This window comes from Macaca mulatta, chromosome 16 (genome assembly GCF_049350105.2).
Source record: "Macaca mulatta isolate MMU2019108-1 chromosome 16, T2T-MMU8v2.0, whole genome shotgun sequence".
NCBI classification, from domain to species: domain Eukaryota; kingdom Metazoa; phylum Chordata; class Mammalia; order Primates; family Cercopithecidae; genus Macaca; species Macaca mulatta.
In genome coordinates this window covers 39,757,665-39,817,405 of record NC_133421.1, presented here as the reverse complement: position 1 = coordinate 39,817,405, position 59,741 = coordinate 39,757,665, and the positions used below count along the sequence as shown (strand labels likewise).

At 45.3% G+C, this 59,741-nt stretch overlaps 1 protein-coding gene and 1 non-coding gene across 2 annotated transcripts; both read right to left on the bottom strand.

Moving 5' to 3' along the window:
• Positions 1-7,457: 7,457 nt before the first annotated feature.
• Positions 7,458-57,018, bottom strand: LOC144335559 (TBC1 domain family member 3G-like). The gene is made up of 14 exons (XM_077971033.1): positions 56,947-57,018; positions 56,702-56,784; positions 55,369-55,408; positions 54,799-54,884; positions 54,245-54,347; positions 53,806-53,915; positions 52,525-52,573; positions 52,123-52,243; positions 51,316-51,410; positions 50,901-50,966; positions 50,331-50,430; positions 49,808-49,960; positions 48,476-48,831; positions 7,458-7,559 (listed from the first exon to the last, which is right to left on the bottom strand). The coding sequence occupies exons 1-14, from the start codon at positions 57,016-57,018 to the stop codon at positions 7,458-7,460; spliced, it is 1,536 nt and encodes a 511-aa protein (XP_077827159.1).
• On the bottom strand, positions 20,316-20,422 carry LOC114675985 (U6 spliceosomal RNA). Its single transcript, XR_003726817.2, has one exon. It is a non-coding gene; the product is annotated as a U6 spliceosomal RNA (small nuclear RNA).
• Positions 57,019-59,741: the final 2,723 nt, after the last annotated feature.

The window sequence follows — 59,741 nt, the reverse complement described above, 5'->3', positions numbered from 1 at the left end:
TGAGCCATGACTGCACCACTGCACTCCAGCCTGGGTGACCGAGTAAGACTTCCCCTCTTAAAAAAAATTAGCAATTTAAGGTGGGTACAATCCTATTAACTAAATAATAATGTGAACTATTATCTAAGGTTATTAAGACTAGAATTATCCCATTTTTGCCTAACTTCTCATACCTGTCCCAAGATCCCACTTCGGACTCACCCTCTGCCTTCAGCTCATGTCTCCTCAGCTTCCTCCAGATGGTCCAGCAAACACACACATGGGCTGAATGGTAGAGCTGATTGCTCGTACACAAGGGGAGACCTGTGGGCAGGGGTTTTCAAACTTACACAGCAAATGAGTTTTCCATGGTGTTCTGGAGAGCAGCCTTTGAGAAACACTTTGACAGTGAATCCAGGCCCCAGTATCCATCAGCTGCTCTAGTGAATTTTGTGGAAGCTCAGTGAACACCTGCTCTGCAGGGTGCATGTGAAAGGGGAGAGGATGAGTAAGCTGCAGATAAAGAAGACAGGACACAGGGGGTCTGTCGAAGCTCTATCCCCTGCCTTCAGCACTGATGAAGCAAATCCAACTCTTAGGGATTGATGGCCACATGCTGGGCCAGCTCCAGGCTCTGAGGATCTGAGAGTGAGTGATGCAGAGTCAGGCCTTGCCCTCGGGGAGCTCTCCAGCATACACCTCCCTCTACCCTCCCAGCGCCCTGCAAAGCAGGCGTCAATGTCACTGTTAATGCACAGAGGAGGAACCTGACTGTTAGACAGGTTCATGGGTTTTCCAGGGTCGCACGGCTTCTGGGAGACGGATGTGACCCTGAGGACAGGGCACAGGCCAGTGTAATGCCAGGTCGGAATGAGCTGTGATCTGTGCCATGTAGAGGCCTAGGCCAAGGTCGGAGTGACTGATGGGAGTCGCTGAAAACACTCTTGGTTCCTCACCTGCTGGATCCCAGGAGTCCGGAACTGCCAGGAGAGTGGTGGCAGGTCCCCTATCCTCAGCTGGGTGGGCCTGGATAGAATAACAAGGCGAGGGCACATTTCCCCGGCCATTGCCTCCAGGCGCGGCTGTGACCTGCTCATTCCAATTTTGTGGAAATATTTCCACACACACAGAATTGCACGTAGCAGTGGACGTGGTGAGAGGCGTTTGGACATGGGATAGGCAGTATTCTGGAGGCAGAGCCTCCAGGACTCGCCGATGGGTTAGCTGCAGGGCTTGAGCGGGGAAGGAGAATCGAGGATGATGTGTTCAAATCAGTCCATTCACTTCCGCTGTGCCACGCCTGTGCTGGGCACTGGCAGAGACAGATGAGCACAGGAGCCCCGGCCAGGGGGAGGTGTGGGAGGAAGCCCAGAGTGTCTACTGGGAGCTGAGAGCTTGTGTCCACCTCAGCGCCATCCAGGTTCTCTGTATGGACATGTATAAGCTGAGCTGCCTGGAGGAGGAGCAGCTGCTGTTGGTGGTGACCAGCATGTTCCAGAATGGAGACTGCTCTGGCAATGGAGAGATGGGTGGCCTGAGGTCTGGATGGTCTAGAGGGTTTTAGGGCCCAGGAAGACCCAGGAAAGGGTCTGCGGGATGCAGGACGTCCTATGGGGGGCGTTTGAAACTCAGTGCTCAGGTCACTCCAGGTCACTGAGGTCTTTTGCCGGCCTCTGTCATAATTATTGCCATATGAGAGTGCCACCTTTCCTATGACATATTTTATGTGTTTCTGTGAATGGCCTACTTGTTCGTATTTACAAATTCATGTTTAAAGGAAACTTCTATCACTCTCACAAGTGGAAAACCAGCAAAATATAAATTCAGTGAAAACAAAATGAAGTCAATGAATTTTAGCTAGATACTATTCCCTGACCAAGGCCTGCTGGAGGTGGTACAACCAGGGTTTGAATTGAGATGTGCCAAGCTTCTGAGTTTCTTCTCTTTCCCCCACACCAGGGCTCCTGAGTACTGCATTACTGACATCAGGGGCCAGACAGTTCTTTGTGACAGGGGCTGTCCTGCGCCTGGCAGGATGTTCAGCAGCTTCTCTGGCCTCCACCCACTGGAAGCCAGGGGAATGCAGAAGGGGCTCTTCCTTCTCCCATTTAGTCTTCAGGACAACATATGACATAAATGTTGTGTCTTTTATTTTATAAATGAACAAAATGAGTCTCAGAAAGGTTTAAGTGAGTTACCTAAGAACACACAGACAGCAAGAGGTAGAACTAGAAAGTGAACACAGGTGTCCACATGGGACAACAACAAAGTTCAGGTTCCAGCTTCCTTTGAGTCTCTGATTTTAACAATTCCCATTGTCTAGATACGAGCTGAAGTACAGGAAACCGGGGGCTGAACTCTCCTCCCATCAGGCCTAGGAGCCCAGACCAGAACCCCAGCCTATGGTCTCCCAGTCATCAGGCCACTGGAGTGAGCTGGCATCCACACTAGCCTGGTTTCCCAAAGCTACAGGGATGCCAATCGCACTGCGGATGAACAAAATGAAGGGCATTTGCTTCTCCTGCAGGCTGTCGGGATTGAACACAGATTCCTTTTCTTGCTCTCTTCTCCTGCAGCACCAAACAGAGTGGTCCACCCCCCTCCCGGTGTCCCAAGGCTTTGTTGTGAGTTATCTTTAATTTCTCCCAGTCTCGCAGCGCACCCTACCCTCGTCTCCCTGGCAACCTTTCTGCTCTATCCTCTCAACACCGAATCACAAGAACTCTTGGGAAGCCCCTTAACAAGCTACATTCCAAATTGTTATTCCCCCATGTCCTCAGCCGGTGCCCAGACCCTACTTGCTCTCCAAGGGTGACTTAATTTCCTGCCCAATATGGTTTCATCATCTGTAAATTAGGGATAATGAAAGTCTTGATCCTGATATTTGACTCTCAAAGCAGAAGTAGCAAGCTCAGCCAAGTCACTTAAACAAGAGGAGACTTTCCTTCTGAACCGAAAGGGCACTGGTCACTAGGGCCACTGCTGTTTCCCTCAGGCCTCTCCAGCACACCCTTGGCTCAGCCAAAGAAGAGACTCAGGCTGTGCTTCTGTGCTGTCAGGATAACATAGGTACCTAGTCCTCGACCCTGCGACTTTAACAGTTTCCTCCTGTGGCTCAGTTCTACAGCTTCAGTGACACAAGGTGGCTTTTGCTCAAAATAGCCTTTGACAGGTTAAATTACTCCTCTGCCACTCTAAGTCTGCATAGAACAGTTCTAAGTAAGAGATGTTTATTCCTCTGATCCCGAGGAAGGGAAGAAAAGGCAATGACATTAACCCTGTGTTGAACTTCAGCCTCTGGAAAACCCTGGTGTTGGCTGCTGCCAATGCAACCTGGGATAGCGTCACAAACATCAAGCGATGCCAGGAGGCCCTGCTTCATTCAGGGAGCAGGGAGTCGGGATAGGCTTGCACACCTGTTCTTATTCACTAGAGACACTTCCTCTTTATCTATTTCTGGGTGAGAACCAGCATCATTTCCCTGGTGACGGGGGCCCCAGCTAGGAACCATACAGGGTAGGATGCTACCCTACCCTAGACATCCAGCAGGGAAAATGCGATTTTGCAGATGCAGGAGTGGTTAGAGTTTGAAATGTTCACGCTGGACTACAACACCACGTGGGTTCTCAACTGTTTATGAGTTTCTGCGCTCAGGCACATAAGGCCCCAGCAGAAGCAACCTGAGGGTGGACCTGAAACGGCATGGCTATGTGTGTCTGCTGGGGAATCATAGAGAAGGTTTCTGTTCAATATGAACCTTAGGGCCAAGTTAGCCTGGCTCCAATCCCAGCACCACCACTCACCAGCCTTGACTGTCAGCAAATCACTTTGTTCTCCGAGTTCCAGCTCCCTTGTTTCTCTAATGGGAATTGGATATCTCACTATAACCCTGCTTCTGTGCAACTGGCACACATGAGTTGATTGCTAAGTATGAAAATCCCTTTTCTCCTTCTGTTTCCCTGCTGATCAACAGATGTGGCCAAAAGCTGACATTAGCCAAAAGTTAAATTTTTGCAAAAATTTAATATAAATTTATATTAAATATAGAAATAGGAACAAAAGGGCTAAATCTGCCTATGTTACAGGATCTTGGCTGATGCTAACAGCTCAAAGACCTGGGTCAATTACATAGTCTCTTTCTCTGCCAAGCCGATTAAACAGTCTCTAAAATAAAGGCTATGGGTCTTGGGTTCTCCCAGAACTTTGAGAAATAAAGAGGGGGCCTCTGTGCTGGGTTGTGTGACTTGTACCTCTCACCTGACAGTGGCTTGTGGTGTCCCTAGAGCCTAAAAGCTACATGATGCTCCCTGGGAAGTGGCTGCTTTCTGACTGGTATGCTTGGATCTGTGCCATGGACACTCACTGGTGGCCCAGAAATCTGTACTTATTTGAGGCTGATCCAACTTTAAAAACTAATGTGTCCACTGTACCACTGTTCTCCTCTTCACTGAGCTTTCCTTTCTCAGTTTCATGCTGAAACCCCAAGAATCACAAATATTACCTTTCTACAAAATGCACCATGATGTCACCCCAAAGTCTTCCGGCCTCACCAGCCTATAGGAAGGAATGAAATTACATCTGAAATACAGCATGAACTGCCACTCCCTGAATGTAATATGACTGTAGTATTCCACAACTATAACACCACCATTCTTTCAGAAAAAATTCATAGTTGTTCCATGGCGGGCAAATCTATGCAAACCTACCCCCAAAATACAATGAATCTGAGCGGCGGAAGAAAGCGGCTGACAAATCCTACCTCTTAGAAAGTGGCTGGGCGTGGTCACTCATGCCTGTAATCCCAGCACTTTGGGAGGCCGAGGTGGGCAGATCACCTGAGCTTGGGAGTTCGAGACCAGCCTGACCAACATGGAGAAATGCCGTCTCTACTAAAAATACAAAAAATTAACACATGCTTGTGGTCCCAGCTACTCGGGAGGCTAAGGCAGGAGAATCGTTTGAACCCGGGAAGCGGAGGTTGCAGTGAGCCCAGATTGCACCATTGCACTCCAGCTTGGGCAACAAGAGAAAAACTCCGTCTGAAAAAAACAAAACAAAATAAACAAACAACAAAAACATAAAGTAATATTTAATAGGAACTTACAAACAGAAGCCATGTCAGTGTCTGGTGGTGGAGAGATGAGATGGTAGATCCCCGCACCCTTACCCTGCAGACCCAGGCCTGATATCCCACAGGTAGAGAGTATACATGATTCAGAAGTGATGTGTAGGACAATTAAAGTATGACAACAGCAAAGCTGTTTTGACCTAAGGGCAGGATTTACAGTAAGTATGTGATCTTACACACGGAATACTAGACAAACTGGAAATCTTAATGGTCTTCCCAGAGCAGAGGTTAATCCGAAGTCAACATGGCAGATTAGCATCCAATGTGGAGTTGCTTTGGCCTCCACACAGCGACTTCAAGAAATTAAGAATCCCCAAAAGTAGCCACTGTCTTTAGGAGTACAGTGGAGGGCGGCGGCAGTGGTGGTCGTGGTGGTGTTGGTAGAAGAAAGAGGTTAGACTGACTTGTCAAAGTGATGCAACTAATGAGAATTTACAATGTCTTAATCAGCTGCTGCAACAAAAGTCAATTCTCCCAAACCTCAGTGACTTGAAATAACAATCGTTCCCATGAATCTGTCAGTCAGCTAGGGGATCAGAAGCGGGTCAGCTGATCTGTCGGTCAGCTAGGGGGTCAGAAATCCAAGTCTTACTGGTTTAACTGGTTATTCTTTACTGGTTATGCCTCTCTGTGTGAAATCCAAAACCGGTGTATGTGAACAGCAAGCAGCTTTTCTCCAAGTGGTGATTCCGGGACCAGGCTCCTTCCATCTTGTAGTCTTCACCAGCTTCAACGCGTGGCTTCCATGACAGCTTGCTTATGTGCTTCATGCCAGCAATAGGAAGGAGAGAGTGGAAGGCTGTGCATGGGCAGCAGGGGAGTTCGGGGTCTCACCCTGGAAGTGGGGTGCATCACTTCTGCTTATATTCCATTAGCTAGAACTCAATTGCATGGCCGTAGCAAACCAACGGCAAAGAAAGCTAGGAAATGTAAGCTACTGTGTCCTCAGAAAGTAGAAATGAGTCTGCTAAACAGCCAGCCAGCCTCTGCCACTCATATAGAGGCTTGCCTCCCCAGCTGCGGCTAAAGTGAAAAAGACTGACCAGTTGTTTATCAAACTTAGCGGTCAAGCATTCCATGGAGTCATCCTCGTAACGAGAATGTTCTTCTGAACATTCAGAGCCTGCGGAGCAGCCCAGCTGGTATTTGGAGCAGCTTTTGCAAAAGGAGAAATAAAAACTTAGATATAAAAGATGGATCAACGTTTCTGAGAACCTATAATACAAGAAGACTTAAGTATTTTTCAAGTTGGAAGGAGGAGGTAAAATGTGATTATAATCAAATACGGGATTCTCCTACATCTGAACAGCCAGGAGGCTTCTTACCCTAGGAAGTCTCTACTTGTTAACATTTCAGATAGTGTGATTGAATGAGGAATTCTAGATAGTTCTGTGAAGATTGGGAGAAGAAGAAAACAGGATGCCAGTCCTTGTTCCTAGGTCAAGACCTGAGCCCTGTACAATTTTTTTTTTTTTTTATATGGAGTCTCACTCTGTCGCCCAGGCTGGAATGCAATGGCAGGATCTAGGGTCACTGAAAGCGCCGCCTCCCAGGTTCACGCCATTCTCCTGCCTCAGCCTCCCGAGTAGGTAAGACTACAGGCGCCTACCACAACGCCCGGTTAATTTTTTGTATTTTTTAATAGAGATGGGGTTTCACTGTGTTAGCCACGATGGTCTCGATCTCCTGACCTTGTGATCCACCCGCCTCGGGCTCCCAAAGTGCTAGGATTACAGGCATGAGCCACCGCGTCCAGCCGAGCCCTGTAATATTAATATTTACATCTAAAATCAGGTAAACGGCAGTGTGTAAGGAAAAGTAATAAATAGTGTCATGTGAAGGAGAGAAGTTGGGATTTGAAATCGAAAGAGTTGGGGAACTAAGTTCTATAAACCTGGGCAAACTATTGTCTCTTCATGTGTGAAATGAAGATAACTTCTGATAATGTTTTTGATCTTTAAAGGGGGTGGAGATAGGAGATGTGGGGGAGGGGGATAAAATCTGGCACAGAGACGTATCCAGTATATGCCAGTTCCTTTCTCCCTGTCCCGTTTCTCTGTCATTCAAGGTGGCCACCATCTTTAGTTGTCTTTATTATTAGGCGGAAGAAGCTGTTTCCCTTGGCTTAGAAAGCTTGTTTGAAAATACTTAATGCTAAACACAGGTCTATAGAATCCATAAAGGTCAGCTTCCTACTGGGACTTAAGCTTCCAAATACCTGTGTCATGAGCCAGGACGCACATGCTGGGAGGGAAGACGTAAATCTCAGCCCATCTCTGCCCATCTGTGTTGTCATCAGAGGGAACTTCCCACAGCAACATGATGCTGGGGTTAAATAACGTGTCCTCGGTCACGCAGCTGCTAAGTTGGAGTCAGGATCTGAGTCCAGGTGATCTGGTCCTGAGCTCAGATTCTTAGGCTGACTCGCTACACTCTCTAGGTCTGGTACAAGCTGAAGAGGTGTAGGTGGAAGGACGCATGCTTATTGTGGGGTCCAGCTGTCTCCTGCAGGCCCCTCCCAGCAACCCAGGCCTTGGTCTCATGCTCTAGTTTCAGAACATGGGGAGCAGCGGAGCTGATATTTGGAAGAGCTGAGTACTCACAAGCCATCGCTGATAATTACCCTCTTGTGTTGTAAAGGCTCTCACTGGCAGCAGGAGCCCTTTGGGTGGCGACTGTCCTCTGTAGACAATCGTGATGCTCTTTGTCACCTTGTGAGGAAATTATTTAAGATAGTGATTTTATTGCCCCTCCCCTGGCTAATGACTCTTGAGGCAGAATTGGTCACATAAGAAGCTTCCTGATCTCCATACGGGAATCATGAGCCCACATAGAGCTATGGAAGTGACAGTAATACTAGCTTCGGCCTTGGAGTCTCTTCATGGTTCAGTTTACAATATCCAGCAGAATAAAATAGGGACAGGTTCTGAGTTTTCTTTATCTGGAAATATTTCCTTAATGAAATGATACACTTTGCATGAGCTGTCTGTAGGTGCCCCGCTCTAGGGAATAGAAAGACACGCATCCCCTTTCACAGAAATCCACAAGAATAGTAGCTGCCAGTGTTGAGGGTTCTGTGCCAGGGGTATGTATGTGTACATATATTATAATTTAGTCTGTCCAACATTGAAGTAGGAATTATAATCCCTGCTTTACAGAAAAGAGAACTGAGGCTCAGAAAGGGAAGTTAATTTTCCCTTTCTGTGTGTCACACAGCGCAAGTAGTGGAGCCAGATGCAAACCAGACCTGTCACACTCCGGGGTCCTCACTCTCAGCCACTGTGCTATACTTGGATCAGGCTTCTTTTCACAAGCTCGAAACGGCTTTAGCAAACAGCCAGCAATAAGGGCCACATGCTGTTCCTCAACTCACTGAAATCCAAAGTAACAGTTTTGGGTGGATGGCACCTACTTTTAATCTGATTGAGCACTCAGAAGCCTCTAGAGTGAGTTGCTTTGCTCAAAGCAGTTATTCTATGCTAATGAAATCGTGACTATGAGTGCCACACTCGATAAAGCAGAATTATCTGACCTCAAAACGGTCATTTATCTGTACCCAGAGATGAGTCCAAATTATTTTCTCAGAATTTGGATGTAGCCTGACAGTCATGTGTACTAGTTTAGACCACTGTCTTTGGAGTTTGATTGTGGTTCTGCATTTAACTATTACTTCAGGCTACTAAAACTCTCCGTGGCTCAGTCTCCTCAACTGTAACATGGCAATAATAATGTCCATCTGTACTGGAAGCCATGTGAGTGTCTTCCTAATTACAACGGCTCTCTGAATTCTCCTCATCCTCCCAAAACACACATTACTGAGGACAATAAGTGCCCATGATTGAGCGCTGAGGACGAAAGATCAGTAAGACCCCATGCTAGCCATCAAGATACAGGAGAGAAATGTAAAATCATCACAATAATTAATTACAATAGAGTCTGATAAGCCCTATGACAAGATAAGTACCAAGAGAATGTTACTCTCCTGGGGTGGAGGTTGAGGAAAGTTTTGGAGGTGACATTTAGGCTGGGTCTTGTTAGATAAGAAGGATTTGCAGAAAAGGTCAGCTGTTTGCCCAAAGGACCTCTAACTAGTAGCGTTTCAGGAACTGTGATACATGAAGTAGAACAGAGGGGGTCTCTCCCTGTAGACCCAGAATTAGGAACCAGAAGTGAAACATCAAGTACTCTACTTTCTAAAGTGAACTCAACTTTATCTCAGAGGTGGCAATAGCCATCTCTGTCCTTCCTGCTGAGAGGGCGGGCCACCAAAGCTGATGTGAAAGCAGCTGTGGAAACAGTCCCAGTCCATAGGCTTGGCTCCCTGGCCTTAGTTTACCCAGTGATAATGACACCACCAGTATATCCCCCTCAATGCAGTGGCCACAGTCAGAAAGTGGGTTCAGCTGTGCGCAGTGGCTCACACCTGTAATCCCAGCAGTTTAAGAGGCCAAGGCGGGTGGATCACCTGAGGTCAGGAGCTCGAGAACAGCTTGGCCAACATGGTGAAACTCTGTCTCTACTAAAATTGCAAAACAAATTAGTCGGGCATGGTGGCACACGCCTGTAATCTCAGTCACTCGGGAGGCTGAGGCACAGGATTACAGCCACTGACACGCCCGGCTAAGTTTTGTATTTTCAGTAGAGATGGGGTTTCGCCATGTTGGCCAGGCTAGTCTTGAACTCCTGACCTTAAGTGATCCACGCACCTCGGCCTCCCAAAGTGCTGGGATTATAGGCCTGGGCCACTGCATCCGGCCATCTCTGAATTTTTAAGAAGTAATTAATATCCTCAATATCTTTTAAAAATACAATGGTACAAAAATAAGGGAAAACGTTTAAAGATTATTTTGTTCTTTACAAATCTCTTGCTCTTTTTTTATTAGTTTGGGAATTAAATTTTTGGGGAGAGTCCAAAATGGTGAAATTTGAAAATAAGCTCTATTAGGTGCACTATTAAGTAGAAAGAATCTCTCAAGTTTTCTCCTAGGCTATTTGAAATTATTTTATTTGGGAATTTTTTCTTCCTAATCCTGCCTCATAAGACAAAGTACTAGGAGGTACAAAGGATAGTGATGTAATGGCTCTGTTTCCCTAACACTGATTTATTTTCATTTGAAAGAAGTTGGTCACTTTTCAGAAAAGTAATTATAAAGTTATTTTTACCTTTGGTTAATTTGATTTCTTTTTTTTGTTTTGTTTTGTTTTGTTTTTTTGAGACGGAGTCTCACTCTGTCGCCCAGGCTGGAGTGCAGTGGCGCGATCTCGGCTCACTGCAAGCTCCGCCTCCTGGGTTTACGCCATTCTCCTGGCTCAGCCTCCTGAGCTGGGACTACAGGCGCCCGCCACCGCGCCCGGCTAATTTTTTGTATTTTTAGTAGAGACGGGGTTTCACCGTGGTCTCGATCTCCTGACCTTGTGATCCGCCTGCCTCGGCCTCCCAAAGTGCTGGGATTACAGGCGTGAGCCACCGCGCCCGGCCAATTTGATTTCTTAAATAGCACTTTCCTTGACAGAAATTTACAGTGTAAAGACAATACGTAACTGCTTCAGTCAGATGAAAATCCAATAATTAGCTTATGTTGAAACTAGATGTTGATTTATTACAGGATTATACACGTGGATTCCATAAAACCAAAGCAAACTTTATGGCAATACGGGAAAGGGAGAATCTCATGGGATTAGTATGAAAAGATATTGAGTAAGTTGCCTTTTATATTATTTTGCAGATTATTTATTCAGATTTAGCTTTAGGATATGTCGATGGTTAATTGCAAATTGAGTGGCAGAACCATGGTTGAGATTTCAGGGTTTCCAATTCCCATTTCACTGTCTTTGAACATCGCTGCTACAGCGTCATCCTAATCTACTTTTCCGTTTTTATCTCATGCTTCCTCTTATTTTACCATTGGCTCCTGCCAACCTTGACTTTCCTGTCTTAGTTCAAAGTGCAGCTTAGATGGTATCTTCATGGTTTTTTGATTTCTTACCACCCACCCTAAGAACTATAACATTATTTTTATGATCCTCTGCAGATGTGCTAAAGAAAATAAAATTTTTAAAATTATAGCATTATCAGTTACTGAAGATCTCCATGGTTGTCTTCCTGTTTATCCACTATCTCTGCCCCCTCCCTTGTCCCAACAATTGTATATTACATTTGTATGTATTACAACAATAATACATAGAAACTCATAGCCTTAATGTTACATTATTTAAGGACTCCCAACGTTTTTAAGCTGATCTCAATCTATCATTTTAAATATTTTTTAAGGTGAGGTCATTTGGCCTCTCCTTTAATGATCTATTCTAGCATTTGATACACAATTTTGGAGATTATTTCACAACTGAACACCACTGACAATGTTAAGTCCCGTGGGCATCTCATTGAAGCTGAAGACTTTCCAGTCTGGAGCCATCGAATGATACCTGTCATCGTGTCACTGGTGATAAATTATGTGATAAGTTTCATAAGCTGTGATATACACGATTATCAACTATACATTATGTGTACTCTCAGAAACACTTTCCTAGAGATCCTTTATTTTGTTGTGACAGTTTCAACAGTAAGACAGTTGTCAGATTTCTAGTCCTTCAGGACATGTAAGCCTTTTGTTTAATTTCCGTTCAGTGCATTTACATACACATTTTGAGGAATACACTGAGAACCTGTGTAGGGGATGCCTTTAATGTACAGACACCGAGCACCCACACACACAATGTGTGGGAATCACTAGAATGCAACCCACTGTAATCACTTGGTTTTTGAAAAATGGGCAGAAAAGATATGTTCATCCATTCCTTCAACTAGTTCCTGAGGAGCAACCCTGAGTTAGTCACAGTAGCAGGTAGAAATGAAAAGACCAACGTGGCCCTGCGGGAGTTTATAATCCAGGTGCTGGAGGAAAGTAAGGCAGGTACTCAAGTTAGTATGATCCAAGGCAGAATATGATTAGTGAGATGTGATATAGTAGAGATACGTGACGTGTGTGTGTGTGTGTGTGTGTGTGCATGGATGTATATAGTAACTTACACAGTATTTTTTCATGTTTTTTTTTTTTTTTGGCTCCATAATGATCTTTTGGTTAAGATAGAAATAATCAGTCTCATTTTACAAATGTAGACATTGACACACTTGTCTAAGCTATGAAATGATGGAATATAGATTTAAATCCACGTCATCAGTCTCCTGAGTCCAGTGTGTTCTTGGTTATATCATTCTGCCTTCCTCGGTGGTGTTTTCTCCTGTGCTTTGCACGGTAGCCCTGCGTCTCAGCCAGTATTTCCATTTTAACAGCATGACTCTCTTTTGTCTTACTGTAGTATTTGTACATTAACTTGAATTTTAAAAATTTGGAGCCAGGCATGGTGGTTCACACCTGTAATCCTAGTACTCTGGGAGGCCGAGGCGAGCAGATTGCTTGATCTCAGGAGTTCGAGACCAGACTGGGGAACATGGCGAAACCCCATCTCTACCAAAAATACAAAAATTAGCTGGGCATGGTGGCGTGCTCCTGTACTCCCAGCTACTTGCGGGCCTGAGGCAGGAGGACCACTTGAACCTGGGAGGTTGAGAAGGCTGCAGTGAGCTGAGACTGTGCCACTGCACTCCAGCCTAAGTGACAAAGAGACCTTGTCTCAAAAAAAAAAAACAAAAAAAAAACTGTTGGCTTCCTTAGGTTTCCGTTGGTGGACCGCATGTATTACTGTTATGGAAAACATTCCATTTCAACGGCTTTCCCTCCCCATGTGCTACATACTAAATCAGTGCTACGGTTTACTTCCACTTGGAGAAAATGAAGATAGCAGAGAAGGAAAGGAAAGTAAAAGTAAGATATTTTGTTTGTTTGTTTGTTTCTGAATGTTGAGTTATTTTTGTGAAAAACATAGTAAACTGTTAGGCCTAAAATAGAGAGGCATTAGTATTTATCTGTTTATACTAGATATCATTTTTGGGGGTGAAAGGGAAAGGATTATGCACTTTTGTTGTTCATTCAAAACTATGAAGATGCTCAATGTATCTACTTTCTTTCTTTTTTTTTTTTTTTTTGAGACGGAGTGTCGCTCTGTCACCCAGGCTAGAGTGCAATAGCACAATCTTGGCTCACTGCAAGCTCCGCCTCCCAGGTTAACCCCATTCTCCTGCCTCAGCCTCCCGAGTAGCTGGACTACAGGCGCCCGCCACCACTCCTGACTCATTTTTTGTATTTTTAGTAGAGACGGGGTTTCACCGTGTTAGCCAGGATGGTCTTGATCTCCTGACCTTGTGATCCGCCTGCCTCAGCCTCCTAAAGTGCTGGGATTACAGGCTTGAGCCACCGCGCCCAGCCAATGTATCTACTTTCAAGATCACTAGGGTCACTCAGTTCCTCTGATTTTGTATCCTCTGCCAAAAATGTTTATAAATTTTCTCTTTTGTCCCAGGTCATGTAAAGGTGGGTCTGGAGTAAACAACAGAAGAACTGAGCTATTTCTGAAAGAACATGACCACCTTCAAAAGTAGGTATTATTGAATGTATGTGCATGATGTGGTTTTCCATGTTTATTAATTCGTTTACTTACGTAACTGATATTTTATGATGTTTATTATAGTAAGTGCTTTATCCATGCTAATTCATTCTATTCTCCTAATGACTCTTTTCCATAGAAAAGGAATTGCAACTGTTCCCACCATAATGAGAAAAGATCCTGTGCTAATCAGTTAATTGTTACCTTAACATGTTTTTTATTGCCTTAATTGTTCTTTTCCTCAGCAGGTCTTGCTCTAAAGCTTTTGTCCAATACCACAGGTTATTAGTAAAAAAATCATGCTGATAATGACTTATATTTGAATGGCCTGTTACCACTTATATATGAAGAAGCCATATAAAGAGACATTAGGTCATATATCAAATTCTAAAAAGGTTTTATTTTTCAAGATTTCAGAAGAAAGTACTTAAATACTTGGATGAAGTAGATATAGTTTTGAAAATAAGCCACCATAGTCTGTTTCTTTATTTTTCTACTTTTCTCAGAAATGTACAGGTTTCTTTGCTCTTGACTTTGTGTTTTGTTGTAGAAACTAAGGATCAGAAAATGACTTATCTCTGTGGACTTAGCCTATAAGCACTTGAGCAGCTTGTATCCGTGAGAGTTAAGTGTCAGGAATTATGTTGATATTTGCTACTGAATGTCATAAATTAGTCATGTCTTATGGGCTTAACATACTGTCCAATTTACTTTTCTTTAAAAGTCACCACTTTAAATATAAGCCCAGACTGGAGTGCAGTGGTGCGATGTAGGCTCACTGCAACCTCCTCCTCCCAGGTTCAAGCAATTCTCCTGCCTCAGCCTCCCGAGTAGCTGGGACTACAGGCGCCTGCCACTACGCCTGGCTAATTCATTTTTGTATTTTTAGTAGAGATGGGGTTTCACCGTGTTAGCCAGGGTGATCTCGATCTCCTGACCTCGCGATCCGCCCGCCTCAGCCTCCCAAAGTGCTGGGATTACAGGCCTGAGCCACCCGTGCCCGGCATCCAGTGACTTTTAAGTGGGTAAAATAACCCTTACTTTGTGGAATGTTGCAAAGATTAGAGAGGATGTATGTAAAACGTTTACCTGTTCCAGTGCTTGGTATGTAGTAGACGAATTCTAACATTACACTGAGCCATTTTGCCCTCTGTGGATTTAGAATAGAAAAGTATATTCATACATTAGAATTGTGCACCTGGAGCTAAGTGACTCTAGCCCTGTGGAAACCTTCAATGCCAAAATGGCATGTAGGACTAGATAGATGAATGTCACCTGACCCTGACTGTCTATTAAAACTCACTGTATTGGGCCGAGGACATCGCTTGGTGGATGAGTAAGCCTCACCCACCTGGACAGCAGCATTTATACTTCAACTTTGCTTTTATCTTCATATTTGCTGCTTGTTGTTATTTATGTGGTAAGTAGCATGAATGATTCACATACACACATACCTATTCTTTGTCTTGTTGTGAAATATTACACCAAGGAGAAAACACCATTGTGAAGTTAGTGATGGTAAAGTAGCCCCAGACACAGAGCTCTTCAGTGGAAACATGGGAAGTTTATGGAAGAAGCTCTGTGTCGCAGTGATAGCCGTAAACTTTGGAATATGCAAGATCTTGACGTGTATCTCTCACCTATACCAGGGATTTCTGTACAGTAGAGAATTGCATTTTGAGCTTATGAGAACTGGTAGCATTGGATTATTTCACTTTATCACTCCATTCATGGGGTATTTTCAGATTTCATGTCAAAGCTCCATTTGGCTCAGATGGCACAATTGTCTGCCATGTTGAAATAGGTGGCAATGCAAATTAATATTACCCTGAAACAAGACTTTATTTTTTTTATTTTTAAAATTTTTAAAAATTATACTTTAAGTTCTGGGATACATGTGCAGAACATGCAGGTTTGTTACACAGGTATACATGTGCCATGGTGGTTTGCTGCATCTATCAACCTGCCATCTAGGTTTTAAGCCCCGCATGCATTAAGTATTTGTCCTAATGCTATCCCTCCCCTTGCCCGCCGTCCCCTGACAGGCCCTGGTGTGTGATATTCCCTCCCTGTGTCCATGTGTTCTCATTGTTCAACTCCCACTCGAGTGAGAACATGCGGTGTTTGGTTTTCTGTTCCTGTGTTAGTTTGCTGAGATGATGGTTTCCAGCTTCATCCATGTCCCCGAAAATGACATGAACTCATTCTTTTTTATGGCTGCCTAGTATTCCATGGGGTACATGTGCCACATTTTCTTTATCCAGTCTATCCTTGATGGGCATTTGGGTTGGTTCCAAGTCTTTGCTGTTGTAAATAGTGCTGCAATAAACATATGTGTACATGTGTCTTTATAGTAGAATGATTCACAATCCTTTGGGTATATACCCAGTAATGGGATTGCTGGGTCAAATGGTATTTCTGGTTCTAAAAGTCTTAAAATATCCTCTAAAGCAGATTTCAAAATACAACATCCATGAGTCCGCAGGAGACCCGCTCACAGACGGCATCTGTAATTTACAGGAAGATGACGCTGACACTGGCTTAACCATGCACTTAGCACACCACAGTTACAGTGAAAATCCAATTTTCTGCCAAAAGTGGGAAATAAATGAAGCCGTAAGTGTTTGCTTTAGGAGACTTTGTTTGATTCTTGTAAATAGAAAATGGTTTTATTACATGTAAAATAAGATTTAAAGTGGTCACTGTGAGGAATCGCCACACTGTCTTCCACAATGATTGAACTCATTTACACTCCCGCCAACGGTGTAAAAGAGTGCCTGTATCTCCACATCCTTTCCAGCATCTGTTGTTTCCTGACTTTTTAATGATCGCCATTCTAACTGGCATGAGATGGTATCTCATTGTGGTTTTGATTTGCATTTCTCTAATAAGCAGTGATGATGAGCTTTTTTTCATGTTTGTTGACCACATAAATATCTTCTTTCGAGAAGTGTCTGTTCATATCTTTCACTCTCTTTTTGATGGGTTTTTCTTTCTTGTAAATTTGTTTAAATTCTTTGAGGATTCTGGATATTAGACGTTTGTCAGACGGATAGATTGCAAACATTTTCTTCCATTCTGTACGTTGCCTGTACACTCTGATGATAGTTTTTTTGCTGTGCAGAAGCTCTTTAGTTTAAGTGTTTATTTTAATATTTGTGTAATAATGTCCAGTTTTATCAAGCAGAATGATCTACATAGGAGCTTTTATGCAGAACTCGTTGTTCTTCACTTAGAGCTTGTTAGTCCCGTAGTAAAGTCAAATCCATCTTCAGTTGCTACGTGCCTTTGTTACACAGTTAAACTTGAGCTGGAGATGCTCTGCGTAGGGAGGAATTTCCACTCCCCAGACGTGTTTGTGTAATATAATGTATTTTCCCCTTTCCCCTGTGGAAACTTTGTGGAGGATTATTTCAGTGTTAACCCTGATGGATATTTTAGTAATGGAACAAGTGTCTGTTACTCCTTTACTCATTTATTTATCAAGCACTTAATGGGTGTCTTCTGGGTGCCAGACACTGCACTAGACTCTGGGGAGTCAAAGATGAATCACACTGAGTCTCTACCCCCTGGGAATTCATTCTGGTGAGAGAAATTGTAAACAAACCATTACGATCCTATGGGATATTTTTTAAAGTATGAAATGAGATAATGTGTGTGAAAAACTTTGTAAACTTTACACATTTAAGATTTTTTTCTCCAGTGCATAGCATGATGCCTGACATATTTTAACTGCTCTTTATACCCTTGAATGAACTTGTGAAGAGCCAAGAGTTATGAGAGTATAATACTAGAGTGGAGACGATTCGTTCTGCCTGATGGACAGGTGGGATGCGGAGGCTTCCAAGAATATCACTTTTGAACCGGACTTGGAAATACAAGTTGTTTATTTTAAGAATGGAGAAAAGAGATTCTGGGGGGGCAGCTGTCAGTCGTTAAAGTGCCTTGATTTAGATGAACCACATATCTACAGGCTTATACAGTTTACAAGACGCTTTTGTTTACCGTATCTCTTTTGAGCCTTATGACAGGTGCATGAGGTGAGTTCATACAACCAAGAGAAGCCTTGACCAGACCTGGGTTCTAGGGTGTAAGAGACAGCATCTGGCCGGTTTATTCTGTAGTTTCACGGATGTTATGATCGCTAATATTATTGTATTTCAATTTGTGAAAGCATGGTTTTCTCAGTTACAAGTATATGAAAGACAAATGTATACATGTAATAAAATGTATAGTTTTGTTTTTTGTTTTTTTTCTTCTTTTTTTTTTTGGAAACAGAGTCTTACTCGGTCCCAGGCTGAGTGCAGTGGTGCGATCTTGGCGCACTGCAATCTCTGCCTCTGAGGCTCAAGTATTTTCCTGCCTCGGCCTCCCAAGGAGCTGGGATTACAGGTACCTGCCACCATGGCTGCCTAATTTTTGTATTTTTAGTAGAGAGGGGGTTTCACCATGTTGGCCAGGCTGGCTTCGAACTCCTGACCTCGTGATCTGCCCGCCTCAACCTCCCAAAGTGATGGGATTTTAGACACGAGCCACCACACCCAGTCATAGTTTTTTTTTTTTTATTTGTGTAAAGCAGGTTAGCTTGTATTGATACATGAGGAGGTTTTTTCCAGAGGTTTCAGAAACAAGCTAGAAAATACTTCCATAATATTTCCTAGATTCTTTATGATTCAAGCAGTGTTTCAGGATTTTCAGTCCATTTAAAGCATTTATATAATGAACACTAAGTAGAAACTATGAGCTCTACATTCTCTTGTAAGCTTTCTTTTTCTGTTATAGTTGAGCAACTTTGTTGACGTTTTTATTTTTATTTTATTATTATTATTTTCTTGAGACGGAGTCTCCCTCTGTCACCAGGCTGGAGTGCAGTGGTGCGATCTCAGCTTACTGCAAGCTCCGCCTCCCGGGTTCCTGCCATTCTCCTGCCTCAGCCTCCTGAGTAGCTGGGACTACAGGCACCCGCCACTACGCCCAGCTAGTTTTTTTTTTGTAGTTTTAGTAGAGATGGAGTTTCACAGTGTTAGCCAGGATGGTCCTTGATGACCTGACCTCGTGATCCATCCGCCTCGACCTCTGAAAGTGCTGGGATTACAGGTGTGACCACCATGTCTGGCCCAGTTGTAGCTCTTATGTTTAGATCTTCGATCCATTTTGAGTCAATTTTTGTGTGTGGTGTAAGATAAGTGTCTACCTACATTCTTTTGCATGTAGATAATCCAGTTTTCCCAGCATTATTTGTTGAAAAGACTCTTTCCCACTGAATGATCCTGGCACTTTTTAAAAAATCACTTCACCATATAAGCAAGAGTTTATTTCTGAACTGTCTGTTCTCTTTCAGTGCTCTGTTTTTCTGCCAATACAACACTGTTTTTTATTTTATTTATTTATTTTTTTGAGGTGGAGTTTCACTCTTGTTGCCCAGGTTGGAGTGTAGTGGCCTCATTTTGACTCACTGCAACCTCTGCCTCCTGGGTTCAAGCGATTCTCCTTCCTCAGCCTCCCGAGTAGCTGAGATTACAGGCATGCGCCACCACGCCCAGCTGATTTGGTATTTTTGGTACAGATGGGGTTTCTCCATGTTGGTCAGGCTGGTCTTGAACTCCCAACTTCAGGTTCCTGGTGCTTCCTATTGCACCATCTTCCCAGAATCCTCTTCCTTCCTCTTGTGCTTTTATAGCCACACCTGCTTTCCTCCTGCTGCCAGACTTAGTCATGACCACTAATGTATTCTTCATTTTGGTAATTTTGTTATCTCAAGGATGTTATATAAATGGGATGATAGAAGTTGTAATTTTCTGGAGGCCAGGTGCGTGGCTCACGCCTGTAATCCCAGCACGTTGGGAGGCTGAGGCGGGTGGGTCACCTGAGGTCAGGAGTCGAAACCATCCTGGCCAACATGGTGAAACTCTGTCTCTACTGAAAATACAAAAATTAGCCAGCTGTGGTGGTGCTGACCTGAAATCCCAGCTGATTGGGAGGCTGAGACATGAGAATTGCTTGAATCCAGGAGGCAGAGGTTGCAGTGAGCTGAGATTGTGCCCCTGCACTCCACCCTGGGTGGCAGAGTGAGACTCAGTCTAAAAACAAAACAAAACAACATGTAACTTTCTGGGATTGAGTTTTTTACACTAGGTTTAATTCCTCGGAGATTCCTCCAGGTTGTTGCTTAATGTTTGTTACAGTTATACTGCATTTTGTTTAATTACTTATTTGCTGAAAGATAATCTCAGTTATTTCCACTTGTAGGTTATTGTGAATAAAACTGTTATAAACATTACACAGGTTTTCATGTGAACATAAGTCTTCATTTAGTAATTTTGATAGGTGGGTAGTGATCTCTCATTGTGTATTATTATTATTATTTTTGAGACAGGGTCTTGCTCTGTTACCTAGGCTTTGAAGGGCAGTGTTGTGATCATGGCTTATTGCCACCTTAACCCTCTGAGTAGCTGGGACTATGGGTGTGTGCCACTACACCCAGCCAGTGTTTTTTAAAATACATTTCTGAGGAGATGGGGTCTTGCTATGTTGCTCAGGCCGGTTTAGAACTTCTGAGCTCAAGCCATGCTCCAGACTGGTCTCCTAAAGTGCTGGGATTACAGGCCACTACACATGCCTCATTGTGTTTTTAATATGTATTTACTTAGTGGCTAATGATATTGACCATCTTTTCAGGTGCTTATTTGGTATCTTTTTTTAAAAAAACAGGGAACACTTTAAGAATTTTCATGTCATCACTTTTCAGGGAGCATGCTAATCTTCTCTGTATTGATTCAATTTTGGTATATGTGCTGCTGAGACAAGCAAACTAGTACCTTTATATATCCTCTGTTCATCACTTTTGGCTATTTTCTTTTTCTTTTTTTGATACAGAGTCTCCCTGTCTCTACTAAAAAAAAATACAAAAATTAGCCGGGCATGGTGGCACATGCCTGTAGTCTCAGCTACTTGGGAAGCTGAGGCGGGAGAAATGCTTGAACCCAGGAAGCAGAGGTTGCAGTGAGCTGAGATCGCACCACTGTACTCCAGCCTGAGCGACAGAGTGAGACTGTCTGAAGAAAAAAAAAAGTATTCTACTCTTGGTGGGTGCAATGTTCTGTTAATATCCATGGATGCAGTTAGTTCATGGGGTTGAATTAAATATTCTTGCTGTGAATATATGTGTAGTTTTAACAGTTGTTACAGGGAAATATTGAAGTCTCTCTAGTGGATTTATGCATTTCTCCATTCTGTTCCATCAGGTTTTCTTTCACATAGTTTGTAGTCTTGTTTTTTGGTGCATACACATTCAGGAATGTTATGTCCTTTTGGTGGATTGACCCTTCTCTCAATAAATAATTTCCTTCTTAGTCTCTAGTACTTTTTCTTTGTTCTGAAGTATACTGTTTCTGATATTGTCATCTAGCATTTCTTTAATTAATGTTTGCATCATATACGTTTTTAATTTTTTCTTTGCTTTCAACCTGCTTAGATTGTTATATTCGAAGTAAATTTCTTGTACACAAAATAGTGTTAGGTTATGTTTTATTTCTTTTTTTTTTTTTTTTTTGAGATGGAATCTTGCACTGTCACCTGGGCTGGAGTGCAATGGCATCATCTTGGTTCACTGCAACCTCTGCCTCCCGGGTTGAAGTGATTCTCCTGCCTCAGCCTCCTGAGTAGCTGGGATTACAGGTGCCCGCCACCATACCTGGTTTTTTAAATATTTTTAGTAGAGATGGGGTTTCACTACGTTGACCAAGCTGGTCTCGAACACTTGACCTTGTGATCTGCCTTCCTCAGCCTCCCAAAGTGCTGGGATTACAGGTGTGAGCCACCGTGCCTGGCCTTTTTTTTTTTGAGACATGGTCTTGCTCTGTCACCCAGGCTGGACTGTAGTGGCACAATTGCGGTTTACTGCAGCCTGGACCTCCTGGGCTCAAACATTTTCCCCACCTCAGCCTCCCAAGTAATTGGGACCACACATGTGCACCATCACACCTGACTTATTTTTTTATTATTTGTAGGGATGAGGTCTTGTTATGTTGCCCAGCCTGGTCTCGAACTCCTGGGCTCAAGAGACCCTCCTGTCATGGCCTCCCAAAGTGCTGGCATTACAGGCGTGAGCCACCATGCTTGGCTTTAGGTTAGTTTTTAAAATCCAGTTTGTCAATCTTTGTCTTTTTTTTTTTGAGACGGAGTGTCGCTCTGTCACTCAGGGTGGAGTCCAGTGGTATGATCTTGGCTCACTGCAACCTCCACCTAGTGGGTTCAAATGATTCTCCTGCCTCAGCCTCCAGAGTAGCTATTGCAGGTGCCTACCACCACACCTGGATAAATTTTGTTTTTGTATTTTTAGTAGAGACAGATTTGCACCATGTTGGCCAGGCTGGTCTCGAACCCCGAACCTCAAATGATCTGCTCTCCTCGGCCTCCCAAAGTGCTGGGATTACGGTCATGAACCACTGCACCTGGCCAGTTTTTGTCTTTTATTTGCTGTATTTAGGTGTTTAGGTCATTTACGTAGTTACAGATGTTGTCAGAGTCCCTTTTTTATTTTTTGGAACAAAGTCTTACTCTTGCCTAGGCTGGAGGGTAGTGGCTCAATCTTGGCCTACTGCAACCTCTGCCTCCCGGGTTCAAGCAGTTCTTATGCCTCAGTCTCCCAAGTAGCTGGGATTACAGGCATGTGCCACCACGCCCAGCTACTTTTTATATTTTTAGCAGAGATGGGGTTTCACTATGTTGGCCAGGCTGGTCTTGAATTCCCGGCCTTAGATAATTCACCCACCATGGCCTCCCAAAGTGCTAGAATTACAGGCCTTAGCCACCATGCCTCGTTTAAGTTTTTGTTTTTTGATTGTTCTTTTTCCTGCTTTCATTTGGGTTACTTGAACATTTTTGGAATTCCATTTTTCTTGTTGTATTTTTTTTTCTACCCCAATTCACTATGCCAAAACCATTTTTCTTTATTGTGCTTTATATCTGTTTGTTTTAGTTCGTTGATATTGTTTGGATATTTGTTCCACTGAAATTGTTTTTCTTCTTTTTTTGAGACAAAGTTTTGCTCTTGTTGCCTAGGCTGAAGTGCAATGGCGCGATCTTGGCTCACCGCAACCTCTGCCTCCCAGGTTCAAGCGATTCTCCTGCCTCAGCCTCCTAAGTAGCTGGGATTACAGGCATGCGCCACCACACCGGCTAATTTTAGTAGAGACGGAGTCTGTCCATGTTGGTCAGGCTGTTCTCAAACTCCTGACCTGAGGTAATTCACCCACCTCGGCCTCCCAAAGTGATGGGATTACAGGCATGAGCCAACGTGTCTGGCCGAAACATTTTTTTGGGGAGGCCAAGATGGGTTAGTCACCTGGGGTCAGGGTTTGAAGCCAGCCTGGCCAACATGGCAAAAGCCCGTCTCTACTAAAAACACAAAAATTAGCCAGACATGATGGCGGCACCTGTAATCCCTGCTACTCAGGAGGCTGAGGCAGGAGAATGGCTTGAACTTGGGAGATGAGCTGAGATAATGCCAGTGCACTCCAGCTTGGGCAGCAGAGCGAGACTCCATCTCAAAAAACAAAAAACAACCACGAACAAACAAAAAAAGGGTTTTTTCAGTTAATTCTGATGTATCTGTGAGATATTAGAAATAAGATATATCAATGTTTGCATTTGTTTTTTGCCTTTTTCCATTCAGTTTGAAATCTTCCCAATTCTTGGTATCTTTTTGGTATCACAAATAACTTTTGATTGAAACCTGCGCATTTTTGTGTTGTCATGAGACTATGCAGCTTAAACAACTGTTTTAACTAGTGTTCTCTTACACTGATCTAACAGGAGCAGAGTGTTGGTGCCACCTTGTTAAGCCAGGTTGGGGATGAAGTTCAGGTTCTCTACCTTGTCTATGTTGATATTTGAAGTAAATTCCCTTTTAGTTCCCTTTTTTTTTTAATTTTTTTTGAGACGGAGTCTCGCTCTGTCACCCAGCCTGGAGTGCAGTGGCGCGATCTCGGCTCACTGCAGGCTCCGCCTCCTGGGTTCACGCCTTTCTCCTGCCTCAGCTTCTGGCGTAGCTGGGACTACAGGCGCCCGCCGCCACGCCCAGCTAATTTTTTTGTATTTTTCCTAGAGATGGGGTTTCACTGTGTTAGCCAGGATGGTCTCCATCTCCTGACCTCGTGATCCGCCTGCCGCGGCCTCCCAAAGTGCTGGGATTACAGGCGTGAGCCACCATGGCCGGCCTCCCTTTCATTTCTTTGCAGAGGTGGGAGTTGTGGGTCCCACTTGATCTCCGTGGTAGGTGTGGCCTCATTTGTTACTGTGTGTAGGTGAAAGTCCTGACTCTCTCCTAGGTCTTCTCTGCTACCGCTCCAGTGAGAACAGGGAGGGATGCCTTATTACTGGCAGATGGTGGTGAAGGCCAGGCTTCCCCACGTTTCTTCACTGACACGGTGGGGAGGGGATGCTCATTAACTAGCCATTTGGAATGAAAGTTCCAGTCCCCTGCTTAATTTGCTCTGACACCACCTGGTGGGAATCTAGGGTTGTTTTCATGACAGTCTCATGAGGGTGGATATCTGCGTTCCCCATGCGATCATTGCTGGTATGGGTGGGGCTAGGTTTTCTGTGGTGTAATGCTGGATTTGAGCAGTTCTTCTTCAAAAGTTTTCTTTCTGGTGAACATCCCACTTTACTGGTAATTTGGTCCGGAGAGAGAAGGCCTTTGTTGGGGCTTCTTTTTTTTTTTTTTTTGGAGACAGTCTCTCTCTATCGCCCAGACTGGAGTGCAGCGGCGCGATCTCTGCTCACTGCAACCTCCGCCTCCCGAGTTCAAGCGGTTCTCGTGCCTCAGCCTCCGGAGTAGCTGGGATTATAGGCGCCCGCCAACACGACCGGCTAAATTTTATTTTTAGTGGAGACGGGATTTTGCCATGTTGGCCAGGCTGGTCTCCAACTCCTGACCTCAGGTGATCCACCCGCCTCGGCCTCCCGAAGTGCTGGGATTATAGGCCTGAGCCACCGCGCCCGGCCCTGTTGGGGATTGTTTTGGTCTGTGCCCATCTGTGTTCCTGAGGTACTCACTTCTTGCATTTCAGGAGTAGGATACATTAGTCAAGAAGAATACCCAGGGAATTTACTGCTCTGCTGTGCCTTGTGTCTTGTGATCCTGAACTAATTTGCCTTCTCTCCACCTTTCAGAGAATGTTCGTTTCATTTACAATATTCACTTTTTAAATTTGTACTTAGTGGGAGGAATAGGGCAAAGTATGTCCGGTCCATCCTCCCAGAAGTGTAAGTCTAACCTTTGATTTCATTGAGTGTGCCCTATTTTTCTGTTTCTGTTTCATTGACTTCTGCTCGATCTTTCTTTCTTTTGCTCTTCTAGTTTCTTAAGGAAAAGATGAAGTCACTGATTTCTAATATAGTCGTGTAATTGTATAAATTTCTCTTTCAATTACTGCTTTAACTGTCTTAAAAATACTTGATATTTTTGTCTTTTTTTTAACCCGTTGGTTATTTTATTTAATGTATTTATTTATTTATTTAATATTTTGAGATAGATTCTTGCTCTGTCGCTCAGGCTGGAGCAGCCGCTGGATCTTGGCTCACTGCAACCGCCACCTCCCGGGTTCAAGCAATTCTCTGCCTCAGCCTCCTGAGTAGCTACGGTTACAGGTGCCTGCTACCATGCCAGGCTAATTGTTGTATTTTTAGTAGAGACGGGGTTTCCCCATCTTGGCCACACTGGTCTTGAACTCCCCACCTTGTGATCCACCTGCCTCGACCTCCCAAAGTGCTGGAATTACAGGAGTGAACCACCGCTCCCGGTCCCCATTGGTTATTTTAAAAGTATGTTTTGATTCCAAATATTGGGATTGTCTATTGATTTTTTTTTCCGTCACTGATTTCTAAATTAATAACACAGTGGTAAGAAAAAAACTCGTGATAAGACTTGCAACCTCTTAAATTTACCACGAGTTGTTTTTCTGGATCGAATATAGTATATCTTGGTAAGTGTTCCAAATGCACTTGAACAGAATTTGTATTCTGGTAGTTTGTGCAGAGTATTCTATAGTTACGTCAGTCTGGTTAATGGTGTTATTCAAGCTTCTGTATCCTTACTGATTCTCTGTCTACTGGTCCTATTATTATTATTATCATTCCTTTTCTTTGAACGTGATGTCACTCTGTCACCTAGGCTGGAGTGCAGTGACATGTACGATCATAGCTCACTGAGCCTCCACCCCCTGGGCTCAAGTGATCCTCCCACCTCAGCCTCCCCAGTAGCTGGGTCTACAGGCATATGCTACCACACCCAGCAAATTTTTTTTATTTTTTATTTTTTGAGATGGAATCTCGCTCTGTTGCCCAGGCTGGAGTGCAATGGTGCGATCTCTGCTCACTGCAACCTCCACCTCCTGGGTTCAAGTGATTCTTCTACCTCAGCCTCCCGAGTAGCTAGGATTACTGTTGTGCGCCACCACGCCCAGCTAATTTTTGTATTTTTAGTAGAGACAGGGTTTCACCATTTTGGCCATGCTGGACTCAAATTCCTGACCTCAGGTGATCCGCCTGCCTCAGGCTCCCAAAGTGCTGGGATTACAGGTGTGAGCCAACAAGCCCGGACCACCCACTTAGTTTTTTAAAATCTTTTTGTAGAGACAGGGTCTCCCTGTGTTGCTCAGGTGGGTCTTGAACTCTTGTGCTCAAGCAATCCTGTCTCGGGCTCCCAGAGTTCAGGGATAACAGGTGTGAATTGCCACGGCTGACCTGGTTCTATCACAAAGAGAGGTTTGCTGAAATTTTAAAATATAGTTGCAGATGCTGGCCGGGCGCGGTGGGTCAAGCCCGTAATCCCAGCACTCTGGGAGGCGGAGACGGGTGGATCACGAGGTCAGGAGATCAAGACCATCCTGGCTAACGCGGTGAAACCCTGTCTCTACTAAAAAATACAAAAAGTAGCCCGGCGAGGTGGAGGGCGCCTGTAGTCCCAGCTACTCAGGAGGCTGAGGCAGGAGAATGGCATAAACCCGGGAGGCGCAGCTTGCAGTGAGCTGAGATCCAGCCACTGCACTCCAACCTGGGTGACAGAGCGAGACTCCGTCTCAAAAAAAAAATAAAATAAAATATAATTGTAGATTCTTTCATTTCTTCTTACAGTTCCTACTTTCATTTTTGCTTTATTTATTTTGAAACCCTGTTATTAATAGGTAAAAAAATGCTTAGGATTTGTGTGTGTTCTTGATGAATTAAACCCTTAATGTATATAAAAGATGATCGTTTTTCCTGATAAAATTTTTATTTTTGTCTACTTTACATGATAGTATTATAACGATTTCAACTTTCTTTTGATTTTGTATTGTGTGATAAGATCTTTTTCTTTGGCTGCATTAGAATTTTAATTTCTGATTTTAGTCGTTTTGGTCCTGGTTTACCTTATTTTTTGGAGATGGGCTTTTACTCTATCACCTGGGCTGGAGTGCAGTGTCACAATCATGGCTCACTATGGCCTCAACCTCCTCCTGCCTTAGCTGGAAGGACCACAGGTGTGTGTCACTACCCGTGGCTAATTTTTGTGTGTGTGTGTGTGTGTGGTTTTTTTTTTTTGAGACGGAGTTTCCCTCTTGTTGCCCAGGCTGGAGTGCAGTGGCACAATCTCGGCTCACTGCAATCTCCGTCTCCCTGGTTCAAGCAATTCTTCTGCCTCAGTTTCCCAAGTAGCTGGGATTACAGGCATGCGCCACCATGCCCATCTAATTTTGTATTTTTAGTAGAGAGAGGGTTTGTCCATGTTGGTCAGGCTGGTCTCGAACTCCTGACCTCAGGTGACCTGCTGGCCTCAATCTCCCAAAGTGCTGGGATTACAGGTGTCAGCCACAGGGCCAGGCCATTTTTCATGTGTATGTGTTTTTTTGTTTTTTTTGTTGTTTTTTTGTTTTTTTGTTTTTTTAGAGATGGTGTTCTGCAATGTTGCCCACACTGGTCTCAAACTCCTGGCCTAAAGAGATTTTCCCACCTCGGCCTCCCAAAGTGCTGGGATTACAGGCATGAGCCACTGCACTCAGCCACTTTTCTTCATGTTTCTAGTGACTGATAGTTGATCAATAGAGTGCCATGTTATATATGCTTATAATTTCCATCAAACATGAAAGTTTTTGGCCACGATTTCTAAAGATTTTTTTTTCTATATTATCTCCTGTTTTGTGGCTCTGGTTATAAGTATGTTTGGCCTCTTGAAGTTATTTCAATTATCACGTATTACATTTTTTAGTGTTTTTTTTTCTGTGTTTCATTTAGGTTAGTAAGTTTGGTTTCACGTGTTGTAAATTTCAAAGTGTATTTTTCATCTTAGACTTTGTAATTTTTCATCTATAGAAGTTCAAATTTTAAAAATATTTCATATTTTTACTTAATATGTTTGTTTCTTCTAGCCTTCCGATCAATGAAATATCATCATAATTGTTTTAAAGGACTTGTGTGCTAATTCTATTTTCTGTTTCATTTCAAAATTGGTTTGTTTTTTGTTTCATTGTGGGGTGTAATTTCCTGCTTCTATGTAAATCTTATAAATTTTGATTGACTTTTTAACCAGTGGGAATTTTACCTTGTTTTCTGGTTTCTCTAGTTTTGTTTGCCTTTTAAAAATATTTGTGGACTTTGTTCTGTGGTATTATTCAGTTGCTTGAAAACAGTTTCTTTCTGTTGGGTCTTTTATGTTTTCTTTGATTGGACCAGGGCTGTGTTTAGGGTTAAGTTTTTCCTCCTTCTGAAGCCTTTTCTTTCCTAGTACTCCGATGTCATATCTCCAATGTGATATTAATTACATCACATCATTTCCTTTTGGATTTTGGGTACGGGCACTATTCACATCCTTATGTCAGTTCTGGATGCTATTACCTCTAATTCTTTTGGGGATTTCTCACCTTGCCCTTGGATAGCTCCTTTACATTGCAAGTGCTGATTTGTTATTCAACCAAAAGTTCTAGGGTGAGCCTTTGTAGATCTCTTCATTTCTCTCTCTCTCTCTCCAGCTGTCTACTCAGTGCTGGTTTCCCTTGTGAGCTCTAGGCACCTTGGCCTCCTTGGACTTCCAGCTCCATTTCCTCAACTTGGGGAGACCACATGCTCTGCCTGGGTTCCTCCTCCCTGTTCCACGACCTGGAAACTCTCTCAAGGCAGTAAGCTGGGCACGCGTGCAGCCTGTTTGTTTTTTGTCTTCCAGGGGTCACTGTCTTTTGTTACTTGTCCAATATCTTCAGTGTTGTTGTTTCATTCCTTTTATTAGATTTTTATTATTTCACGCAAGGAGGCTAAATCTGGTCCCCTTATTCATGCCGTCTTGACCGGAAGTGGTATCATTGTGGTTTCAGTTTACATTTTCATGAGAACTGGTGATATTGAGCACGTTTAGCTTGTGTGTTGACGATTTGTGTGCTCTCATTGGTGATGAGTTTGTTCATTTAGCCTTTAGTGTTCTTTGTTTTCTTTTTTTCATCTATTTGAGTTGCAGAAGGTGTTTATATGTCCTAAATACTCATCCTTTGTTAGATAAATGTTTTGTAAATACTTTACCCAAGTCTATGTGGTTTACCTATTTATTTTAACTGTAGCTTTTGATGAATAGAAATATTTATGTCTGATAAATTTAATTTATCAGTGTTTTTTTTTTGTAGTTACTGCTTGTTGTGAGCTAAGACACTTTTGCCTAACCTCGAAGTCATGAAGGTAGTTTCCTTGATTTCCTCTAAAGGCTTTACTTTTGCTAATTTGTATTAGGTCTGTGATGCATCTGCAGTTATTTTTGTAGGTTTGAGTTTTTTGCATATGGCTGTCCAGTTGTTTTTCACCATTTGTTGAAAAGAGTCTCCTTTTCTCGCTGGGTTGCTTTGGGAACATCCTGTGGCTGCATAAGTGGGATCTCTTTCAGAAATCTTCCTTCTGCTCCAAAAATCTGTTTGTCTAGCTCAGTTAGAGTATTCTGATTATTTTGTAACTTTGTATTGTCTTGAAGGTAGAATTGCAAGGCCTTAAACCTTTTTCTTCTTTTTCGAAGTTCTGCATATTCTACGTCCTTCACATTTCCATATCAATTTTAATAATCTCTTTTCTCTCTTCTCCAAAAAAGGCTGATGGGATCATGATTGTAATTGTCTTGAATCTGCTGATCAGTTTAAGGAGAACTGACATCTTAACAACCATTGAGTCTTAATCATTAGTATAGTATCTCTCTCCATTTATTAGGTCTTTTTTGTTATTCCTGAGCAGTCGTTTGTTGCTTTTAGACTTTGGTCTGTTTTTAAAATTACTTATTTTTTTTCCTTTTATTGAGACGGAGTCTCACTCTGTCGCCTAGCTGGAGTGCAGTGGCACAGTCTTGGCTCACTATATCCCCTGGGTTCAAACAATTCTCCTGCCTCAGCCTCCCAAGCAGCTGGGATTACAGGCATGTACCACTAAGCCCAGCTAATTTTTATAATTTTAGTAGAGATGGGATTTCACCATGTTGGCCAGGCTGGTCAACTCCTGATCTCAAATGATCTGCCTGCTTCAGCCTCCCAAAGTGCTGGGATTACAGGCATGAGTCACCATGCCTGGCCTAAAATTATTTTTATTTTTAAATAGTTTGTTCTTTTTTGATGCTATTTGTATTTTAAAATATTAAATACATTTCTCAGCAATTATAAAGTATTATAACATTTTCTCATTTTTGGTTGGAAATTGAATTTTTGTATATTAACCTGTTTCTTACAACCTTACTTAAGTCCTACTAATTCTACTAGTTTTTTAGGTAGATTTCTTAGATTTTCTAATAGGTGATTGTCATAAAACACAGTTTTCTCTCTTTTTTCCCGTTGTAATTCCTTTTCTTCTCTTCCCTTACAGAGTGGACTTAATCTTGTTTTCATTCTTGGAGGAGAGCATTCTGTGTTACACCATTAATTATAAGTCAGCTGTAGGGGTTTTATTGATGAACTTTATCAGATTGTTTTCAAATATAGGTTTCATTACTATTTAGATATGACAAGGCCAACAGAAGCCCACATGACTCCCATTGAAAAGATAGTTACAGTCACAGATCCCAAGAGGAATAGTCATGCCATGCCATGGAGAATACACAGTTGAGTAAGGTCTAGCCCTCGCTTCCTGAGGGTTTATGTCATGAATGCATATTGAGTTTTCTCAAAAGCTTTTTCTGTATCTATTGAGATAATGCTATATATTTAAAGATATTAATGTAAATTTCATTGTTTTATTTTCAAATGTTGTACTAAATGCCATTTGGTGTCATGGTGTATTATTATTATTATTATTTTTGGAGATGGGTACAGTGGTGCAATCTCTGCTCACTATAACCTCCGCCTCTTGGGTTCAAGTGACTCTCCTGCCTCAGCCTCCCAAGCAGCTGGGATTACAGGCACATGCCACCATGCTCAGTTCGTTTTTTTTTTTTTTTGGAGACAGGGTTTCACCATGTTGGCCAGGCAGGTCTCCTGACCTCAAATGATCCTCCCTCCTTGGCCTCCGAAAGTGCTGGGATTACTTTCATAATCCGTGTGGGCCACCGCAACTGGCCTATTCTTCTTATATATTGTTGGATTTAAATTGCTAATAGTAAATACGTCCAGCGAATTTTTTGTATTTTTAGTAGAGATGGGGTTTTACCATGTTGCCTAGGCTGGTCTTGAACTCCTAACCTCAAGTGATCCACCCGCCTCAGCCTCCCGAAGTGCTGGGATTACAAGTGAGAGCCACTGCAGCCGGCCAGACTTTTATAAAAGTTTTATGGTTATAAATGGTTATATAAAATATCTTGGCCGGGCGCGGTGGCTCAAGCCTGTAATCCCAGCACTTTGGGAGGCCGAGATGGGCGGATCTCGCCCATTAGCTGGGTATGGTGGTGCATGCCTGTAGTCCCAGCTACTCCGAGGCTGAGGCAGGAGAATCACTTGAACCTCAGAGGTGGAGGCTGCAGTGAGGCGAGATCACGCCACTGCACTCCAGACTGGGCGACAAAGAGAGAGACTGTCAAAAAAAAAAAAAAAAAAAAAAAACTCAATATTCATTTTTATATAATTTCTTTTTTTTTTTTTTGAGACGGAGTCTTGCTCTGTCGCCCAGGCTGGAGTGCAGTGGCCGGATCTCAGCTCACTGCAAGCTCCGCCTCCCGGGTTTACGCCATTCTCCTGCCTCAGCCTCCCAAGTAGCTGGGACTACAGGCGCCCGCCACCTCGCCCGGCTAGTTTTTTGTATTTTTTAGTAGAGACGGGGTTTCACCGTGTTAGCCAGGATGGTTTCGATCTCCTGACCTCATGATCCACCCGTCTCGGCCTCCCAAAGTGCTGGGATTACAGGCTTGAGCCACCGCGCCCGGCCTCATTTTTATATAATTTCGATGACACCATAATACTATATTTTGGACAGCAATTAAGCAGAAAGATTTGAGAAAAAATTCAATATAATTACTTCACTTCTAGAGAGCCAAAGCAAATAATGTAAGATATAGCATTTATAAATTACTTTTGTCCTTTATATCATTTATATACTTTATCTTCAAGACATGAAAATATATGTACAAAGATTTTTTTTTTTTTTTTTTTTTTTTTTGAGACGGAGTCTCGCTCTGTCACCCAGGCTGGAGTGCAGTGGCCGGATCTTAGCTCACTGCAAGCTCCGCCTCCTGGGTTCACGCCATTCTCCTGCCTCAGCCTCCCGAGTAGCTGGGACTACAGGCGCCCGCCACCTCGCCCGGCTAGTTTTTTGTATCTTTTAGTAGAGATGGGGTTTAACCATATTGACCAGGATGGTCTCGATCTCTTGACCTTGTGATCCACCTGCTTGGCCTCCCAGAGTGCTGAGATTACAGGTATGAGACACTGTGCCCAGCCTAAGTTTTGCATTTTTAGTAGTGATGGGGTTTCGCCATGTTTGCCAGGCTTGTTTTGAACTTCTGACCTTACGTCATCCACCCAACTTGGCCTCCCAGAATGCTGGAATTACAGGCATGAGCCATCGAATCTGGCCTATTTTTGAAAATTAAAATTTTTCTTTCTTTTTTTTTCTTTATTATAGCAGCGATGGGATGTTTGTGGTTTTGTTCCTTTTGTCCCTTCATCATGTAGTTTTTGAGTTATTGTGCCTGGAGACTGTGCCTGATGTTAGGGGTAGCTACAGCCATAAAATGGAGCTTATAATCTAGCAGAGGAGTTAGTTTAATTGCGTAAATAGTTAATTGTAATTGTAATATATCCCAAGAAGGAAAGCATAGGTAAATCATCATATGGCACCTGACCTCATCTGGAGATTCAGAGACATTGTCTTTGATGAAGTGACTTTAAGCAAGGACCAGAGAGATAGATAGAAGTTATCCAGCTGCAAAAGAGGGTACAGGCAATAATAATATTCCATTTAGCGTAAAAACAACCCCTTAAAAGCCTTTGAAGTGGGAATGAGCTCTGGAGAATTTATAGAATTGAAAGAAGGAAAAGCTAGTATTGCCCATAAAGTGAAATGTTGAAAGGAGGGAAGGTTGTGGAGGTAAGAAAGGGTTATATGATATAGGGAAACTATTGAAGTGGTTTTTTTTTGTTGTTGTTTTATTTTTTTGTTTCTGAGACAGATTCTCGCTCTGTCACCAGGCTGGAGCGCAGTGGTGTAATCTCGGCTCAGTGCAACCTGCTTCTCCTGGGTTCATGCCATATTCTTGCCACAGCGCCCCAAGTAGCTGGGACTACAGGTGCGCACCACCACACCCAGATGATTTTTGTATTTTTAGTAGAGATGGGTTTTCATCATGTTGGCCACGATGGTCTCGATCTCTTGACCTCATGATCAGCCTCCCAAAGTGCTGGGATTACAGGTTTGAGCCACGGTGCCTGGCCTATTGAAGTGTTTTTAAGTGGGCAGTGGTATATTTGGATGTGCATTTCTGAAGTTCGTTTTGTTGTGAAAAGTTCATTCTGCAGATTGGTGATAGTTGGTTAAGAGTGAATATTAAGAGACTACAGTCATTTTCCATTATCTGTGGTTTTTCTTTCCTTGATTTTAGTTCCCCATGGTCAACCCCTCTGAAAATAGGTGAGTAGAGTACAGTGAGGTAGAATCATGTGTTGTGTAATGCAGGAGGGAGGTATTTTCTTAGAAATACCTCATTAGGTGATTCTGTCATTGCACAATCATCTTAGAATGTTCTTAAACAAAGCTATATTGTATAGCCTACTACATACCTAGGCTACATGGTATAGCCTATTGCTCCTAGGCTGCAAACTTGTACATTTCATTACTGAATCCTGTAAGCAACTTACCATAATGGTAAGTATTTGTGTTTTTAAACAAAGAAAAGGTACAGCTAAAATAATGGTATGAAAGGAAAAAAAATGCACTTGTATAGGACTTAACATGAATGAAGCTGGCAGCACTAGAAGTTGCTCTGGGTGAGTCAGTTAGTAAGTGGTGAGTGAATGTGAAAGCCTGGGACATTATTGTACATTACTGATAGGGTTTGGCTGTGTATCCCCACCCAAATCTCATCTGGAATTGTAATCCCAATGTGTTGAAGGAGGGAGGTGACTGGATAAGAGGGGTAGTTTCCCCCATCCTGTTCTCGTGACAGTGAGTGAATTATCTTGAGATCTGATGGTTTTGAAAGTGGCAGTGTTTTCCTATGTACAGATTCTCTTTCTCTTGCTTGCTGCCATATAAGACGTGCTTGCTTCCCCTCCCACCGTGATTGAAAGTTTCCTGAGGTCTTCTCAGCCATGTGGAACTGTGAGTCAATTAAACCTCTTATCTTTATAAATTGCCCAGTCTCGGGTAGTTCTTTATAGCAGTGAGAGAATGGACTGCTACAACTACTGTAGACTTTATAAACATTGTACAGTTAATGTACACTACATTTAGTTTAAAAATTGCTCTGTCATGTTACTATGGCTATTACATCACTATGTCACTAGGCAATAGGAATTGTTCAGTTCCATTTAATCTCATGGGACCACCATTGTGTATATGGTGGGTTTTTTTTTTTGTTTTTTTTTTGTTTTTTTTTTGTTTTTTGAGACGGAGTCTCACTCTGTCGCCCAGGCTGGAGTGCAGTGGCCGGATCTCAGCTCACTGCAAGCTCCGCCTCCCGGGTTTACGCCATTCTCCTGCCTCAGCCTCCCGAGTAGCTGGGACTACAGGCGCCCGCCACCTCGCCCGGCTAGTTTTTTGTATTTTTTTAGTAGAGACGGGGTTTCACCGGGTTAGCCAGGATGGTCTCAATCTCCTGACATCGTGATCCACCCGTCTCAGCCTCCCAAAGTGCTGGGATTACAGGCTTGAGCCACCGCGCCCGGCCGTATATGGTGGTTTTTATGCAGACTGTATTTTGAGAGAGACCACATTCACGTAACTTTTTCATAGTAAATTGTTACAATTTTTTTTTTATTTTAAAAATTTTTTTGAGGTGGAGTCTCTCTCTGTCACCCAGACTGGAGTACAGTAGCACGATCTTAGCTCATTGCAACCTCCTGGGTTCAATTGATATTTTGTGCCTTAGCCTCCTGCTTAGGTGGGACTGCAGGTGTGCACCACCACACTCAGCTGATTTTTTTGTCTTTTTAGTAGAAATGCGGTTTCACCATGTTGGCCAGACTGGTCTCTTACTCCTGACCTGAGGTGATCTGCCCCCCTCAGCCTCCCAAAGTCTAGGATTATAGGCGTGAGCCACTACACCCAGTCTGTTCTATTTTATTATTGTTTTTAATCTGTTACTATGCCTAATTTGTAAATTACAGTTTTTTATAGGTATGTATGTATAACAAAAAACAGAATCAAGTGCTCAGTACCATTTGTCATTTCAGACATCCACTGGGGTTCTTAGAATGTTTCTCCCATGGATAACTGGGCGACTACTGCATTTAGGAGGTGACTGAAGTGGTCCTGATGAAAGGCGATGCTGGCTTTAAGTAGGGTAACAGTGGAGATGGAGAGAGATAGGCAGATCTCACCAGTATTGAGGAAGAGGAAGGGCACAATATAGTTATGGATTAAAAGTGAGGTTAGGGCTGGGTGCGGTGGCTCTGGCATGTAATCCCAGCACTTTGGGAGGCCGAGGCAGGCGGATCACAAGGTCAGGAGATCGAGACCATCCTGGCTAACACGGTGAAACCCCGTATCTACTAAAAATGCAAAAAATTGGCCGGGCATGGTGGCGGGTGCCTGTAGTCCCCGCTACTCGGGAGGCTGAGGCAGGAGAATGGCATGAACTTGGGAGGTGGAGCTTGCAGTGAGCCGAGATCATGCCACTGTACTCTAGCCTGGGCGATAGAGTGAGACTCCATCTCAAAAAAAAAAAAAAAAAAAAAGTGAGGTTAGGGAGTAAGGTTTGAAGTGGTCAAAGATTATGTATACTAGGTGTGTTGCATGAGCCATGTGTCATTGAAAATATCATTACCAATATATGGAAAGAGCAGGAAGAGCAGGTTTTGTCATAAATTGTGGAGCGTTTCAAGTGTCTATGTAGGCTGAGTGCAGTGGCTCACGCTTGTAATCCTAGCACTTTAGGAGGCTGAGGTCAGTGGATTACTTGAGGCCAGGAGTTTGAGACCAACCTGGGCAACATGACTAAACCCCATCTCTACTAAAAATAAAAAACGTTAGATGGAAGTGGTGGCACACACCTGTAATCCCAGCTCCTTGGGAGGCTGAGGCAGGAGAATTGCTTGAATCCTGGAGGTGGACGTTGCAGTGAGCCGAGATCGAGCCACTGCACTCCAGCCTGGGCAACAGAGCGAGACTCCGTCTCAAAATAAAATAAAGTGTTTATGTAGCATATAGAGTTTTATAGCTGAACCTGAGGACAGACACAAATAGATAAAATTTGGGATTCTCTGTTATATTTTTATAATTTAGTTGGTAATGGAAATTTGGACAATGAATAAGATTGCCTAGTGCTTCACGTGAAATAAGATGACATCTTAGGCCAGAGACCTGAGGAACGTCACCATTTAAAGGTTTGATAGGGTGATCAGAAAGGTGCTGCCAAAGAGGTAATAGGAAAATCAGGAGAGTGGAATACTGAAAGGCAAGAAATATAGCGGTATTAGTCTGTTTTGTGTTGCTATAAAGGAATACCTGAAACTGGGTAGATTATTAATATAAGGAAAAGAGATGTATTTGGTTCACAGTTCTGTCGGCTGTACAAGCATACCACCAACACCTTTGGGCTGAGGAAACTTTTACTCATGGGGGAGTGGGAATGGGGACCAGGAGTGTCACGTGGTGAGAGAAGGGAGCAAGATGGCCGGCTCTTTTTACCAATCAGATCTCACGTGGACTAACACCAGCAAGAAACTCACTCATTGCCACAAGGAAAACACCAAGACATTCATGTGGGATCTGCCCCCATTACCCAAACACCTTTTGCTAGGCTCCATCTTCAACATTGGGAGTATATTTTTACACGAGATTTGGAGGCACAAATATCCAAACTTTATGAATATGCTCTGTAATTTCTTTTTCTTTTTTTTTCTTTTTTTTTCTTTTTTTTTTTTTTGAGATAGAGTTTCGCTCTTGTTGCCCAGGATGGAGTGCAGTGGTGCGATCTCGGCTTCACTGCAACCTCTGCCGTCCAGTTTCAAGTGATTCTCCTGCCTCAGCCTCCCAAGAAGCTGGGACTACAGGCACATGCCACCACGCCCAGCTAATTTTTTGTATTTTTAGTAGAGATGGGGTTTCACCATGTTGGCCAGGATGGTCTCAATCTCTTGACCTCGTGATCCGCCCGCCTCGACCTCCCAGAGTACTGGAATTACAGGCATGAGCCACCGCGGCTTGCCAATAGACTCTCTGTTTTAAAAAATTATTTTTTGTAGAGATGAGGTCTCACTTTGTTGCTTAGGCAGTTCTTGAACTCCTGACCTTAAGTGGTCCTTCCGTTTTAGCCTCCCAAAGTGCTGTGGTTATATGTGTGAGGCACTGCATCCGGCCTCAGTAGGCTTTTATGGCTTATGCCTTCTGTCCTTTTGAAACTATTTCAACTTAATTTTCTACCCTAATTGTTTGTTGTAGTTTATATATGTATATAAGTGTATATATATTTATATGTAGGTTGTGTAAATATAGTATATGTGTATATATAGTGTCTGTGTGTATATATATAATGTGTGTGTGTCTGTGTGTGTGTGTATTTATATATATACACACACACATTTTTTGTTTGTTTTTTTGAGATAGGGTCCACTCTGTCACCCAGGCTGGAGTGCAGTGGTGCAATCATGGCTCACTGCAGCCTTCACCTTCTGGGCCCAATTGACCTGCCTGCCTCAGCCTGCTGAGCAGCTGGGACTACAGGTGCACCACCACCACATGCAACTAATTTTTTTTTTTTTTTTTTTGTAGAGGTGGGATTTTGCCATGTTGCCCAGGCTGGTCTCGAACCCCTGGGCTCAAGCGATCTGCCTACCTCGGCCTCCCAAAGTGCTGGGATTACAGGTGTGATCCGCTGTGCCCGGCCTATATTACTATGTCGTATGCTGCAGAACCTGTTTTGGAAACAAACTGGGATATAAATAATACTCAAGTGCGACTTTCAGGAACGTATTCTTCATAGTAAGACAATGCTATTGAAACTTACTGTGTTTCATAAGAAGGGGTAGTACGGGCTCTACATTTATTTTTGCTTTTCCATTCTGAGGATGGGAGGGGAGGGATCCACAATAAATTTTGAGTACCATTGTGTTTGTACAATAATAGCTGATTAGCCTAATTCCTTTCAGAAGGGAAATCAGCATGCGTGAGATCATTTCTTGCCACTTAAATTAAAATTCTAAATGCGGTGAATTTGGCTCTTTAAGAGAAACCAGACCTACTTGACTGCAGTCATCCTAGCCGGCCATAAGACAGGAAGTAAAGGGCCAGGCGCGGTGGCTCACGCCTGTAATCCCAGCACTCTGGGAGGCTGAGGCGGGCGGATCACAAGGTCAGCAGAACGAGACCATCCTGGCTAACACGGTGAAACCCCGTCTCTACTAAAAATCCAAAAGACTTAGCCGGGCGTGGTGGCGGGCACCTGTAGTCCCAGCTACTCGGGAGGCTGAGGCAGGAGAATAGCGTGAACCCGGGAGGCGGAGCTTGCAGTGAGCCTAGATCGCCCCACTGTGCTCCAGCCTGGGCGACAGAGCGAGACTCCGTCTCAAAAAACAAAATCAAAACAGGACAGGAAGTAAACAGGTAACAGGCAGATGTTAAAAGCTTTGCTCCATTCCTGTGTTGAGAGGACCTTTTTGGTTTTTTCTCCCTCTCCCCAGGTAAATAATCCCAGCATCCTTGTGTTTTCATTAATGTAAGATTTAAAAAATTGTGGCAGGAGTTTTTTGTTTTGTTTTGTTTCTTTTAGATGGAATTTCGCTCTTGTTGCCCAGACTGGAGTGCAATGGCACGATCTTGGTTCACCGCAACCTCTGCCTCCCGGGTTCAAGCAATTCTCCTGCCTCAGCCTCCCCAGTAGCTGAGATTACAGGCGTGCACCGCCACTCCTGGCTAATTTTTTATTTTTAGTAGAGACGGGGTTTCTCCATGTTGGTCAGGCTGGTCTCAAACTCCCGACCTCAGGTAATCCACCTGTCTCGGCCTCCCAAAGTTCTGGGATTACAGGCATGAGCCACCAAGCCTGGCCCGTAGCAGGAGTTTAAAAGTCAAAATGTACTTTATTTATTTGTTTATTTTGTTTTATTTTTTTTTTGAGATGGAGTCTGGCTCTGTTGCCCAATCTCAACTCACTGCAAACTCCACCTCCCAGGTTGTCGCTGTTCTCCCGCCTCAGCCTCCCGAGTAGCTGGGACTACAGTCACCGACCACCATGCCGGGCTAGTTTTTTGTATTATTTTAGTAGAGATGGGGTTTCACCATGTTAGCCAGGATGGTCTCGATTTCCTGACCTCGTGATCCGCCTGCCTCGGCCTCTCAAAGTGCTGGGATTACAGGCGTGAGCCACTGCACCCTGCCTAAAATGTACTTTAAAAAAACAGCTTGTCCTCTGAAGAAGATCACATGTCCTCGGGAACAATTGTTTGTGAAGAAAGTTCTGAAATACTCTTGGGGGGCAGCTAGTACAAATGCTGCTCTCCCATTTTCAGGAGTTTTGAAGTTGTAGGGAAGATACTACGTTTTTGATCATCTGAAATCTTTCTTCATTACCTGTTTCTTTTCTTTTCTTTTTTTTTTTATAGCGATATGAACTGTGTCCCCATCAGGATGGAGCCTAAAAAAGAACAGATAATGGGGGTAAGTGCAGAGATTTCTTGAAAAAAATTTTATTGAAAACTGGGGCTGTGGAGTATCTTCAAATACCTGGTAGTTTATTTTATTTCATCAAATTAACCAGCGTTTTCCACTCATATTTAACAGTAGTGGCTGTAATTTATGAATCCTTATTGTATTGACCCACAATTTTTCTACTTTGTGGACAAACAAGCATTGGATATTTTATGCAGAATGATCTATTAAATACATACTTCTAATTAAAATTCTTACATTTTTGGCTGGGCGAGGTAGCTCACACCTGTAATCCCAGCACTTTGGAAGGCCGAGGGAGGCGGATCACCTGAGGTCAGGAGTTCAAGTCCAGCCTGGCCAACATAGCGAAACCTGGTTTCTACTAAAAATAGAAAAATTAGCCAGGCGTGGTAGTTGGTGCCTGTAGTCCCAGCTACTTGGGAGGCTGAGGCAGGAGAGTCGCTTGAAGTCGGGGAGTGGAGGTTGCGGTGAGCCAAGATTGCACCATTGCCCATTAGACTGTGTGACAGAAGGAGACTGTCTCAAAAAAAAAAAGAAAAAAAAAGTCTATTTTAAAAAATGGATATAGTTTCTTGTGTTAGGAATTTTTTTTGAAAAATGAGCCACAATTTGTTGTTGTTGTTAGACCTAAAATCTGTTGTTTTAGGTTCCTTTTTTCTCTTTTATACATCTCTAGACAGATGATGTTTCTAGTGAATGTTAATTTTACTTAACTCTGAGGATCTTTGTTGCTTGAATATAAAGAAATGTTGACTTTTAGGCGGGGTGTGCTGCCCGACACCTGTAATCCCAGCTCTTTTAGAGGCCAAGGTAGGAGGCTCACTGGAGCACAGGAGTCTGAGACCAGCCTGGGCAACATAGGGAGACCTTGGTCTCTGCAAAAGTAAATATAAAAAATAAAAATAAAAAGACTTAGTTACACATGGTGGCATGCGCCTGTAGTTCCAGCTACTTGGGAAGCTGAGCCAGGAGGATGACTTGAGCCTGGGAGGTCGAGACTGCAGTGAGCCATGGTCATACCACTGTACTTCAGTCCCTGGGACAGGTGAGAGTGACACCCTGTTTCAAGAAAAAAAAAAAGAAAGAAAGAAAGAAATGCTGACTTCTGTATCACGTTTTGGTGTGCTTTCCTATGGACTCTTGTGTATTCCTCATTTTCTTCTCCACTTTTAGTTACCTTTGTCAGAGAAATGATATTTTTCTACAACTCAGTACTATTCTGACATGTGTACATGTGAGTTTATTAGACCCTGGCATATGTGATGAGGTAGCCAAAAATAGTAGAAGTTTAGCTATTATTACTATACTCTTCTCCAGTTTGGGTAGCCACCTCTAAAGTAGTTTTGCCATAGACTAGAGTAATGGTGTGAGTAGATAAAAGGGAAAAATACAATGATTTTGGCTAGCTATATATATTTTATGGTTTAATTTTCAGACTATGTTATACAGTCAGATTGTACAAAATTTGAAAATATATTCAAAACCCTTCCTGTTACTCCTCTTCCTCATCTGCCCAGTTTATCAATAGCTTTCCTGCTACCGTGTAATTGTTACTTTCTTGCATGTCTTTCTAGGTTTCTTTTGCATATTCAAATATGAATAGACAAATATGTACTCCCTCCATCTTTATACAAATGGGTTAATATTATATACTCTTCTGCATCTTAATTTATTTCACTGAACAATTTACCTTGTTTTTTTGTTGTTGTTGTTTGTTTGTTTGTTTTTGAGATTTTTCTTTTCTTTTTTGTTGAATTTTCTTTTTTTATTTGAAGCTTCGCTCATTCACCCAGGCTGGAATGCAGTGGTGCAGTCTCAGCTCACTGCAACCTCCACCTTCTGGGCTCAAGCGATTCTCCTGCCTCAGCCTCCCAAGTTGCTTGGATTACAGGTATGCGCCACCACGCCCAGCCAATTTTTATATTTGTAGTAGAGATGGGGTTTCACGATGTTAGCCAGGCTGGTGTTGAACTCCTGACCTCAAATGATCCTAGTCCCTCGGGCTTCCAAAGTACTGAGATTACAGGCGTCAGCCACCGCACCCGACATGAACAATTTATCCTGTTATCAGTACAGAGCATTTTTTTTCCTTCTTAACCATGTTATCTAATTGATCAGTTGTTGATGCACTTTCTGATCTTCTGCTTTGATAACTAACTCTTGTATATGTGTCATTTGCTTGTATACAAGGATATCTATAGTATTATTAATTTCCATAGGTGGAAACATTGGGTCAGAGGAGTGTTGCAATTAATTTTGATAGATAGTCCCAAATTATTCTCCCTGTAGTTTTACGAATATATGTTCCCAGTTTTACCAATATACGAATAAAAAAGCTGTTCTTCATACCTTTGGTAATCTAACAACAGGTAAAAGTTTGCATATCCAAGCAGTAGTTTTGCATTTCTTTTAGTATTAGTGAAGTTGACTTTTTTTTATAGTTTGAGGAGCAATTTATTCTTTTCTGTGGTCTGCTTTTTGACTTGGTTGTTGATATTTCTTTTTTTTTCTTTTCTTTTTTTTTTTGAGACAGGGTCTCCCTCTGTCACGTAGGCTGGAGTGCAGTGACTTGATCTTGGCTTACTGCAGCCTCTGCCTCCCCTGTTCAAGGGACTCTCCTATCTCACTCACCCGAATAGCTGGGATTATAGGCGCAGGCCACCATGCCCCGCTGATTTTTTTATTTTTAGTAGAGACGGGATCCACCCACCTCAGCCTCCCAAAGTGTTGGGACTAGAGGCGTGAGCACCGTGCCCAGCCACAGTTGTTGATTTTTTTAGTGTGATTTATTGGAGCGTTCATAGGAGGCCCTCATATATTATTATGCTGTTTTCATATGAGTTGGACTAATTTTTGCCCATCTGGTTAGTCTTTATTTATATTGTGCTTTTGAAAAAACCTTTTTTTTGTTTGTTTTTTTACCATGCATGGGTTTTTTACTTCATTTTGTTCAATTTATTAATCTTTCATGATGTCTGTATTTTGAGTTATTAGTTAGAAAGGCCTTCACTATTCCAAACTTGTGTTTTTGTTGTTGTTGTTTTTTTAAATGACTGGTTTTCATTCTGTTGTTTGGGCTGGAGTGCAAGCAGCAGGATCCTAGCTCACTGTAGCTTTGTAGTCCCGGGCTCAAGTGATCTTCCTGCCTCAGCTTTGAGAGTGTTGGGATGACAGGAATGAGCCACTGCACCTGGTGTAAACCTTCCATCTTATTACATGTGTTGTATTTGTCTTTCCTATTCTGGTTTGTTTCACTCATTCCATTCTACCCTCTCTATTAGCTTACAAAAAAGTTAATGTTACTATGTAGTTGTTTTCTCTTCTGAATCCTCTGAAACTCTTAGGATACTGTAAATTCACTTGTCCATCTCCTGACATGTATTTTATTTTCGTCATATACTTTCATTCTCTGTTTCTTTAAGAATTATAGTGGTTTTGTCAGGTGTTTGTTGAGGATTATGCTTGTCACTTAAAATGAAACAGTTTGTGTAAATTTGGTGTCGTTTTTCTTTGAATTCTATATAGAACTTCGTGAGAAACAGAAACTCTTCTGGGAAAATTTCTGATAAATTTGTTTTTTGGCAAAATTATAGGGACATTCCTTTTTCTCTCCTTTCTCTTTTCTGTCCTCCCTCCCTCCCTCCCTCCTTTCCTCTCTTTCTCTCTTTCTTTCTTTCTTTCTTTCTCTCTTTCTTTCTTTCTTTCTTTTTTTTTTTTTTAGCAGTGTATCACTTTGTTGCCCAGTGAGCCAAGATCAGTAGGTGAGAGTGCAGTGATGAGGTCATAGCTCACTGCAGCTTCAAACTCCCAGGTTCAAATGCTCCTCCTGCCTCAGCCTCCTGAACAGGTGGGACCACAGGCACACCATGCCTGGCTAATATTTTTTCTTTTTCTATTTTTTGTAGAGACAAGCAGTCTCACTTCATTGCCGAGGCTGGTCTCGAACATCTGGGCTCAAGCTATCCTCCTGCCTCATCCTCCCAAAGTGTTGGGATTACAGGCGTGAGCCCTTGGGCCCAGCCTATTTTTATATACTTAAGTCAATTTTCGTGTGCTGTATTTTTCCAAGACTACGTTGTACAAGTTGCTGAAACTGTTGGACTAACATTGCCAATAGTATGTATGTATGTATGTATTTATTTGTTTGTTTATTTATTTATTTTTGAGATGGAGTCTTGCTCTGTCACCCAAGCTGGAGTGCAGTGGCACGATCTCGGCTCACTGCAGACTCCACCTTGCAGGCTCAAGTGATTCTCTGCCTCAGCCTCCCGAGTAGCTGGGATTACAGGCAGGCACCACCACGCCCAGCTCATTTTTTTTTTTAGTAGAGAGAGGATCTTGCCATGTTGGCCAGTCTGGTCTTGAACTCCTGTCCTCAGGTGAACCACCCGCCTTGGCCTCCCAGAGTGCTGGGATTACAGGTGCAAGCCACTGCACACGGCCGCCAATAGTATTTTATTATTATTTTGGTAATTTTGCTAGTATTGGTGGTTATTACCCCATTGTTATTCCTGATGTTCGTGAATTTTTTTTTTAACTTAATTTTTTTTTTTTTTTTTTGCAGATGGAGCCTTGCTCTTGTTACCCAGGCTGGAGTGCAGTGGCAGAATCTTGGCTCACTGCAACCTCCGCCTCCCTGTTTCAAGTGATTCTCCTGCCTCAGCCTCCCGAGTAGCTGAGATTACAGGTGCACGCCACCACACGTAGCTAATTTTTTGTATTTTTAGTAGAGATGGGGTTTCACCATGTTGGCCAAGCTGGTCATGAACTCTGGACCTCACGTGATCCACCCACCTCGGCCTCCCAAAGTGCTGGGATTACAGGCGTGAGCCACCACACCCGGCCACATGCTGGTGATTTGTGTTCTGGATTTTTCTTTGTTTTAATTTTAATTTTAATTTTTTTGACCAGTCCAAATAGAATTGTTCAGTTTTGTTGACCTTTTTAAAGAAAGTTTTGGACTTTGTTAATTTTTTATGCCATCTCCCTGTTTTCTATTTTGCTAAACTTCTGCTCTTTATTATTTCCTTCCTACTACTTACTATGTGTTATATTTTCCTCTTCTTTTCTAACTTATAAAGGTGGAAACTTAGGTCTTTTCTTTTAGATATTCTTTTCTAATGAAAATATATATGCTGGAAGTTCCTCTCTGTTGCTTTTATTGAATCCCACAAGTTGTGTTTTTTTGTTTTTGTTTTTGCCACTGTTGTTGTTGTTTTGAGACAGGGTCTCAATTTGTCACCCAGGCCGGAGGGCAGTGGTATGATCTCGGCTCACTGAAGCCCCCACCTCCTGGGTTCAAGCGATCCTCCTGTCTTAGCCCCTCAAGTAGCTGGGACTACGGGTGCACGCCACCTTATCTGGCTAATGTTTTTGTATTTGTCGTAGAGACAGGGTTTCACCATGTTGCCCAGGCTGGTCTCAAGCTCCTGAGCTCAAGCCATTAACAGGCGTCAGCCACCACTGCCCCAGCCTACATCTCAAATTTTGATAAATTTCATATTTGTTGCCATTCCGTTCAAGACATTTTCCAGTTTCCCTTGTGCCTTTCTCTTCACTATCTTAGTCTGTCTTGGACAGAAGTAGAAGTCTTCTGCTGTTTGTTCTTAACATTGATTTTCCCTCTTACTTCTCTTCTGTTTTTTTGTGATTAGTTTTTAGTGCTGTATTTTAATCAGTTTAACAATGCAACGGTTAGTATTGCATTTAAATTTAATTAATTACATTAAATTGCCTTAAATTGCCTTTTTGGCCATATCTCTTCCTATATAGATAAGTATTTATATTTATATAGTGGTTGGTGTATGGATTATAATTTTCTTACCAGTAAATTGAGTCTACTGAGTGTATCCCTTTTTTGTTTTTTTTCTTTTTGAGACAGAGTCTTGCTGTGTTGCCCAGGCTGGACTGCAGTGGCAGTATCTTGGCTCACTGCAAGCTCCACCTCCCAGGTTCAAGCAGTCCTCCTGCCTCAGCCTCCTGCGTGGCTGGGACTACAGGCACACACCACTGCACTCAGCTAATTTTTGTATTTTTAGTGGAGACACGGTTTCGCTGTATTGGCCAGGCTGCTCTGAAACTCCTGACCTCAAGTGATCTGCCCGCCTTGGCTATCCAAAGTGTTGGGATCACAGGCGTGAGCCGCCTCCCCCGGCCTGTGTGTACCACTGAACACGAAATGTAGAATGAAACCATAGAGACTTCTTTCACCTGTTGCTTTTCCAGTCTTTGTTATAGTTTTATCAGAAAGCTACACACATTCACAAACCAACCCGTGTTTTAATCTTTAATGTAAATGGTCATTTGCGTTGTAAAGGAGTGGGAAGGCATTAACGTTTTATACGTTCATTATATATTCAGTGTGCCTACGTGTTTATCGCTCTTCATGTTTTTCTTCAGTCCTGAGCTTCCTTCTGGAATCATTTTCCTATTACCCAAGGAAAATTGTTTGGTGTTCCCTTTAATGGAAATCTTTTAAAAAATGTTTTCTATCTTTATTTAGTTATCTACTTTTTCGTTTGATAACTTGCCTTTTGTTTTTAAAATTTTCATTTCTTTCCCTTAGTTTTCTGTAGTTTTATTAATGTCCCTTGGTGTATATCTTTCTTTACTTTGATTTATAGTGGTTCTTCAGTCAGTGGCTTTGGGTTTTCTGTTCTGGAAAATTTTTAGGTATTATCAATATATAAAAGAATATTAATATTGATAGTGAATCTTGGTATACATTTAGTGAATAAAATTAACCTGTAGGAAACTCTTTATATTTTTAACACCTTTAGTTAGTTGGATTTTGGCCCCAATTATACATTTTGTGATGATGACTTTGTTTCTCATATTCTGCTGAATTCCTATCACCCATTTATTTATTTTCATTTTTATTTACTGGGAAACAGTAAAATTGAAGTAAGGCTGTTTTGTAACTCGCTTAAAAACCTTCAGAAAAATAAATTTCAATACAACTTTGGGAATTCTTTAGATTTGGTCACTGTTTGCTGTCACACAGGATCCTGGTGTTGGTACCATTTGATTGGGTGTTACATATTTGTATCCATGTTCCTTTGAAGGGTCAGTATGTCTGATGTCCCGAGTGTCTATTTCTCATTCTGTTTAATGGTAGATATTCATACACTGAAGCTTTAAGGCTTATTTTTCTTTTAGTTTCTAATTTTAAATTATGATCTTTCCCTTGTTGAATGGGGCTATATCTTTTTAAAATAAATACTACAAGGGTCCCCTGTCTTACAAAATGAGCAGCTTAGGCCTCTAATACTCTGGTCCTTGTATATGAATTACTTAAGAGTGTGTATCTGTATATCCTTTGATGCTGAATGCTTTGATTTATTTTAATGACTAGCAAAAATTTTGAGATTATAAAATTGAACATTTTTCTTCGTAGGTGTAATAAGCATATTGAAATGTTCATTTTCTAAATGAGAGATGATGTGTATAAAATTTTAAAAATGGACTTTGAAGAGTGTGCAAATAGAATTTTCTAATTGCTAATTATAGACATGATGTTATCCCATTTGGTAGTTGAGAAAAAATGTCTAACAATTTAATAAGATTGTATAATCTTTACATTTGCATGGAATTTGAATTTTTTATAGTGATTTTTATCTAGTTTACACCAGTTAGATGTGGCACCACCAACTTTTAAACACCTCAAATAACTCTCATCTTCATTCTTAATTATGCAATGGTACAAGTGTTTTAAACAGAAATGTGAGATGCTCTTTAGTAATGCTTTGAAAAGTGCATGAGTCTAATACTGACATTTCCTTTAATGTTTTTATTTTTTTCTTTGTTTGCTCTATCAAATATAATGTGCAGGAATTTTTTCTTATTGAACTGCAGAGATAAATTTTTAGAAAACTGTATACCTTAATACTGATGGTATAAAAGTCTTCTTGCTTTCCCTAGTGGCATAAAGTAACACTTCAAATATTTACCTTTCTATTCTTCACTGGTACAATCATGGCTCACTGCTTCCTGGAAGTCATGGGCTGCAGCAGTCCTCCTGCCTCAACTTCCTCACTAGGTGGGACCATAGACACATGCCACCAGGCCTGGCTAATTTCTTTGACTTTTCTCTAGAGACAGGGTTCACCTGTGTTTCCCAGCCTGGTCTCAGACTTCTAGACTCAAGTGAACCTGAACCTCCCGCTTTGACCTCTCAAATTGCTGAGATTACACGTATTAGTCACCACATCCGGCCTAAATTTCTTATGTGCCATGGTACTGCAAAACGCCATAATTAGGGGCAGCTGGATGGAAGGTGTAGGCGGACACTGTAGTGCCTTTTCAATATTTCTGTATATCTAAAATAATTTAAACAGAAAACATTTATTTTAAAACATGAAGGGGGTTATCCTTCCATAAGGGTAGAGTACAAAGGCAGGCTCATGGTGTTGTTGGAATTCAGAATGCTGGTGGCAGGACTGGGGGTGCTGGGAGGGGCTGGACATGGTTGACTTTGTGATCTGGGGACTAGTGTGTTCCATCCGTGAATGTCTTTCGAGGTGCACACTTTCTTAATAAATTTTCATAAGTTTAACAAAAAATAAAATGAGAATGTGAAGCTGGCTCGGGTTGTTCAGAAGGGACGCGGACCCAGCAGCTCTGTTCGAAATCATAATGGGGGAACCAAGGGCCCCCTATATCCAAGTCTGTCGGGAGCCGGGGCATCGAGTTCCACTCCAGGAATCTCCAGGAACCCTGAGGTCTTCCCTGAGCCGGGGCCGGGCTGGGCACATCCTGAGTGCCCACAGGGTAGATGTCTTCCCGGACAGCCCCACCAGGACAAGATGTGGAAGAACAAGGTGCCCATGGTGGGGAAACTAACCAAATGGGCCGCTGGAACCGGGCTGGTGGGCCTGGAGGGGCCTGCCTGTCCCCCTTGCAGAGGGTCGTCCTGCCACTTGAAGCCAGCACAGGCCTAGGTGCCGAGAACCTTTGCTCCAGTTTGGCTGAAAGGAAAACAGACGTGGTCAGTGTCTCCACTGAGCCCATGCAGGCCTTTCCTGGCCAGCCCCACCTGCCTAGGTCTCTGGAGTCCTCAGGGTCTCTGTGTGGCCCCGTGGTCTGACACTGAGGACGCACCTGTAGTCTGCTGATCCCAGGGGAGAGGTGTGTGCCACCTGGCATGGGGAAGCTGTGGGGGGATGGCAGGTGGCTCCTGGGACTGCCCCCAGGGTCCAGACTGGCTGGGGGCTTCCTACCACACACCCTCGTCCCAGGACTATTGGGCCAGGGATACAGCCCCCAATGAGAACTCAGGTGGGAAGGGACTTGGATGTCACCCAGCCCTTTGCCACCTTACATGGGGACCCATCTCCACAGTGGGTGATTGGACCCGGACATGGGTCACCCTCTGCCCTCCTGGGCTGCCCAGTCCATGCCAGGACTGAGCGTTCCCACATCTGGCTGAATTCTTGGCTCTAGCTCTCACCCGGGGTCCCGCTTGTGCCCTCTCCCTGAGTGCTCTGGGGTCAGGGACACCCGATTCCCTTGTCTCCCTGGCTCAAGGCTGGTTGTCCTGGCAACCTTGGAGGAGCGTGCAGCAGTGAGGGGCCTCTGCTGTTCTCTGAGGCTGTGGGTGCTTGCAGGGAGGGGTGGGGTTTCCCACAAATGGGTCTGGCTCATCTAGTGCCCTAGAGGGTCCTGTGATGGGGCGACAGAGACACTGTGGAATGTGGGAGGGGGCTTGTTGGAGGGTCATGCCCACATCCTCCTCCTGCGGGCACAACACATCCAGTACACACACACTGAGCGCCTGCCGTGAGGACCGGCGGGCCTCCTGTACTTTCTTAGAGTCCAGGAGGAAGAGGAGGAAGAAAAGGTGAAGAGGAAGGCCCAGGTAGTAGGGTTGCGGGTCTCGGGCACTCCCCCACTATTGACTGCCCCAGAGGGTGACATGGGAGGGGACATGGCACTGGAGCCCACCTGGGGGTGGCAGGTCCCCTTGCTTCCTTGTTAGTTTCTTCATAGAGGCCCTAAGATGCTTGAGCACAGAGTCATCATCCAACTCCCAGGTATAGAAGAACAGGTTCCGAAACCGTGCCCACAGGCCACACCTGGATGTCTTCGTGAGACGCTCTAGGGACAGGGTGGACATCAGGCCAGGAGAGTTCCCTGGGAGGGGGCACAGCTGATACCCTGTGACCACTTCAGTCTCCCACTGGGCCGTGCCAGAACCTTCTGTGGCCACCCCAGGGGTCCAGATGTGCACAGGAGACTGTGGCTGGGGGACAACCTGGGCAGGGAAGTGCTCAGGACACTCCTGACTTTCATCTGGGCCATGTGGGGGGCGGGCTCGGTGTCACTGTGCCTTGCCCAGCCCACCTGGCCAGACCTCCCTCTGGGCCAGAACAGAGGATCATGAGGACAGTGTGAGGAAGCTGCCCTCGGGTAAATCGGGGTCTGACCCCAGGGCTCCCCACGCCCCACTGGGCACACGGAGACTTACTCCTCTGAACTTTAAAGGCAATGCTTGTCATCGGCATCAACACCTGTTCTCCTTCCAGCAAATACACGTCCCACAGGCGCAGGATGAGCCCAAGAGAGATCTGTGGGGATAGCAGGTGTGGGAGACTGTAGCCCTTCCAGGCTGGGGCTGGTGGCTCGAGCTGAGCCCACTGGGGCTTCAGTCCCCAGAGTCAGTGACCTTCCCCATGAGGGTTTCCTGAGCCCTCCAGGGCGCTGGGTCAGACGAGGTCTTGCATCTCCTCATGGGGGGCACTCATTGGAGTGGGAGTGTGGCTCCTGGAGAGAGGGGCTTGCCCAGGGCTTGAGGCTTCCCTGATCCCTGCCAAGTTGGGTCCTGGCCCAGTCTGCCTGTAAGGCGGGGTCTGAGTCCCAGTTATTGCCCTGGGATGACCCCCCTTGGGCAGAGGGTTTTGTTTGGGTGTCCTGTGGGGACCCCCCTGTGGGCAGAGCCTCCTGTGGGCTGTGGGTGAGCCAGACCCCTGGGCTGGGGAAGCAGGGCACTGCAGGGCAAGGAGGGTCCCTGAGTCAGGGTCTCCCTATGTCTTCTTACCCCGCCATTCAACATCTGGAGAAGCCAGCCTAACGAGGAACCCTGCGTGCAAAGACCTTCCTTGTCCTGATGGGAGGAACAGAGATGCTCAGGGCCCCCTGGGCTGCCCTAAAAACTTCCCTCTTCCAGGGCCTCTGAAGACCCTTCCCCTAGTGCAGAACAATGGGCAGCGTCCAGGGCTCCCCACAACACCGTCCCCTTCCCACACTCCCGGTGGACACACTGCCCTTTGCCCTGCTCTGCGGGAGCTGGGCCCCCATCCCTGTGCCTCTGTCCTATAGACCAACTCCCGGCCCATGGAGAACCCGACATCCCAGGTCAGCCAGTGGCTGGGACTCAGCCAGTCACCAGCGCCACGGGATGCAGGGCCTCTGGAGAAGAGCCCAAGCTTGCTCACCAGACGCCATAAACTCACCAGACGCCACATGGTCTTGGGTTGTGACGTGGGGACCACATGCTCCTGATGGTCTTGGAGCCCCTGGACTGTCCCGCCATTTGGGCTGTGGAATCCTGAGAAGCCCCCAGCCCATCAAGGAATCAGAGCCTTTCCCCAAGATGTGGAGCCATCAGCTGGAAGAGCTGGGCAGCTGGAGAGGCCCCCAAACCGCAAGGCCTTTCACCCTCCCATCTGGTGACCCCACCATGCAGCCTTTGCCCTGGGGAGGTGGGGCAGGAACATCCCCTGGAGTCTGGCTGCAGGTTTCCCTAGAGGCCTCCTGGACCAGGGTGCAAAAAGGGCAAGCCTGACTTGAGGCCACCACATGGCGGCCAGAACAGGGCGGGTTCTGGGTTTCCTGGTCATCTCCTGGAAGTGGGGTCGGGCCAGGGGACACAGGATGGGGAGATGCTGCCACCTGGGCTTGGTCGGCCCATTCGTGGGCACCAAGGGCAGCAGGAGCCTGGGCAGCTGGAGGGCAGGAGGACTCTCAGTGAGGGGAGAGTGAGCTGCACAGAATCAGAGCCAGAGGGCGTGGCAGCAGGACACAGAGGGTGGCCACGGGGAGGATGAGATGCCCTCCGCTGATGGGGATGAAAGGCGTCTGACTTGGGCTTTGGGGGTCAGCCGCGGACTCCTGTGGGACCCTCAGCAGAGACACCCTGAAGACTCCCAAGGAGCTGGCTACACAAGGAAGGTGCCTTGGCTGAAAGCCGAGATCACCTGGCCAGGGTGGCCGTCTCTGGGTCTGGCTGCATGAGGTCCCTTGGGCAGCTGTCCACCTACCCTGCAGGGAGTGCCTCTCACTGGCCAGCAGCTGCACCAGTGCCCAGAATGCATCCTCTTCAGGCAGATACAGGAGAAACAAGGCCGCGATGGGGCTCAGGTACCTGCAGTAGCCCACCTCCTGCAAGAGCCAGAGTCACCGTGAAAGGACATCACCTGGGAGGACTGAGGTCACCTGGGAGGACTCATGGCATTGGAGAGGGCAGAGGTGACTGGGGAGGCTTCCTCTGAAGAAGAGGCTTCCTCAGGGTGCAAATTCATTTCATGACAAGAGCCAAGTCCATCAGGCACTTCAGCACCTTGTCCATACTAACCTTAAAAGAAGCGATGGCACCCCACCAGCCACCCACTCCTGTGAATAGGGAAATACTGCCCGGGAACGTCACTGCCGGGAATACTCACCGGGTTATACTCTGAATATGCCAGGAGGATGTAGAATAGTTCCCGCTGCCTAGGAGACAGAGAAAGGAGGCTTTTGTTTGTTTTGTGCAGATGCCGTTGGTTTCACTTTGTCCACAAAGCCTAACAACGAATCCCATTTCAGGTTCAGATGATTCACCAGATAAGCAGTGAGCTTCTCAGAGCCTTTGAAGAAATATTTCAGTAAAATCCACATCTGTGACATGCAGATAGCCCAGTCGTACAGTGGCTTGCCTGATCCTTTTCACTCTGAATGATTTTATTTTTTTTTCAGTTTGCACACACACCAGTTCAGTCTTTGGATGTACAGTTCCTCCACGGTTCTAAACCAATGGGCAGAGTCTCCCGGCCACCGCTCCAGCCCCTCCTGGAGTGACTCCTTCATCTTCCAAGTCTCCAGGGTGGCCCCTATGCACCCAGCCTCTCCCCAGTCTGTCAACCCTTGGCCACCCAGACTACTTCTCAGTCCCTATGAATTGGTCTTTTCCAGAATGACCCAGGAAGGGGAATCCTACGTGGTAGCTTATTGGGGCTGGCTTCTTTCCCTCAGCAAAATGCATCTAGGATCCACCCACATTCATCCAGCCATCACTGGCTCGATCCCTTTTCTCACTGGGTCTTCCGTTTGGAGGGAGGACCGGTCTTGCTCTCCCCATTCCCGTGTTGAAGGCCATCCCCGACGTCTCCGTGTATGAGTGACAATGAATTAATCAGTGAACATCTTATGTGGATGTCAGTTTTCAAATCAGTGGGTTCAATATCTGAGACACTTTGGGGACACGTGGTTGAAGTCCATTGAGCTTTGTGAGCCACTGCCCAACTGGCTGCCAAAGTGGCTGTGCCATAACACGTTCCCAGCAGACAAGGATGACAGTTTCCAGGACCCCTTATTGCCCCAGCATTTGGTGATGTCAGTGTTACCTCGGGAGGCTCTAGGGCCCTCTGTCCTGCCACCCTCCCGTGAGTCCTACCGTGGGTCCCCGTGGGTCCGGGAGAGCACCTTTCACCATTGTGCATGATTTTGTTTGCTGCCTTCTGTCTCCTCAGGATCCTCCTGGGTTCTGGCCCCACGTGTTCCAGTCTGGCCCAGGGCTTGGAACCAGGGAGGTGCTTGTTTCATGGTGCCAGCTGTTCCCTGGGCCAGGAGAGCTCTTGGCAGCTCTGTCATCCCTCCTAGGTGACCCTGGCTTCTGCTCTGGGGAATCTCCCATCCCTTTCGTTCACTCCATGTCTGCTGTGATCCTGTGGCTCCCATAGGCTTACTTGGTTCCGTATCGATCCCTGAAGAAGATGTGAGTCCTTAGTGTCTTGCTTATGTCCACGTCGATCTGGTGGATGTGTTCAGATGACCTCTTGCCCTTCTCCTTCATGACCTGTAGGGCAGGGCCAAAAGGAGGAAGCAGCCTCAGAACAGATGGAAGACTCCCTGCCCCAAATGGCAGTCGGCCCACAGTCAGCACTCCGGGAAGGAAGGAAAGCAGGAAGGTTTCCTTCTCCACAAAGCTGCTTTTTGGCTTGTTACTGAAGCCGGGGAGGGTCACGAGAGCTGAGTTTGTCTGTGGTGACTATGTCACCGTCCGTGCCCAGGATGTGCATCTGACCATCCCACCCACCCCCCAGGCTGGGCTTGATGCTCCCTCCAGCTGGAGACCTGGGCCCCTGACACGGCCTGTCCTGTTTGTTGTGCTCTGGCTGAGCGTACCTTGTATGTTCTGGGGTTTTTCGACTTGACTTCCTGTATGTTCAGCAGGACTGACCACACTTGGCCCCGGATGTTCATGGGAATGCCCTTATATACTCGATCTCTCAGCTGTGGGCAGAAAACAACCTGGTGTCACAGGCCACGGGGCGACCCCAGTGAGGACCAGAGCCCGAGGATTCTGGAAATGGTTGGTTTTGACGCTGTGATTCCTCATTAGAGGTGACATTAAGCTGGGACACAGTCTCCCTTCCCAGGATTGAAAAAGTGGATGGACACTCAGAGTCGGGACTTGATCTGAACATTTTCCTTCCTTTGGGTCACCAGGACATCTCTAGCCTTGAGCTCTGGGTAGTCCCAGCCCTAGATTCAGATTCCCTCCCAGCAAGGTGACGCTTGCACGAATAGGCAGGCAAACCACCGACCAGGCCTGCAGTCCTCTGGGTGAGGACAGTGTGCCCCCCGCCCTCTGAGAGGCTGACGGTGCCAGGCCACAGCCATGGGTGCCTGTCCCCTGTCTCTGCAGAAAGTGGTTCCGGGGGCCTCTCCGTCCACACATTACTTTTTTACTGTTCTTGTATGTCTCCCATTGTCCCAGCATTTCCATCCACTTGCTCTTTCGTGTTATCTCCCGCCGCATTTGCTGTCAAATGAGGAATGTTGGTGTTAGGGGAGCTGCCAGGCTTCCCAGAGCCGCCTGTGGATGCTGGATCTTGGGCTCTGGAGCCCTGGTGGACCCAGCTGGAGGGAACCAGGGAATGGCAGACCCTAAGGTTTGAGAGCCTTTGAGCAAATGAGCACCAGTGGGCTGGCTTTGGGACCCCGGGACGTGCGGTCCTCAGGCCACAGACACACCAGTCGTAGGTCAGGTCCCAGCCTCTGGGTGGGGTCCTGATACAGGCGGCAGCCACCCCCAAGCCACAACTGTGGTTCTCACTTTGGAATTTTATCAAACTGCCCAAGTTACAGCAACTTGGGGTCAGATCCAGCAGGGACTGCTGCCCCTCCCAGTGATAGCGTGTTGCCCTCACCCACCACTGCCCTGGCCAGCGGCCTCCTCTGCCTCACCGACCACCCTCCCAGTCCCCACGCCCCTGGACCAGCCCCCCCATGCATCAGGCTCTTACCTTCTCCTCCGGAGCAGTGGCAGGAGGCAGCTCTGTCTCACTGTAAGACAACCCAGGCAGAACTGAGGACCTGCACAGGGCCTGGAGCTGCCCTAGACTGGGAGCCAACCCCCCAGAAAGGACAGGCTCTGTCCGTATCCAGCTCAGGGCTCAGCCCAGGAGAAGACACAGGGAAGGGAGGACAAGGGCCTTCCTGTGGGGCTGACTCCCAGGAGGGGCAGGACCTGGGAGAAGAAGGAGTGTGGGGCCAGCCTGGGTGGGGTTACTGGGGCCCCTGGCGTGGGGGGTGGTCAGGCTGCATAATGGGGCTGCTTGTCCTGGACTGGAGGTGGTGCTTTCTGCTGGAGCTGAGAAAGGTCAGGCCTGAGACGGGATGGGGGCCGCCCAGGGTGGGCGACAGGGCCCTCACAGGAGTCCCTCAGGGAGTGACCACATCACCCCACCAGGGTCAAGGGAGCCTGCCCTGAGACCTGCCCGGTGTACTCCTGGTGTACCAGGGGCCCATCCCACTTGACAGCCCCAAGGCCCTTGCAAGTTCTGACCTCCCAGCATCCACCTGCCTCTCCCTGCACCTGACCCACACACCCTGCGTTTCAGAAGTGGCACCACTCATCAGCTCCCTCCCACCCTACCTCCCCTGGGATCCTCTGTCTCTGCATCCTATGATCCCTAAGGGATGGACTCCTGTCTGGGCTCCTCTTACCTGGACCCAGATCCCTTCCCCAGCACCAGACCCAGGGTCTTTAGCCACAAGCCCTGCCACCTCCCTGACCTTAATATGAGATGCCCAGAACAGGGCCCTGCCCGTCTTCTCCCCTGTTCCTCTAGGGCCACAGCCCCCACTGTCTCCATGCCTTTCCATCTTCCTGATGGGGGCAGTGAGGGCTGCAGCTCTAGGGAAATGAGGGAAGACAGGGGCAGGTGGACCCTCAGAGACCCGCTGGACAACAGCCCTGAGGCTAAGCCAGGCGTCCCCTCACCCTGTGGCCACAACACATGGATCTCACTGGGGTTGTCTCCAAGTAGAGAGGGCCAGACCCTCAGGCTGCCCCGCTCCTCTTGTGCTGACTTGTGGACAGAACTGCTGAGAGTCCAGGGGCCTGACCTAGCCTAGTCTCCATTCCCACCCGCTCCCTAGATGGGCCCCGCACCTCTGGCCTAACAGCAACCTCGGGCTGGACCTGCAGGGGAGCCAGGGAGGAGTTCTGACCCTGGAAAGGAGGTTGGCCTGACCCGGCGAGACAGTCCTGCCTCAGAAAGGCCTTTCTGAAAGCAAACCCATCCCTGAGCTGAGACAGGTGCTTTAGGGGTAAGGGGAGCACAGAGGACTCACTGCACAATCCCGAAGCGATCAATGCTGCTGTAGATTCCAACAGGCTCAGGCCCCATGTCCTCTGGCAGCTCACCTCGGTGTCCCTGTAACCCAGAGGGAGCCTTGGTGAAGGGTCCAAGGTAAAGAGTGCACGGGCCTGGAGGTAGTGGCCACCCGTGCCCACCCTGTGCTCCTAGGGAGCCCAGGACCCTTTGACCAGGGTGCACTGGAAGAGGCCTCCCTCCAAGAAGCAGACCGACCTGTACCTTCTCATAGTTCATAATGATGTTCTCTCGCTCCTGTGCCCACAAACTATCTGCATCCTCTGCGATTTCCATCCTGTGAGCCAAAAATCATCTAAAAGTTACATTGTACCCGAGAGCCTCAGAGAAAACCTGAACCGCTCCCATCGGGCTCCCAGATGCTGGCTGGCTGGGTAACCTCCATTCCACCACCGTCCCCAGGTAAAAAGGGGCCAGACCCATTGTATCACAACTGCACGAGTCTCTGGAGTGTCAAGCCCCAAGCAGGGGTGGGCATCATCCCAAGGACTTAAGGACAGTGGGACCTGGACAGAGAGTCTCGTCATCCCTAAATGCCATGAAATGGGGACACATCTGCCCCAGCAGGTTGAATGGTGTCCACCTGCCAAGGGCGAAGGGCCCATGATGGGCTATTCCAGGGATGTGGAGGGAGACTGAGGTCAGCTACCAGAGGTCTCTGTACAATCGGCCTCCTGGGATGCTCAGGGACCACAGAGATGCCCAGTTTTCTACAGGGAACAAGATCTCTCCTGACTGCTCTGTTCTTCTCCGCTCATCACTTTGGCTCCCGTGGCCCTTCAGTCTGAACAGAGAAGCCACTTTAGGAATAATGCCAGTTGAGCAGGAGGGTGTTCGGTTTGGGGGATGAAAATGATCTATTGTGCTAATGGAAACCCTCACTCGGGGAGAGACTGTGGACTCCACCATTCTGAGCTGTCCCTACAGAAGGGGCTTCATTTTCCTGGGTCACTGAGGAAGGACCGTGGGTCCTTGGTCCTGGAGAACACCTGGATGGACAATTCCTCCTGGGAACACTCGGGGCAAAAGGAGGGCGAGGCCTCGAGAGGACCAGACAGAGCAAGAAATACTTGGAGGGAACCCCAGTGCCTGGACCCCTTTGAACAGAAGGGAAGATGGTCTCCCCCCAGCCAGCCCTCCAGGGGGCCTTCATTTTCCACAAGTGCCCAAGGACAGAAGGTTCCCCCGGACAAGGGACCATGTGTGTTCAGTGAGGCCCACAGCCACCATCAGGACCCAGCTTAGAGCACAGAGGTGTTCTGAGGACCCTCCTATCCACCACACCTACAGTGGATCCATCCCAGTGACTCTGCCAGCACCAGGCTCTGCCCCGTCGGGATGGGAAAACTGGGAAGACTTGGGATCTAGGGCAGGGAGGTCACAGGGTTCAGGCCTGAATTCCAGCACAGTACACAGCAAGGCTGAGAGCAAAACCCAGGGTCCTGTCTGGATTCTCAGGCCGGTTACCGCCTCTCTGACCCCAGACGTCTCACATGTCGAATGGGTACACTAGGGAATGGCACTCACTCTATGAAGCCACCATGAGGACGAAAGAGCCAAGCGTCTACACGAGCAGTGTAGAACGGGCGACCGGTGAGTGCTCAGGGATGACCCTCCTCGGTAGCTGCCCAGAGGCCAACACCACCCACAGCATAGCCACTGTCCCCAAGTCAGCCTGGAGGGAAGAGAGCAGGTCACACTCACCTGATTCTGACGAATCAGCTGGCCTGCGTTATGCCTCTCAGGTAGAAAACCTTTGAGTCCACAAAAGTGTTCACAGATACCACTGTGCGTGTGTAGCTGATACCACTGTGCGTGTGTAGCTGATACCACTGTGCGTGGGTAACTGCCGTAGAACACAGAGGCAGGCCTGAGAGCGGATTGGTGCTAAGCACCAGTGACATTCTGAGGTCATGGCACGCATCACAATGGGGACTTGCCCGGGTCAGCAGGGCCCAGAGTCAGGGTCCTCCACTGCCTGAGGCGGCTACATGCCTGCCTGCAATGTGTTTGCACACGTGCGTGCACACGTGTATGTGGGTAAACAGTTCTGTGCACATATGTGTTGCTTCTCTGGCCAGGCCTGGCTTCCCCACTCATGTGTGCCCCCAAATTCCTCATCACTGTCAATCCCGAGACCCAGGACCAGCATCAGAGCATCCATGGGTTTTCCCTGACCTCAGCCCTCCCCGCCCAGGGTGGTCTGGGACACACATAGGGGTGGAGGAAATTGACTGCTGCTGTTGAATTTCAGAATACAAATGCTTATACTATTATCTTTTTATTTATTATCTTTTTATTGTCTTTTTAGTGTCTCTAATGGTATCTGTTTTTTCATTTCTGATATTTTATCTGGGTATTTCTCTCCATGACCCTTGGATATTCTAGCTAGAGGATCCTGTGGGGAAAGTGCTGGGCACACAGTAGGGCCTCACTCTATTCTAGATATGTTATCTCAAATCTGGTTCATCAGTCCTTCCACCCAGGGCCTAGAGGGGATGCCAAATTCCAGGCTCCAGAAAGAGCTTGGGATAAAATGAACCTTCAAGGGGAGGGCTATGACCTGGGCTGAGTCTGCTGTGCCTTCCAAATGGAGTCTCAAGTCCTGAGACACGGTGTCCAGATGTCCCAATGCAGGGCCCTCCTGATCGACACCTGTTCCCCTGTACTCATTCACAAACTCTCCCACCCTACTCTCAAAGCACACTTGGCCCTCGTATCTGGGAGCTCTGCATCTGTGGATTCAGCAACAGCAGATAGAAAATACTCAGAAAATAAATTGCATGGTTATGTCTCTACTGAACATGTGCAGACTTTGTTCTTGTCATCATTCCCTAAAGAATACAGTATCCCAACCATTTATGTAGCATCTGCATTGCATTATGTGTCATAAATAATCTAGTAATGGTCTAAGGTCTATGGGAGGATGTGCATAGCTTATATGTAAATACTAGGCCATGTTATATCAGAGATTTGAGCATCCATGGATTTTGGCATCC

Bases quoted from the DNA above. Each gene is read 5' to 3' on its own strand.
- LOC144335559 (XM_077971033.1), bottom strand. From the start codon at position 57,018: ATGGAAATCGCAGAGGATGCAGATAGTTTGTGGGCACAGGAGCGAGAG. The intron at 49,961-50,330 runs GTAAGTCTCCGT...CCCTGTCCCTAG, and splicing joins TGCCTTTAAAGTTCAGAGGA to AGCGTCTCACGAAGACATCC. The intron at 48,832-49,807 runs GTGGGCTCCAGT...TTTTCCTTTCAG, and splicing joins AGGGGACCTGCCACCCCCAG to CCAAACTGGAGCAAAGGTTC.